Source organism: Amblyomma maculatum, chromosome 5, assembly GCF_055883805.1.
Source record: "Amblyomma maculatum isolate TAMU_Amacu chromosome 5, ASM5588380v1, whole genome shotgun sequence".
Classification (NCBI taxonomy): Eukaryota; Metazoa; Arthropoda; class Arachnida; order Ixodida; family Ixodidae; genus Amblyomma; species Amblyomma maculatum.
In genome coordinates, this window is record NC_139348.1 from 103,216,291 (window position 1) to 103,271,459 (window position 55,169).

At 47.1% G+C, this 55,169-nt stretch overlaps 1 protein-coding gene across 1 annotated transcript; it reads right to left on the reverse strand.

Moving 5' to 3' along the window:
* Window positions 1-16,413: 16,413 nt before the first annotated feature.
* Window positions 16,414-54,127, reverse strand: LOC146189060 (uncharacterized). Its single transcript, XM_084603977.1, has 2 exons — window positions 53,968-54,127; window positions 16,414-19,330 (listed from the first exon to the last, which is right to left on the reverse strand). Exon 2 carries the CDS (start codon window positions 19,284-19,286, stop codon window positions 17,130-17,132), a length of 2,157 nt encoding a protein of 718 aa, XP_084460103.1. The 5' UTR covers window positions 19,287-19,330; window positions 53,968-54,127; the 3' UTR covers window positions 16,414-17,129.
* Window positions 54,128-55,169: the final 1,042 nt, after the last annotated feature.

Below are 55,169 nucleotides of genomic sequence, written 5' to 3' on the forward strand. Positions count from 1 at the left end.
CGATTTTTTGATGCTCACAGATATCAACGAAATTTGCATCAGAATGTCTTCTAAACGTCAAGAATACCTACGCCAAAAAACACAGTTAAGGAAGCTTTACTTTTCCCTCATAGTAACTTTAAAGACTCCCAACTAAGGCTGCCAAGGACAAAATTATTTTGCCGCAAACACTGTGCTTGATGACGTCATAATCGAGAAGGAACCTTCAGCAGGCGACGGCGATAATGCTGTGGCCCTACTGAGAACGGCTTGTTCGGTGTGGGGCGTCTTATCCTGACGTGCATGATCTTAAGCGGCATTGCTGGCACGGGGCAGAGGGACGGCGACTCTACGAGGAAACAGCCTGGCCCGGCACACCGCAGGGACATTCTTGCTTTGCAAATAGTATCTATCGTGGAATCACTGTCCTCCCGGCTCACACTTAATGCATTCCTTGCAGCAGTTGGTGGTAGGTAGTGTTGTGTTATTGTATGCACGAATTATTTAACGAAAACAACCCAGGATTTTACCACTTACATCCAAAGGACAAGAAGATGATTTAAAAGAACTTTGATTTGGGCTAGATGGTTCAACCTTATTATAGAGCGAATGAAGACAGACACAGACTAAAACGACGCAGGACAAGGGCTGAGGAGCTTCGCGAGAAGTTAAATCATGTGATCCGGCGCCCCTTCTGAATCCGAAAACGCATGTACGCTCAGAATTACACGCAGGGCCACTACCAACACAGGATGGTGCCATGTTAAACGCGTGGCGTCGACAGTAAGCATGACCTGCTCGAACGTAAAAACAGCTGGAGACAAAGCTTAAACCTTCACTACAGGTTAAGTTCTCAATGGCACAGCACATATGGAATGAAACTGCTCGAAGAGAACACGATCATGTGACATCATATTGTTACGGACTTGGTCTCAAGCAGAGCACGGAGGAGGGAAGGAGGAAGAAGCGTTGGTTTCTGGGGCTAGCAGGCTTCACCCGGTCCGGCTGCTACAGCACTGTACATAAACACCCCCTTGCTTATTGCACCGTAACAACTTGGTGGAGGTACTGGGTCCGTGTCACGGGAATGCACCGAGAACCGCTGGGCTCCGAAAAATCAAAGATGGAAGAATACTTGACCAGTAAGGCCTCCAAAGCGTCACGCTGTTCATTGGTTAGAGAGCGGCTGATCATCCGATGCAGTTGTGAGTCAGGGGCTGGAGCGGCAGCAACTTCGCCAGGTGCATCAGTAACCAAAGTCACCGACGGAGCGTCGCCTTTGCTGCACGTCGCAATTCTTCATATCACAGGCAAAACTACAGGTTGCGAAGAACAATTGATGGCCCACAGCCGTGAGCAGCCCTTGACCCCCGACAGTAGGCAATGAGGAACCAGAATGTGTTTTTTTGCACAGTTAGAATGAAGCGGTGTCACCGTAGCGTCGAATGTGGTGGAGGCACGGCTGGGGCACAAAACTGGGAAGCACACCATAGACAGGGCTGGCACATTGGTATCCTCTGTTACGCAGAACACATCCTCACGCACGTGTGGCTCCTCTAAACGTCCAGAAGGAAGGGATCAACGCAGAGTTCCCCAGAGCGGCAATCGACCATAGCGCCACAAAACTTCAAAAAGTCCATTCCTAAAATGATGTCATGCGTAGAGTGGGGTAAGACGACAAATTCGGCTTGAAACATTGCACCACCCACAAACACTTGCGCACTGCACACACCCAGAGACCGCAACGCCTCTCCACTCACGCCACAAAACGTTGAAGCATGGTCATATTCAAACATCACTTTGTGTCCCAACAAGCGCCTAAACTGATTACTCATCACAGACACAGTCGCACACATGTGCACCAAAGCTAATGAACACACACCATCAATTAACACGCAAATTTTGTTTTTGAGCATTATAGTTGGAGGGATATGTTGGCACACGGCACATTTCCAGCGGCCTCACCCCACCGCAGTCCATCAAGTTGTTACAGTGCAATAAGCAAGGGGGTGTTTATGTACAGTGCTGTAGCAGCTGGACCAGGTGAAGCCTGCTAGCACCAGAAACCAACACTTCTTCCTCTTCCTTCTTCCCTCCTCAGTGCTCTGCTAGAGCACCAAGTCCGTAACAATATTATTGATTAAATCTACATTGATGATAACAAAGAAATAACACGTCATCCCGAATGAAATAATTCGAACAAAATACAATGGCGGTGGTCACTTCTTTTCCAAGTGCTGTTTTAGTGCGAACACGCTATTTCACGAGTTCTAACCTGGCCTTCAGGATGTGCGCCACAGATACTGCGCCTTTGTTCATCTCCTAAATAATATGCGCTTTAGTAAAGGCGTGTAAAAAATTACCGTTCGTGAGAATCGCTGATCTGCAACGAGATTCTGGTGACATCGTCAACATCATCAGCCTGACTATACCCACTGCAGGGCGAAGGCCTCACCCGGTTCTGTGCTAGCTGCATCTGCTTGACCCCTGCGAACTTCTTAACCTCATCCGCCTACCTAACTTTCTGCCGTCCCCTGCTACGCTTTCCTTCCCTTGGAATTCAGTTTGTTACCCTAAGCGACCATCGGTTATCCTCTCTTCGCACATGTCCTGCCCATGCCATTTTTTTCTTCTTGATTTTCACTAAAATGTCAGTAACGAGTTATTTCTCTGACCCAATCTGCACGCTTTCTATCTCTTAATGTTACCCCTGCCATTTTTCGTTCCATAGCCCTCTGGGTTGCCCTCAACTTAAGAACTATCTTGGTTAGCCTCCACGTTTCAGCCCCATAGGTGAGCACAGGTAAGATGCAACTGTTGCATACTTTCCTCTTGAGCGATACCGGTAAGCTGCTATAGTCATAATCATGCGAGTGCTTGCCAAATGCGCTCCATCCCAATCTTGTTCTTCTTGTTATTTCCTTTTCATTGTCCGAATCTGCGGTTACTACCTGTCCTTAGTAGACATATTCGCCTACTACTTCCAGTGCACCGCTACCTAACGTAAGCTGGTGTTCCTTCCCGAGGTTGTTGAACATTACCTTAGTCTGGTGACAACCGCGGTGCAAGAAAATTCCTGCAAGCCCCCAGCTGTCGCTGTGGCTCAGCTCATCCTATCTCGCACTCGAGCCCCGCTGCTAAGGCGTCGCCAATATTACATCTTTATTTTACAGTAAGACAATTGAATTGACAGTAAAGCTATTCCACTAGTCGACCACGCTGATGAATTCCAAAGCGCCTTCCGCTGCGGCTTTGATGCGAGACCGTTTAGGCCTAGCGACAAATAGGGCGTGAAGCACGGCCAGAGCGCGCCGTTGTCCACCGCTTTCACGGGCACCACTGTTGCGGTAAGCTCGCCGCATCCGGTTCCGGCAGGCGCTGCGAATTTGTTATCTGCTTTCTTGATACGGCTGGGGCCGGCCGGTCATTTTTCGACTACGTCCGAGCAAACGATCCTGCCGGGGCAGGATACGCCGTCGGCGCGTATACTCAAAGGCTGTATCCATTGGTCGGCACTAGACAAATCCTATATGGCGTGTTACTCTTGCAACTTGTTTTAGCGTGTAAAGTGCACGTAGTAAACTCTGGCCAGCCCGTGCGCTTTAAAATTTTGCAACCGGGCTCGGACGCGCACCTTCCGTACCCCTTCGTAAACCGACACTGCCGCTGAACTTGGTAAAAAATAGTCGTGAGTCTCGTGACCAGCGGGTTTGTTACAAGGCATGCAAGACATGAATATTAATTTGAAGGCTTTTTTCGTTCAAAGCGCAATAGTTTTCACAGCATATTGAAGGCGCACATAAATTTATTGTGTTTGCTCCAATTTTTATTCTTCGCAATCGCCATTACGCAGACATTAGTTTTGGTCGTGTAGCAGCGCATAGAAAAATATATATGAAATTGAACAAATGCCATTCTTTGGGAATGGCATTGAATTTTTCGTGTGGTAGGGATAGTGCTGGTCTCATTCTTGTGGCGGATTTTGGGTCGGTATCTAGTCTACCAATGGGAATTCGAACTAGCATTAACGATCGGTCGCCGTCATAATGCCGCCCACTTGCATCAGGATGTCAGAGTGCATAAATGGCTCTAATAAATTCTTATGGAATACTTTTAACGGCAGTACTTTAACCGCATTCAAGGTCACTCGGTCGTTCTGCCCTCATTGGTCATGTTTGCAGAGTACCGCTCTCGTTTTATTTTATTTATCTTTTTTTTTCAATTGTATCTGAAAAACGAGTCCCGCATGGCTGTAACTGCCCGATGACATCGAGGACGCCTCACCAACAACAAATAGTACGTTCAACATGATGCCGTACGTAAATAGCGATTCACATTCGCACACCTCGACCGAACGGCAGCAGGCGCGTGCGGCTCGGACGGACATGGACCGACCGACCGACCGACCGACCGACCGACCGACCGACCGACCGACCGACCGACCGACCGACCGACCGACCGGCCGGCCGGCCGGCCGACCGACCGACCGACCGACCGACCGACCGACCGACCGACCGACCGACCGACCGACCGACCGACCGACCGACCGACCGACCGACCGACCGACCGACCGACCGACCGACCGACCGACCGACCGACCGACCGACCGACCGACCGACCGACCGACCGACCGACCGACCGACCGACCGACCGACCGACCGACCGACCGACCGACCGACCGACCGACCGACCGACCGACCGACCGACCGACCGACCGACCGACCGACCGACCGACCGACCATGGATGGATGGATGGATTTTTTAGATGGTTTTTGGGTGACTGTTGGAGTGGTTGTACTGTATCGTCCATAAAAATGCGATGTTTTACAAGGTCTGTTCGACAGACACGCGGCAGCGACGCGAAGGCAGTTTTGTAGCGATTGAGGAGGCTCCTGAGGATGTCTTGTTCCTTCTGCGGTAGTGCCTGGTCGATGTCGTACTTTAAGTCACTCGAGCATTAGAGCATTACATGTTAGACTCTATGCGCACGTTTCAGCGATGGCATCAATATAAGCGGCAGTTCCCTTATTTACATACCGGTGTTTGTTGCTGAAATTCATGAGAAGTCGACTTTTCCATCTTCGAGGGAGACAACAGCCCGAGCAATAGGAATGCCGCGGTCGAGAAGCAAAGACGGTTTATTCTCGACGACACCTTCAACTTCCCGGAGGGTGCGCGCACCGACGGTCACCATTACACTGGAGCGGGGAGGAACAGCCACGTGCTCGTCGAGAATGTGGAGCGGCGCCGGCAGAAAACAGTCAACTTCGAGGGCATTCTGCGGTGATAGTTTTTAACTCGGTGTTTTTGTTTCATGTGGTTTTGTTTCATATACGGTGAAGATTGTTGTATGTAGTTGCATGTGCATTGCCTGTACTTTGTACCCGCTGCTGTTGCGCTGTGGGGCCGGGACCTCGTCAGGAGACTAATTACCTCCTTTTGTCCTGCCCCACGGGCAGTACCATGTATTGTCCACACAATCACTGAATAAAAAAAAACTAAACCAACAGAGATTGCAGGTCGATGACGGTGCCGTTTTCCGTCAGGAATTCCATACCCAGTATAACGTATCTGGAGCAATCCGCTAGAGCAGCAAATGTTGCCAGGAAGGTTCGCCCTTGCACTGTGACTGGCGCTGTGCACGTTCCTCTAGGTGTAATCAAGTGTCCTCCAGCGGTACGTATCTGTGGGCCGTCCGTAACCTTTTTGAGTGCCGCGGCAAATGATCAACTGAATATGAAAAATTGGCCCCAGTATCCACAAAAGCGGTTACGGCGATGCCGTCAACTGAAAGGTATAAATCGGCTTGCGGTGGCGTCTCGCTGCGATATTGTCGAGGTGTCCGATCTCGGCTGCGGTGCGTCGAAGAGCGGTGTCGTAGAGGCAGTCGGCCTACGAAATTGGTCGCGTTGTCGGCTTGCCGTAAATTTGTGCGGCTCAGTAATCGTCGTCGTCGTCTCTGGTATGTTCAGCGTCGGCGAAGTTGTTCGCGTCGTTGAAGAGTCTTGTCGTCTTCGAGCAGCCACACCTCCAGAGGCTGCTGCGTCTACTTTCCCCTACGGGAATTTCTAGAATGGTTCCGCGGCTCGGAGTAATCGTAGCGGCGGGGTGAAGGTGATCGGTGGCGCTGGACTAAGTCCGGGTTTGAAAGGTAGCCGGCAATCCCCCGTGGGCGCTCTCCCGGCAGCGGACAGCGAGCACCGAAGGGGAACCCGCCCTATTGCAAAAACCAGTGCCACTGGGTCCCAGCGCCCCAGCGCCATGCCTGATTATGGGCCCAGTATGACGCTGGAAACTGGGCGCACTGGGACGCGGCATACTGGCACGCTCCGCACTGGAGGCACTGATCGCCCGGAGAAAAAAGGCCTAGATAAAAATTAAAAGCTAAAAAATAACCAAGCAGCTCATGTACATTTAAAAAAGTAAAAAATAAAATAAAAAAAGAGCTGCACGTAGCGCGCTTCGGAATCGGGTACCTCTTAACCTGTAGCTCTCTACGCTACCCACACGGCCACGCCGAACTAGAAACCTATGAAACAGTTTTTCATTTTATGTCGTGACCGCATTTATAAGGTTGGGACTTCATTGCTGCCGCTCTAACAATTACAACTTCTTGATCATTGGAGCTTGCTGCCTGCTCTCACGATTTGAAACTACTGTTCTGGATACCTATGCGCAATTTTTTGTGCATTGGAATCATTTTAACATGTGGAGCTTGACATCGCTGGCAAATTTACCAACGCCGGCTCTTCGGTGATGCTCTGCTACCATGGGCGTAATTTTCCTGAACACGGAGCTTCAGTACAAACTTTCAAGGGGAAAAGTGCAACCAAGCTTCAATACCAGCAAGCGCAGCAGCGACGACACTATTTTGCGTGTTACTAAACCTTATTTGTATGTAAACATTTCGGGAAGCGTTGCGATGACCGAGGGCTCGGCTGCTTTATACGCAGAGCAAGAAGGAGCGCAAAAGTTTGAGAAGCACGCAAAATATTATGCAAAGTCTGTATGCATATTTTATTTCTCTCATGGGCCCATCGCTCAGTAAACTACTCTCTTGCTCATTTTATTTTTTTTTCTTTCTGCTGTTTATAGTGGGCCGCGGTGCAGGCTACGCTCGCCTGCGATTGAGCCCGCATTGAACGTTTTGGCAGTAATCATTGTATTTGAGTACCCTTAAGACCAGCTGTGAAGTTTGTTATGCATGGTAGCCCACATTATTCAATTCCAGTTTTCGATGTATGTTAATCGTCAGTGTGTCATGAGATAGTATCAGAAGAGCGGCAATCGTGGTCTCTCTCGAAACGCTCGAAACGACCTATCGAAACATGGAAATTCTAGAAAAAAAGATGTTGCCTTTGTTTTCTTACAGGTGTGCGACGACTTCGCAGCAAAAAACGCTTACTTGAACCATATTTTTCATATACGCCCCGATGGTCGATTGCGAGTACGCTGTTACCATGTTGGCCCCTGAGGGATGCTAACCGGGACTAGTGCGGCCCTACCGCACTAGCGCTTCTTCCAGTGCATCGCGGATGCCAGCGACACACTATTTATTTATTTATTTATTTATTTATTTATTTATTTATTTATTTATTTATTTATTTATTTATTTATTTATTTATGGCGCTGAGTTTGCCACGCGGCATAAAAGATGGTGGTAGAGTCACAGAAATGTGTGGAGTGCAGCCATTTCTGTGACTCTACCCAGTGCTTCTCCCAGTGCATCGCGGATGCCAGCGACACACTATTTATTTATTTATTTATTTATTTATTTATTTATTTATTTATGGCGCTGAGTTTGCCACGCGGCATAAAAGGTGGTGGTAGAGTCACAGAAATGTGTGAAGTGCAGCCATTTCTGTGACTCTACCCAGTGCTTCTCCCAGTGCATCGCGGATGCCAGCGATATACTATTTATTTATTTATTTATTTATTTATTTATTTATTTATTTATTTATGGCGCTGAGTTTACCACGCGGCATAAAAGGTGGTGGTAGAGTCACAGAAATGTGTGAAGTGCAGCCATTTCTGTGACTCTACCCAGTGCTTCTCCCATTGCATCGCGGATGCCAGCGACACACCCAGCGTCAAAACGCTAATCCCAGCGTTTTTCTCCCATCGTACCAGGGCAACCAGTGTCTTCCCCTTACTGCTCCAGTGAATATCCAGACCTCCAGCGTCCCCAGCAGACCCAGTGCAAAACCAGCGCGAAACTCTGATTTTGTTACTTATAATTACTGATTTTGTTACTGAAAATCTTACTGATCGAAGTTTTGTTAAAAAGTCTTACGCACTGGAAGGCACTGGGCGACGCTGGTTTTTGCAATACGGCGTGAAGACTCATCTCTTCATACAGGCAGCGACACCAGACGTGTCCAGCTTCGCCACAATGGTAGCACAGCGGCCGGTAATCCGCGGTTCGCAAGATGTTAGTTCGGCCAACGTTACTAGTAACGTTGAGTTCGGCGGCGTCTGGGTCGCTGGACAAAAGTCGACTGGAAAGGTGGCATTTGGGGGGCGGGCGGTGCTTCGTAACGTGGTGTTAAAGGCGGTATAAAACGACAGCGTGGAAGGTTGTGGAAGGTTTGCAAGAAGCGGCGAGGCACCCAATGCTTGTTGCACTGCGCGACCAACATCGGTGACCGATGCAACTTGCGGCTGTGCCGGCGCAGGCAAGTTTCGCCAGCCCATCGCGGCTCGAATGGTCTCACACAGTGAGTCTCCTGATGACACGGTAAATCCCTCAGTACATGTGGAACACATTCGTGCGCTCGTACTGCCGTGCCTGCATGTCAAACGATCTCTCAATGGAAGTAGCTTCCGTGACGAAAGGATTCATGGTCACTGGCAGACTGCGAACCAGGCCGGCGAAGAGCTGTTCCTTCACACCTCTCATCAGTATTCGTACTTTCCGCTCTTCCGACATATTTGGATCTGCGCTGCGGAACAGGAGCTTCATCTCCTCCGCGTACACCATTACAGTTTCATTTGGATGCTGAATGCGATTCTGCAGTAGAAGGTTGACCTTTTCTTTTTTAAATGTGCTAATAAATGCCTGCAGAAATACCGCTTTGAATGTGTCCCATGTTTGCAGGCTAGATTCATTGCTGACGTGCCAAGTCCTCGCCGAGTCCTCCAGGGCAAAGTAGACATGGCCCATCTTCGCGTTAGCATCTCGGGCGTTTAAGATGGCCACCCGGTCGAACTGGTTCAGCCAGTCCTCGGCGTCTTCATGGGGAAGACCATGCAAACGAGGGGTGTCTCGCTGGTGAATCAGGAGATTGGCAGCTATCTCTTGTGTGTTAATAGTGACAATCTGTGAGCTTGTAGACCGCAGATCACGAAGCGGGCCGAATCCGGGAGATAGGCCACGTAGTCGCCGGCTGTCCTGGTGAACAGGCGTTTCTACCTAGGAGTTCTTCCTTAGCTGGAGTCGTGGCTTGAAGGGGGCGTCCGGTACATTAAAGATCTACCCAGCATCTCTCCACCAGATGTCACGTTGGCAAAACGACGTGTAAAGGCCGCAGAGCCGGTAACACAGAGAGCCGCTATTGGCGTAGTCCAAGGACATCCGATCTAAGCGCGAAAACGGGGACTTCGTCGTCTCCTGCTCCTCTTCCTTGTTCTCTTCACACCGACACCAATATTTGTTCTCCTCTCCACGTGATGCTGCCCTGCAATTGGCAAAGAAAACCATGGCGTCAAAAAAAAATGCTGGATTTCAAGTCCCCTGAATGTCTTTCTGGGGGAACAGATGACGCACTCCGGAAAGAATTGAGAACCGAAAAATTAACAGACTTTCAACGAAGATTAAACAGAAGTTCGAAAGCACGGTTTAATTCGGTTTAGCTGCTGGTCGTTATTTGTCTTTTTTTTTTTTTTTTGCTCTAAGCTTCGATCTGGTTACGCTATAGGGTATACACATTAGGCAAAGTGTTCACGTGTACTGCCTCTTCTCTCCCGTTCCAACTCCGCCCGCCGGACCCGACGCGCTTCTTCGGCCGAGACAGTTGAAGGACCCGGCTCACTCGCCATCCTGGCGTGGTCTGACGTGCCGTAGTAATTGCGCAGTGCGCCTATGCAGGCAACCATGGCGCGCAGAAAGATGTTATTTTACTTATTTTCTTGGTAACTTTAGTGTTTATTTCATTATTTTACACCACTAATTAACATCGATTATTAGTTTTATTGTTAGTCATGCATTATTAGGATTATTAGTCAGAACCGAATAGACCCGTCTTCTTGACTAAAACGACCACGGACGCCTTACTGGAAGGCTGAATGACAGCCCTACTGAGCATCTCGTCGACTTGCTCATCAATAATGCGGCGGTCTGAGGCTGATACACGATAAGGACGTTGGTGTAATGGGGCGTGCGTACCAGTAAAGATGGGGGAAACAGTTGATGCATGACCCAAGGATGGCTGCTGGATGTCAAAGCTCGGAACCGGTTCAGCAAGTCGAGGAGCTTTGCGCGTTAATCTGGAGCGAGAGCACTGTCGATGGCTTTGTCGAAGGCAGTCAGAGGCGATGAAGGAGACGAGGAGCGAGGTGGGCTAAGGGCACTGACGCTGTCGGAGATTGTGTCGGCACAGGTGGAGAGAACCGGTGGGACGGTCACAAAATTTTCTGATCGAACAAGCTCGGCATGCCCAACGCACTCGCCACGTTGCAACGCGAGTGGATAGAACGAATCATTACTAATGGCTAGTTCGGTGCGGCCGCTTCGTACACTAAGGACAGCGCAGGGCAGGGGAAGACAGCGTCGCGAGACGAAAAGGGAAGATGGGGTGAAGAGCACTGTACAGTCTTGAAGAGAAGCACAGTTTATGGGCACAATCGCAGCAGATGAAGGCGGGATATCAGCAGCATCCGCAACGTGGCATTTAGCTTCCCCAAGAACGTTAGCGGTGGTCGGTGAACAGCTGAGAAAGCTCTACTTCAGCACGAGCGCAATGAATTACGGCGCGATTGCGGCACAAGAAGTCCTATCCTAAAATAATGTCATGAGAGCAGCCACGGCGAACGATAAAACTTATGACGTAGAGAACGTCCTGAATGGTGACTCGAGCCGTGCACGTACCGAGCGGTTCGATGTGCTGAGCATGCAGTGGCGGTGCGCAAAGAAACCCCAGAATATGGCAGAACAACTTTTCGTGACAAGCGACACAGTTTAACGTCAATAACCGACACAGCAGCACCAGTATTTACAAGTGCAAGAGTACAAACATTTTCAACGGTAAGTTCGATTAAATTGCTCGGTGGCGAAGCAGGACATTCACTGGTCGACGAAAGCGCAGTCCTTGCCTACGGAACTGCGTCTAGTGGTTTTCCGGCATTGGCTAGGTAGAGCGAAGACGCATCGGTGGCGGCGAGCGACGACGCGGAGGTTGAGCGGTGGTCGTGCGAGAAGTGGTCAAAGTGGGACGAGGGCTGTAGTGGCGCACGGGGTGGGGACGGCGGCTGCGGGGCTCCAGGGCGAGGAAATGGAAGAGAAATCCCGCGACCTTCACCAAGTTTTAAGAGGGGATCCAGGCACTGGTAGTGGGCACTGGTAGCGAGCAAGACAGGAGCAGTGGTGGCACAGCTTGTAGACAGCTAGTCCGCAAAAGCACTTCCTCTTTCTCGGCGATCTGTCCGCTTAATTGGAACTTCTTAACAGTTTATTGATTAATTATCTCGGATTACCACACTAATTATCATGGATTATTAGTTTATTATGGACCTTCCCTTCCCCATGGAGGAACTTGATGTTGCGCTGGCATGTTGTATACATCATCGCCAGGGCCCGATGATGAGACATACTCCGCACTATTTAACCTTGGCCAGGAGGCTCGACAGTATCTTTTAAATAATTACAATATGTCATGGTGTGATGGCACAGTTCCTAAGGAATAGAAGACCAGTCGTTTGGTTCCACTACTGAAACCAGATAAGTCACCCCTCGACCTTGCGTCATACCATCCAATTACACAGGCCAGCTGCGTCAGCAAAGTCATGGAATGTTACTAACACGCGTCAAATAGTACCTGGAGCAGTACCATTTTTATCCAGACTTTATGTCCGAGTTTCGCCGTGGCCGCTCCTCTATAGACAATGTGGTTGACCTAGTAACCTCTGTGCAGCACCAAAAGGCTTTGAAAAGATAGACAGTAGCATTGTTTTTGGACATCCAGGACACCTACGACAACGTAACACTTCAGGCTATTTTGAACGCCCTGGTAGCCACTAAGATAGGAGACCGAATGTTCAGTTGGATACGCAGCTACCTGTCAGACTGTCAGCTAAGTCCAAACTGAAGGTGGACCAACGTCTCTACATCAAATTTCGCGTGGAGTTCCACAGGGTGGAGTGCTCAGCCCAACTCTATTCAACCTTACTCTCGTAGGCCTCGCAAACTTACCACAATATGCTCAAATCTCCATCTATGCAGATGATATATGTATTTGGGCATCCTGTGTGACTCGGCCCCAAGTATGTGCGAGGCTTCAAAAGGCTTCAGCGATATTGACGTCGTACCTTCGTCTGCAAGGCCTCAATATTTCGACCGAGAAGTGTTCCCTTGTGGCATTCACTCGCAAAACAATGTCACGTTACTCCATATGCATCAATGGCAAATCCATTCCCTGCTAGAGAAGCCACCGATTCCTTGGAGTTTTCATTGACAAAAATCTTTCGTGAAGTCCTCATCTCAGAGAAATGAGAAGCAAACTTGTAGCAAATGTCCAGGTACTCTCCTTCCTCGGGGGAAAGTCCTAGGACACACCAGTGCACTCGATGCTCCAACTGTACCGGTCACTGCTTCTGGGCTACATGCGATACAGCTTCCCCATATTTAATAACATTAGAAAACGAACCTCAAGACCCTTCAAAGTCTGCAAGCTCAAGCTCTTCGATATGCCTTGGACTTCCCAAATGTGCCTCAACAGCAGCGACTGTTCTTGTCGCCCGGGATCATCTTGTTACCACACATATTGCTGTTGACACAGTGAGAACGCATATTCGGCCCCTGACCAGGGTCACTAGTCATCATCTAGCAACCCTCCCAATAATTAGGCCAAGCACTGCATTCGCCAAAGTTGCATTCACCAGAGTGTTGGTATACAGACGGAGTAGAAGCCGCTCCTCCGTCTTAGATAGACATTTACTCGGGCGAGGGTAAAGGCTATGGCAAGATTGGTAATAAAGAACAAGGTATTTAAAAGAATACGCGGGTTCGAATTCGAGATCCTGATCTAGGGGGTCGAGATCGGAAGCCCGGAAAGAAAGTGCGCGGGTGGCGGCATCGGCTGCCTCATTCCCCTCGAGACCCATATGAGCAGGAGCCCATACTATTTAGGTGCAATTTTGAAGTAGTCGGTAGGCTAAGTTTGGCGTCCAGCCTTGCTCAACGTTCCTACAGGCCCCTCACAAGTCGGAGAGAGAGAGAGAGAAATAACATTTATTGCACCCGTCAAAAGGTTGGTGAGGATCCGAGGCGAAGCTCTGTCCCAACCATGTCCTCCCCCTCAGCCGTCGACCTGGATCCCTTGGATCTTAGCAGCGGCCAGGGCAACACGAATGACTTCTCGTTGCCCTTTTTCGTCCTGCTTGAGAAGTAGTGCCTCCCAGGACTCATCTGTTCGGTCAGGTTCTCCAAATCTAGGACACGTCCATATCATATGGATCATGTCCGCTATGCCATCGCAACGTTTGCACCTGGGGCTAATAATTTCCGGGTGCCACTTGCTGTAAAGCTGGGGGTTCGGGAATACTCCAGTCTGTAGCTTACGCCACATAACCTCCTCGCTTTTGGTGAGTTGCTTACACGCTTTTGGTAGTACTGATCTGCCTAATTTGTAATGATTTAGGTTATCTTGGTAGGTGTTAAGGTCATCGTCGAACTGCAGGGGCTCCTCATCGCGCAAGGGGTACAGGGTTGCGCATAAGTCGTCACTGGGATCCCGGAATTTAGCTAATCCTCAGGCCAGTACGTGCGCTTTCTCGTTCCCCCTCAACCCCTGGTGCGCCGGTGTCCAAATGAGCGCGACCTGCTCTGCCGGTGGTGAACCACTGGCATAATTGTTTTGGAATCAGTGTGGGTAGCTGCCAGCGCAATGACGACCTCCTCCGCGCGAGTTATGTCACGGGCACGAAATGTAAGCCCGTTAACAGAGGCGAAACAAAAAGGCGTCCGTGCACTGCATGATTGCATGATGTCAGTGCACGTTAAAGATCCCCAGGTGGTCGAAATTACTGAGTAGCCCTCCACTATGGCTCCCCTATCTCTTTCCACTTTCACTCCCCCCTTCCTCCCTTCCCTTACGACGCGATTCTGGTGTCCTCAGAGCAAGTGTGAGATACTGCGCCTTTCTTTTCCTGTGTCACGCAGGATTTCCTCTTGAACAACCTTGAAGGTCAAGAACAGATACTGCGCCTTTCCTGCATTACAGCCACCGCAGCTCGGTGAATAGTATGGACCCCATTACATGGAACCATCTATCCATGTTTAAAGGGCCACTGTCCAGGGTATGACTTTTTAAGCAAAGGAGCTCAATGCAAATCAAAGCTCTCATCCTCTCCTTCAGAAACCAACTTCCCCATTCTCTACGCTAGCCCGTCCAGCCGCCGTGAGGCTGACGTCAAGATCACGACATCCATTGGTCCATCTCGCTGACTGACGAGTGAGGATTGGCGTACACCACTAATTGTGCCCCCCGCTCGCTGCAGGCTTTTCCCTTGCCAGTTCCATTCCCTCGCTTTCACTTTGACGTCGTTTTCTCTCCCTTTTAGGAGATGCCCCACCTCTCGCCAAACGCGGAGGAGGAAGAAGAATTTGGCTAACGGAGACTAGAAGAGCGAGCAGGAGAGTGGAAAACCTCTGAGAGGGAACGGAGGGGAGGGAAACGCAAAATCGGTTGATTGCAGTGGCTGTAACTGCACTATTACTCTTTTCAAAAACTTTTTGCGGCCTTGCGTTCTAGAGGCAAAGCCTCAGTCACCAGGAAAGAAAATATTTTCGACCGGACAGTGGACAGTGGCCCTTTAAGGGAAGCACATGAAGCGGCAAACAAGATCTGATTGCGCCGCCGGGCGCAGTGTCAGCACCTAAATATATTCTTACACAAGGGTCTATGCTGAAAGCAGATCTGGCGGTAAGTGTGTAAAAGTAAATTACACTTGAGCCAACCTATAGGCACCACAGTTAGACTTACGAGTGACAGTGAAGCTACTGTAAAAATATGCTGCATGGCTATGACACCAATTCGCAGTTTAGGCGAGCAACCTTGGCCACACAAATCAGCTGTAACGAACATGGAGGCATTGCACAGTCCTCCACACATTCCTTTGATCCTGTCAACGATCTAGAAGAGCACATCAGGAGCCCAGCTTATCGCAAGTTCATTGAGCCGAAAAGCAGAAGTATGCATCAGCAAAATGAAGTACCACCACGAACATGACAAACCTACTTAAATACACCTTTTACCTTTTTTGCACTGGCAAGTGCATAATTGAGAAATATGTGAAAACAGGATATAAAAAAAATGTTCTCCACCTGCAGCCTTCTTACTTCACCATCACATGTAAGTGCCATATTCTCAATAGGATATCATTGAAGAAAATACCCCTTTTTCATGGAACTTCACACATCTCATGTTTCGATGTTGGCAAGCAAACCTCCAAAGAGTACTACTTTTCACTTCTCTTTCTAGGTCCTGTTTGTTGTCCGCAGCTCGATACTGTACCCCTCTTGCTTTCCGTGAAAACTTTCCAACCCTGCAACAAGCTCAATGCCATCTGAGCTTTAGCCAGCTTTGAGAGTATAAGGTTATGTTTTTTTGCACTGGCAAGTGCATAATTGAGAAATATGTGAAAACAGGATATAAAAAAAAAAATGTTCTCCACCTGCAGCCTTCTTACTTCACCATCACATGTAAGTGCCATATTCTCAATAGGATATTATTGAAGAAAATACCCCTTTTTCATGGAACTTCACACATCTCATGTTTCGATGTTGGCAAGCAAACCTCCAAAGAGTACTACTTTTCACTTCTCTTTCTAGGTCCTGTTTGTTGTCCGCAGCTCGATACTGTACCCCTCTTGCTTTCCGTGAAAATTTTTCAACCCTGCAACAAGCTCAATGCCATCTGAGCTTTAGCCAGCTTTGAGAGTATAAGGTTATGTGGTGGCCATATGAACCAGGGGAGATTGTTAAGAAAACATGTTTACCAATGGCCTGACTAGGCAATTCAAAATTGTTCACTTCAAAAGTCACCAGTCACTGGTACATTTTCATTCTGCCTACTGGTGAATTCCTGCTAAGATCAGATCTTCGAGGATGCACAGCATTTATAATGAACCATGTAGTGGCCTGGCAGTGCAATAGAAAGTATGCAGGTTGCCACTACTAGCACAATTTACGGGTCGCAAAAAAAAAAAATAAAACCTTTTTATTGTACTTGCTTCGACAAATCTACATGTGCACAGCAAAATGCGTCTAGCAGAACTTTAAAGATTGCCGACAGATGCATGTGACCACAATCATTCAAGATGCATCTCGGCGCATTTCGCAGAGACAATGAAAATGATAAAACCACGCCTCAATGACACTGAGCATCAATAAACAAGGAACCACAATATCATTTCTTCCTGCATGCAGACAGTGATAAAGCTGCACGCCAGCGACCACCAGCAGCAAAAAAATTACAAGAATTCGTGGCACTACGGTGCTGAAAATGAGATGAACAAACAAGTTTGCATACAGAAAGGCTTTTGGGCAGGGTGGCAAAGTGTTCTGCTGCAATGGCACATTTCCAAGAATGAAAATAAATTGTGCCAACTACAAAAGCTGCATGCATTTTGAGCCGCAGGGGTACCATCAAAATTTTTAATTTCACTGTTTTCCTAGCTTTCAATTACTGTTACACTGTTGTTTTATATGTATACACCAAATAGCCCCCCCGTCTTATCATCCACTGCTGTTAATGAGAAAGAAGCGCGACATTTAAAAAACAGTTTCTCAGACTTTATTGGTTCTCCCAATGATCTGGAACCAGCAGTTACAGTGCAGTCAAGTGAGTTCGATAAAGATAAAACAGTGTGAGGTAGTGATAGCACCAACGTCCCAGTTGCTTACATGAAAGCAAAGACAAGATTTCACTTACGTGCTATACATTATGTAAGACATCTGAAACTTTCAGGTAGCGCCTAATGCAGAGCCAGCAGTCCTCGACAAGGTCACAAAGCTGTGGTTTGCCATCGTTACGGTTTTCACATGTAACTTGCTCTTTAACAACGCCTGCAGCTTGCATAAATTTGTCCATTTGTTGCAAGCAACTTAGGCTGTGCTGGATCATCTCAGCAGCTTGTTGACTGTCTACAGAAAAAAGCTCGCAAACCTTTTTGCTAAGAGCAGGATTCGAAGCCACAAGCTCTATAGCCTCTGCACAGTGTCTGCTGAGGTCTCCTTCCACACAGTGTGCAGCGCAAGTGACGAGGCCCAAGTTGCGTTGAGCAATATCCTTGAGAGCAAGCAATTTGCACAAAGCAACTTTTGAAAGAGTGGCATAATCTGCAGTTTTGAAATCTAAAGAAAGAACGGTAAAGTTTTTCTCAATATCAGTCAAGCTACCTACCATACCTTCAAAGGTGGCAATGTTGATGGCAAAGAAATAATCAGTTATGGTTGTGGTAGACTCAATAACCTTTGCTAGGACAGCACATTCCAGCTGATCAAAGTACCAGCCAAAGACATGCAGCTTTCTGATACTCTTATTCCTTGACAAGCTTTCTAGTACCTTCACCGATCCAGAGGAGTATTGATCATGTGTGTCGATATATCTGAAAATCAGTGACAGTTCTTTTAGTGTAGTCGATTCTTCAATGTATCTGGCGATAAGAGGCAGTATTTCTTCATTGCAATAAGATGGTGAAAGACAAAACTTCACTGCTCTTAGGTGGTTGCATGACACTAATGAGTTCAGAAGAATTACTGTTTCATGATCTCCAAAGCGAATGTATGGAAACCGAATGTCATACAGCTGTTTACACTCAGCAAAAATAACATCAGGTGAGTCCACTGCCGGATCCTGCCAACCTTGATAATGATACCACAACAGAAGATACGAGGCTAAACCCTCTACTGTAACCTTCTTCAAGCTGCTGTTTTGTCTTAGCTTTGCTAGCAAAGCATTGCATTCTGCAGGACAGAAGCTGATCATACTCAGTGTCAGTTCTTCAAGAGTACGGTTCTTCTGAAGGATCAAGAGCCAAGGGTGAATGCGCTCAGACAGCTCTCCATAGTTTGGAATGTGGTAACCTGGAGGCAGATCGTCGAGGCCAATCCCATACCATATACAGTGAATCAGGTTGAAGCTGCGCAATGTCAAGTTCCCAGTGAGATATCTTTCAATTGCAGAGGCTGCCTCATTATCAATCTTGAACCCTTCAAATGCTACGACTGAGAGAGTCCAATTTTGACGTAACATCTGGACGATGTTCTTTAGCAAACTTGATGACCCACCTCGAATTCTGAGAGTCGTCAGAGCTTCGTTTAATAAGAGGTGCCTTCCCAAACAACTCGTAAAGTCAAAATGCACAGAGCAGAAGCAACAAGACTCAATATCCAGGGCTGTCAGCGTTATGGTGTTTGCCAACACATTCATGAGCTCTCCAAGTTCCTCTAGATCATGCGAACGTCCATATTTTAAAGTCAGAGCCTTCACACACGATGAGGTTGCAAGAGCGGAACAGAGTATCTTATTCAACCCATCTTTCATACGGAGCTTTATCTCAGAGAGGCCACTAAAAAATGACAAGTAAGGTATAGCATCTTCTGATAGGGGCACAAACCCACTGTCAAGCAAAATGAAACTCTTTCGTGCCGAACTAACTTGTAGACCCGAAGAGATTAGTCCATTGTATTTCGGGAGAGTATCAGTGTAGGCCTTCAAGCACACTTCTACAACACAGCGGTGTTCTGAAAGCAGCAAGTACAGCAGAGTGTTTGCTTCGTGCATTTGGCATGCAGGCCAGGGATTAACAGTACTTTGTGCAGCCCTGTGAATAAAAGGATAAAAAAAACAAGCAGAATTAACAAGACTTGGATCGAAAAGAACAAGGCTCAGCTTTCCAGGAGTTTTCTCTTTCAGCTCCAGATGAATAGCCGAAAGGAATTCATTCCAGACTTTCTGTTCTGCAAGGATGTGACAGTGGTGACCATGCTCTGCTGTGCAGACCTCTGGGCGCCAGAGTGTTGCTCCTGTCAGGGGGCTTGAGCAGTATTGCAAGTTGGCCAGCTGTGGAACGTGTCCTTCCCCAGCCATTGCACCAATACACCGCTGGTCCTTTTCAACAAAACTTTCTCCACCTATGACATGGGAAAACAGACATGTAAACAGCATAAGTCTATCTGAACCAAAGTTTAAAACTAGGATGAAATGAGTTGTTGCTTATTCACATATTAGTGCTACATCAGGATTTCTTTGTGCATTGTTTACTGGGATTGCGATAAGATACAATGTGCACAGTCAAGAAGATAGAAAGTAAGGAGGCTCTGGATGCATCGTTCAGAAAGAAGCACTTCATCGAATTCTAAATGAAAGACGCTGGCATCTTCTCAAAATCAATGACAGAAGCCACAATTTTGAACTGCCATTTTTATGAAGTGCTGACAAGCAGTACAAAGAAGGCAGGGGAACATTCTACCCGCAAATGCATCTGATATTTGGAACGCCAGCTTCATCAGTACTATATGAATGAAGGAAGTCGCATATTTATATAACAAGAGGCTATTCTGAACTGTTTCCAACCTTATAGCTTGTTTCAAGGTATCCTAACTTGTGATTAACTATCGCACTGGAAGCAGCCTCTTACCAACTCTGGGTAGGAGCTTTCTTGACTGTCAAAGCAGTTTATGAAGCCCTATGTTAAAACCTGGTCAGCACAATAGCTGCAAAAGAGACAAATTTCGAGATAAGGTCCTCTCAGTGATGACAGCTATCAGAGATATTATTGGGTGTGGCTTGCCTACCAGTTGTTTCCATTGGCCCAAAATTTAAGTGCCTCTACAGTGCATACTATTACGGTACGCAGTCTCAGAGATCACGAAGATGTGCTGACGTAGTGAACGACGCCAATACTGAAGCTAGGCTCTGTTGGTCCTGCGAATGTTTCTTTGACGGCAAACTGTTGCGGCTACGTTGCAATGTGCCCTGCAACATTTTGCTGGAGCGTGCCGGGAACGACACCAATACCACAATCTGGATCTCTGCAGTGGCCACCACCTTGATGCTAGCACTACGCTGTCTGATGCAACCCCTTCTACAGCGGCACAACAAGTGCCCACTGTCGTCGTGGCACAGCCGCGTGATCCGGGCATCTTTTGCAACCGTTTGGACATAAGTTCGGCGCTAAAAAGGACCTAGCATTGTAAGCATGGTCGTCGACCGAGCCTTATCTGCCGTACATACAAGACTTCCTAGCTCGATGCTGCAAAGTGAACAGTGCCATGTCCGTGTCTGACAGGGTGGGCCATATTCTTAAAGAGAATTGCTGACGACGCTCTTAACCTCCTCCTTTGCAAAGACTGTATAATGGTCGACTCCATTCTCGAGGTATGTCGGCAGTTTGAGCAAGCTAAACACCATCATATTGCAGCCCGCTTCGACGGCTTGCTAAACACAGCTGCTACGTCTTCGTGCGAGAATCTGCCAACACTGCAGCAGCCGTCCCATCAGGCAAACTTGACCAGGACCGTTCGCAGAGAGTTGGAGGCTATGACTCCCATTGCCTTCACCCCTCAGCTGGCAGATGCAACTATAACGCTGATCGAAGCTGTCGCTTGCCGAGAACTAGCAAATGTGGGCCTTAATGCGCATGTAAGCCTCAGCTCTGGTCAGCCATCGCACAGCTACCTGTCCAGCCCACCATTCCTCCCGCAACCCAGAAGAATGGCGAACCTCGGACGACCGACCCATCTGCTTCCCCTGCTTACATGTTGGCCAGATTTCTCGCCACTGCCCCAGCCGTTGTGTTCCGCCACCTCGACCTCACTACTATCGTGATTGAAGCGCCAAATACAGAATACAACCAAACTCTCTTCGTGATGCGCCTCTCATGACTAATCCTCCAGCCCCACGCATCTCCAGCCGCTCGCCATCTCACCAGACATGCCGCACCCACTCGCCCCAACCTCATAGTTCATCATCCCCCCACTTTAGTGGATCTCTTCAAGAAAACTGACCAAAGCACCTCCCAAAGGCGACGCTGCATTGACGACCCGGCCTGAAAATCATCTGCTGACCTCTGCTTATCGCCGCAACCTTCTAGATATCTTCGTAGACGGTGTGCCTGTTACCGCCCTCATTGACACTGGTGCACAAATTTCAGTCCTCAGCTCTTCGTTTTGCCAGTGTCTTAAAAATGTTGTCACGCCCGCCGCTTCATTAGTTGTTTGAGTCACCGATGGAGGCATCGCTGCCGTTGTGCGACTGCACTACGCATGTGCGCATTTGTAGTTGCACTACTCCTGTGCTCTTCACTGTCAAAAACCTCTGCTCTCACGATGTGATCCTTGGCATTGACTTTATAATGGCCTACACTGCTCAGATTGCTCAAGTGGCCTTCTTTGAATAGACCTGCCTTTCAGCTCAGAACACAGATATTGTTACGTATATGCCACCGAAGAGGACGACGATAGAAAATAGAGCGAGAGACGACGAAGCTGAAGAAACCGTTGGAGCTTGCCTGCTGTGTTCTGTTCTGCTGTGCTGTGAACACTTGCTCATCACCTGCTGTGGTTTCCTGTGCTAGCCTTCTGCCCCGTATCATCTTGGTGTAGGCGAATCAAGGTCCCCGTACACACCGATTAGCCCATTTACGCTGCAAAAAGCTGGATTTGCGCAGCGGCCGCCCCCTACCTGGGATCCCAACGACACCACAAACAGCCACGATAACCTCTGAAGCAGCCCCTACCACCACGGGAACATCGCCTCAGCCAGTTGTACTCACAAATTCACCACCCTCCCATCTTTAATGGCGGTGACCACCCAGACGTTGACGACTGGCTGGACGAATACGAGCAATGCAGCAGGAACAATCACTGGGACGCGAGCATCATGCTCGCCAATCTGATTTTCTATTTGGCGGGAACTGCTCGCACGTGGTTCCAAAATCACGAGCACGAGCTGGTGACCTGGGAAATTTGCAAGCAAAAGCTTCACGACTTGTTCGGGAAGCCCATTGAACGGGCCCTCGCAGCTAAAACCGAACTTTCCTCTCATGCCCAATCTACCACGGAGTCCTACCTTGCCTACATACAAGATGTGCTCGCGTTGTGTCGCAAGGCGAACAGCTCCATGCTGGAAAGTGAAAAGGTAAGGCACATCCTAAAGGGCATCGCAGATGACGCGTTCAACATCCTCTTCTGCATGGATTGCTCTACAGTCGATTCGGTGCTTCAAGTTTGCCGAAGATTCGAGCAGGCTAAACAACGATGATCTGGCTCCTCTGCAACAGCCTTCTCAGTCCACTACCATGACTCGGATCGTCAGGCGAGAGCTCGAGGCCTTAGCTCCTGCACCACTCCCATCACCACTGCCCGACACCGTGACCATGATACAGGCTGTTGTCCGCCAGGAACTTGCCAACGTCGGCCTTTCCTCCAACCCCATACCACACTCGTTACCATTGCATCCTGTTCCTGTAGCGGCTGCTGCCACTAGCCAAGCTCCCCCACATCGCTACGTTAGTCGCAATCCTGCAGAGTGGCGCACCTCAGACGACAGGCCAATTTGTTTTATTTGCTGTCGAGCCGGCCACACTTCACGATATTGCCGCACTCGTACCTTCCCCACCCCTCGTAATTATTACAATGCTGACCGTCGGTACTACTACGGACCTCGACACTTCCCTGCCCAACCTGAACCACTCCGCCTCGCATATGATGGGCCTGGACACTTCCCTTCTCACCCAGATGAACCTCACACCGAAGCAGTCTCAAAGGTCCGTCACTCCAGCCAATCTCCATCTCAACGGTCTCGTCGATCCCGTTCACCGGTGCCTCCTCGCAACTCCTCCCCATCATACGCCGGCACCTACTCGGGAAACTAGCGAGTGCAGCGCCCGGGAGTGACGCTGCATTACCGACCCGGACTGTCAACTCGGAACTGACCCTCGCACCCAGACGTAACCTCATTGACATTTTTGTGGACGGGGTCTCAGTTTCTGCTCTTATTGACACTGACGCCCACATTTCCGTCCTCAGTGCCTCGCTCCGTCAACGCCTCAACAAAGTCCTCACACCCGCTCCCTCATATACTGTTCGTGTTGCTGATGGCAACACAGCTACTGTGGTTGGTATGTGTACTGCGAGAATTACCATTGCCGACCGCCATATCCCTGTGCTATTTACAGTCCTCACCAGTTGCCCTCACGACGTTATATTAGGACTCGACTTTTTAACTGCACATTCCGCGCTCATTGATTGTTCGTCTGAACTGCTTCATCTGGACCTGCCACTCTGTCCTGACAAACAGGCCTCTGATACTTCAACGCTCCGTCTCCGCTCTTCTACATTTACTCGTCTGCCACCAGAAGCTGCAGTGTATGTACTCATGTCGCCTTTCCCCTCCGTTCCTGATGGAGACTATGTTGTTTGCCCCATAACCGACGTGACACTGGAGCGTAGGATCGCTCTCCCTCATAACATCGTGCACATAAAAAATAACGCTTGTATTCCAGTCTTGAACTTCGGCCTTTTTGTGCACATTCTTCCTGAGGGCATTACTCTCGCCGAACTCATCCCACTGTCTGACGTCATAGTTGCCGCTCTTTTACCTGACTCTACTGCTAAAGTGTCGACACGACCTGCATCGTCCCCACCTCCGAAGGCCCGCATATTAGGAATGGTTGCACCTAACTTGCGCCCTGACCGAGCTACAGCACTTACGAGTCTTCTGACTTCGTACAGCGATATTTTCGATTTCGGTGACCGCCCCATAGGATAAACGCCCCTCGTTATGCATCGTAGTGATACCGGAGACGCCCGGCCAATTCACAGAAGACCTTATCGAGTCGCCATTTCTGAACGACGCATCATACAAGGTGAAGTGGACAAGATGTTAGAAAAAAACATTATAAAGCCTTCGAGCAGTCCCTGGGCATCGCCTGTCGTGCTTGTTAAAAAGAAGGACAATATCTGGAGATTCTGCGTTGATTACTCACACCTCAACAAAATTACAAAGAAAGACGTTTACCCGCTCCCCAGGATGGATGATGTCCTCGACTGCTTGCACGGTGCCAGCTATTTCTCTTCAGTTGATCTTCGTTCCGGTTATTGGCAGATCGCAGTCGACGAACGAGACCGAGAGAAGACCACCTTCAACACTCCCGATGGCCTGTATCAATTCAAGTTGATGCCTTTCGGCTTGTGTAATGCACCCGCAACATTCGAGCGCATGACGGATTCTCTCCTGCGCGGCTTGAAATGGACGACGTGCTGGTGCTATCTCGATGACGTCATTGTATTTTCTTCTACATTCGAGAGCCATCTCCATCGCCTTGATACCATTCTTGGCGTCTTCCGAAGAGCTGGCCTTTAGCTGAACTCGAAGAAATGTAGCTTCGGCCGACGTGAACTCAAGGTGCTCGGTCACGTGGTCGACGTCCGTGGCGTTCAACCCGACCCAGACAAAATATGTGCTGTAAGTGCATTTCCTACACCCCGTTGCACCAGTGACGTGCGTAGTTTTCTTGGACTTTGCTCCTATTTTCGGAGGTTTGTACCCAACTTTGCGGAGACGGCTCGTCCACTCACCAATCTTTTGAAGAACTACGCTCCATTTTGTTGGCACCAAGAACAATCCCAAGCCTTTTCTGCGCTCATTGCAACCCTCACCAACCCACCCGTCCTGGCACACTTCAATCCTTCGGCACCAACAGAGGTACGCACCGACGCCAGTGGTCACGGTATTGGTGCCATACCCGCCCAACAGCAGATGGGCCGCACTCGCGTCATTGCTTATGCCAGTCGTCTCCTTTCAGCGGCTGAGCGGAATTATTCGATCACAGAACGTGAGTGTTTAGCCCTCGTGTGGGCCATTACAAAATTTCGCCCTTACTTGTTTGGCCGCCCGTTCTTTGTCATCACCGACCACTACAACTTATGTTGGCTTTTTACGCTGAAAGACCCTACTGGTCGCCTGGGCCGTTGGGCCCTCAGACTTCAGGAATACACTTTTTCTGTCGTCCACAAGTCTGGCCAGCTGCACGCTGACGCCGATTGCTTGTCCCGCAACCCGGTAGATCCGCCACCTGAGAGCGAGTGCGACGATGACACATATGTATTGGCCGTCTCTGACCTTTCAAGCATTCGCCATGAGCAGCGCTTAGATCCCAAGCTTTGCAGCATTATTAATCGCCTCAGCACTGATCACCTTGATGCTACCCTTGCTCTGTTCGTGCTCCACAACGGCACCTTATACCGACAGAATATGCGACCAGATGGTGCCGAGCTTCTGCTCGTAGTCCCCGAATACCTGCGTACCACCGTTCTTCAACAGCTGCATGACGCACCCACAGCGGGTCATCCTGGCGTGTCTCGTACGTACGATAGCGTCCGCCGCCGCTTCTTTTGGCCAGGCCTCTATAGCTCTGTTCGTCGTTACGTGGCTTCTTGTGACCGGTGTCACGACGGAAGAAGCCCTCGGTTATGCCTGCTGGATCCCTGCAGCCGATCGACATCCCAGTAAACCCGTTTTCCCGAGTTGGCCTTGACCTCCTCGGGCCTTTCCCACTTTCTGCGTCGGGAAATAAATGGATTGAAGTGGCCACAGATTATACTACGCGCTACGCTGTCACCCGAGCGATACCCACCAGCTGTTCAACTGACGTGGCTGCGTTTCTTCTCCATGACGTCATCCTGCTCCATGGTGCTCCACGCCAGCTGCTCACTGACCGTGGCCGTTGCTTTCTTGCTCGAGTAGTCAACGAAATTCTTCGGTACTGCTCCATTAAGCACTAATTTACCACCGCTTACCATCCACAAACGAACGGCCTCACCAAATGCCTCAACCGCACGCTCACGGACATGCTGTCAATGTATGTCTCGGATGATCACCGTGACTGGGATATCACATTGCCGTTTGTATTGTTTGCATACAATTCCTCTCGTCACGACACAATGGGCTACTCACCGTTTTATCTTCTATACGGCCGCGACCCTCCCCTTCCGTTTGACAGCGTACTGCCTCCCACCGCTAACGCCAGTTGCTACGTTCGTGACGCCATCTCCTGAGCTGACGCCGCCCGTAGTATTGCTCGCCGCCGACTGGCCTCCTCCCAAAATCCTCAAAAAAGATGCCATGATTCTCGCCACCGGGATGTCCACTACTCTCCGGGCTCTCTCGTCTTGCTCTGGACTCCCGCTCGTAAAGTTGGGCTGTGTGAGAAGCCCTTGCCACGCTACGCAGGACCCTACCGTGTTTTACGGCCAGTCACTCCTGTAACATACGAGGTCGCCCCTATACATCCTCCGCGGCAGCCCTCTATGCCACGCACCGAGATTGTTCATGTCGCCAGAATGAAGTTGTACTACCCTTGCAGTAGCTTGTCCTAGTGCGCACCGGGACTGTGCTTTTCGTGGTGGGGTAATGTTACGTATATGCCACCGAAGAGGACGATGATAGAAAATAGAGTGAGAGACGACGAAGCTGAAGAAACCGTTGGGGCTTGCCTGAACACCTGCTGTGTTCTGCTCTGCTCTGCTGTGAACACTTACTTATCACCTGCTGTGGTTTCCTGTGCTAGCCTTCTGCCCCGTATCAATATAAAGCCACGCCTCTCAACCATCTAGTTGCCATCTATGTTCTTTCGCCCCATTTCCTCCTATTCCTGATAGCACTTACGTGACTTGTCCAATCACGGATGTTGATCTCCACCGTAATGTCACCCTCCTTTACACTGTCGTGATCGTCACGAGTAACCAAACTTATCTTCCCGTCATTAACCTCAGCCGCTCTGCCCAAGTTTTACCCCATGGCATTGCACTCGCTGACCTGTTTCTGTTGGTTGGCCCCCGTATCAGCTTCTTCTCATTAGACCCCTTTTACTCCCATGATAGCAGCGGATTGCACACCTGACCAAGCCAGTACTCTCTCTGACTTTGTGTTTTCGACATATTTGATTTTGGGGACAGACCTTTAGGCCAGACATCCGTCATTACCCATTGTATCTATACTGGTGATGCCAGCCCCATTCACCGAAGGCCTTATCAAATCTCCCTTGCTGAGCGCAACATGATACAGAAAGAGGTCGATAAGGTGCTGGCAACAATATTATTCAGCCTGCATGCAGTCCGTGCGCATCTCCTGTCATTTCAGTGAAAAGGGAAGATCAAACTTGGAGATTCTGTCAACTGCCACCACGCTAATCAGATAACTAAAAAAAAAGGACTTTTGCCCTCTCCCGAGAATTGACAACGCACTTGACTGCGTGCATGATAAAAGCTATTCTTCCATCGACATGAGTCCCAGCTACTGTCAAATAGCTGTCGACGAACAGAATCGAAAAAGAACTGCATTTGTAACCCCTGACGGACTATACTAATTCAAGGTCAAGCCACTTGGCCTCTGTAACGATCATGCGACCTTCGAGCGCATGATGAACTCGCTTCTCCAAGGCTTCAAGTGGACGTGTCTATGCTACTTAGATGATGTCAGTTTCTCTCCCACGTTCACAAGCCACCTTCAACGGTTTTCTATGATACTGGCCATAATCTACCGTGCTGGTCTTCAACTGAATGCAAGCTTCGGCCGCCGCCACATCCCATTTCGTCCCACCAATCCTGGGACGATTGGTGATGCAACTGGCGTGCAGCCCGACCTTGATAAAGTTCTTGCAGTGTGCGAGTTCCCTACACCACGTAAAACAAATGATGTGTGAAGTTTTTTGGGCTCTGCTCCTACTTCCGTTGCTTCATTTGGAACTTCGCAGACATAACACGTCCTCTTACCTCTCTGCTGTAAAAAAGACACGATTTCTCGTGGAGCCATGAGCAAGCTCATGTCTTCTCATTTCCACCCTCACCGCTTTTCCTGTCCTGGCCCTGGCCCACTTCGACCCGTCTGCACCTAGGGAACTGCGCACCGACGCTGGTGGTCATGGTATTGGTGCCATCCTTGTCCAGTACCACATGGCCACTCCCGTGTGTTTGCAAATGCCAGCCGCATACTATCTCTGTCCTAGCGCAACTACATCATTACGGAACAGGAATGCCTCGCACTTGTTTGGGTGTCGACCGAATTCTGCCCTTATTTGTTTGTGCAGCCCTTCAGCGTAGTGACAGACCATCGTGCCTTGCATTAGCTGTCCTCACTAAGGGCCCTACTGGCCACTTTGGTCGCTGGGCCTTGCGATTACAATACATGTTTACTGTTGCCTACCAGTCAGGCCACCTAATCAAGATGCCACTGCTTGTCCAGACACCCCGTTGATCCTAACGAACTGCCTGATTATACTACCGACGACTGCGTTTTGTCCATCTCAGACTTTCTCCACCTCAGCGTCAAACAGCCGTGATCCTTCCCTGCGCCCCATTATGGATCACATGTGCAATGACAGCCCCGGTCCATCTATCAGTATGTTTGTGCTGCGTAATGACACATTATACCAATGCAACATGCGCTCAGATCGTGGACCTTTTGTTTTCTGTCCCAACACATCTGCACTTGACTGTTCTTGCCCACCTTCATGACGCCCTCACAGCAGGGCAGCTCGAAGTGTCACGCACATACAATATTCAACGGCGATTCTAGTGGCGTGGCCTTCACCGCTCTGTTCGTCACTATGTCACTGCCTGTGAGCTGTGCCTGCGCAAGATGACACCATCCCTTCAGCCTACTGGGCCCCTGCAACCACGACTCATTTCCAACTGAGCCGTTTTTTCGTGTTGGTCTCGACCTGCTTGGGCCATTTCCTGCGTCGACTTCAGGGAACAAATGAATTCCTGCATCGACCGATTGCACCATCCGGTATGCCATAACCAGAGCTATCCAAAACAGCTATGCCTCCAACATTGCAGACATTCTTCTTCCTTTCCCAAGTTGTTCATGACCTCCGCTCATGCACTACGTGCCACAAGTTCACAACGGCCTGCCATCCACAATGAATGGTTTTACTGAGCGCCTTAATCACACACTGACCAACACGAAGTTTCTGACCATCATCATGACTGGGACGTCTCTTTACCCTTCATAACATACGCCTATAACTCCTCAAGCCATGATGCCGCCGGATACTCTCCCTTTTATCTACTTTATCTACTTTTCAGCCCAAACCATTTACTTCCTTTCGACACCTTACTGCCTCTTGACGATTTTTCCTGCAGTTACATTTCTGATGCCATCACCCGCACTGATGTCGCCCGTCATATTTCTCGAGACCGGCTCGGTGCGTCTCAACGCTCTCAAAAGCATGGTTACAATCTTTAGCATCTTGAAGCCTACTACCTTCCTGGTTCCATCATATTCCTGTGGCTCCCGGCTCGACGGGTGGGCATGTGCGAGAAACTTCTGCCTCACTAAGTGGGCCCTTGCAGTGTCTTGCAGCAACTTACCGACGTCACCTACGAGATTATGCCTGTATACTCCAAGTCTCCTTCCACAACACATCACCCAAAAGCCGTGCATTTCGCTAATCCTAAACCTTATAATTCGTGCTCACCTGTGTACTATACGCACCGGGACTGTGTTTCTTCCGCAGAAGGTGGGGGGGGGGGGGGGTATCTTTACAGTCTCGGAGACGACGAAGATATGCTGGCATAGTGAGCGACGAAGCTGAAGCTAGGCTCTGTTGGTCCTGCGAGTGTGTCCCTGACAGCGAACTGTTGCGGCTATATCGGAGTATGACCCGTAACACTATGGTGGATGCTTGCATTTTGGGGAAATTAGAAACATAAATATAGCTCTGAACAGCAATATAAGCTACCAGCATTGCTCTAGCAAAAGAAACAAATGCCCAGGCATGGAAGTGGCAGCAATCTGTTGCTTAAATTTGTGGGGATTCATAATCCCCTGCCCCATTATAAAGGGCTGCGCGGAGGACCGCGAGGGTAGGGCACATGGGCCACCCTCCCCGACCTCCCAGGCTCCCGTGGCGACACTGCGCGGGTTTCCTTCTCTCCTCCCAGTCAACCCAAGAAACCGCCTCTCCCCGACTCGAGGTGATGAGCGCGTCTGTCGCAACTCCCTTGATGTCTTTTCGTGTTGCACGGAGCAGCATTTCCCGTCGGGAGAACGCCGCCTTCACCCTCTGCTCCCGGTTCAGCGCGTACTTACTGCCGCGGGCCGTGAGCACGAAGCCGCACACAGGTGAGCAGACTACCTCTCACTCCTCGTGTGTGCTTCCCCCCTTAGGTGGTTTGATTTCACCCCCGTACACGGCGTTCGCTCGCTACACAGCGGTTGTTCTTGGGTATATTTTCCTTGCCGTTACTCGAGCACAATAAACTGTTCGAGTACGTAACTCGGTGTTTGTCCCCTCTGGCTCGAACCCGCTGCAGCAGCGACTTCTCGCACCGCGGGTTGGGGGTCACTGCTCTGTCTGTTAGGGCTGCACGTCGGGGTTAGAAGGCGACTGTAGGGTCTAGCCCCCCCCCTGTGGCGCAATTTTAAAAGGAACTGAATTTAAACAAGCTGTAATAGTAACGCAATCAAACACACGGCGTGCAGAAAGCTATAGAATCACATTACAAAATAGAAGGGGTCATGTAACCAAAGCGCAGACAGAATGCTTCAGTTTTATAGAGTTGAATTTTTCAAAGTAGCTCAGGCTATCACGACGCCTTAATGAAGGCTGCACATAATTTCTACATAAAAGTTTTTCATGAGGACTGGCACCACAAAGCACATGTGCAGTTTACATTTTACTAGCATCAAAATGTAGTGGACGTGGTTGAGACTGAACCCATGTCTCATAGTTAAGCGTCGATCAGATTAAGCACCGAGTCTCTGGGTTTGGTGGCTGCGCCACGGCACAGTTTGCTAACCGTTTTCCCTTCGCCATGCAGATGGTCACATGTCTAATCAGCAACCTGCTGATTCCCTCCCTGGCTTGTGTGTCTTCGGGTGCCTCGTCAGGATGGGCGTCCCCCGGCTACGATGATGGGGCGGCCATATGCCACCCTGTTCCCAGATTCATCCTATCGCTGGAACATAAGCTGCATGTTCTCGAGCCATCCTGAAAAGACTCCATTGCCATCAAGAGCAGCTATCCGGCCAGCTATAAAAGAAGAGCCATCGTCGACGCAGGCTTTGTTGGCTCGATGATTGTGCCACGGCGCAGTTTGCTAACCGCTTTCCCTTCGACATGCAGGTCAGTCAAACATTCACTCTATGCTAAAATATCGAGCAGCACTTATTTCTTGGTACAGTTCCCGAGCCCATAGTGTTGCGTCGCTATTGCTTGTGAATGTGTTCATGTCGTCCGCCTGATTCTAACCCCATCAGGTGACGTAGAAACAAATCCTGGCTTCGCAAACCTAGACACTGCCCTAACCAAATTACATAAACTAACCGCAGGGCAAGCACAACTTGTAGAAGAGATAAAGGACCTCAAAGCACAGCTTACAACAACAGATAAAACAATAAACGACCTTAACAAGCGCATGATTGACTTAGAGGCTCACTATCAAGCCCTCATGCCCCTACATCAAGACATAGAAACCCTGCAAATGACCTCAATTGAAACAGCTCGCTTTGTTTTGGAGTTAGAGGCTCGTATTGATGATGCTGAAAACCGGTCGTGCCGTAATAATCTGATCTTCTAAAGAATCCCCGACACCACTACTAATGAGACCGATGCTCATTCTGAGGAACTAGGCATCTAGGTTTGTCGTGATAACCTACAAACTAATATTAACACCACAGATTTATAATGCGCACATCGTTTAGGGAAACACTCAGATAATCGAAATCATCCTATAATAGTAAAATACACGCCCTGGAAAATGAAGGATGCACTTCTATCAAAAGGCCGAATGCTCAAAGGAACAAAATACAGTATCGGCGAAGACTTCACTCGCACAGTTCAGAAAGCAAGAAAAACATCTGTCATTTGATAAATCTAAATCAGTAGCTTATTCTCTCCGCAACAAGACTGTGCAGTGGCCCTAAACGGTACATTTTCGACGATACATCTAACTGCGTCACAGAAATAGAATAGCAATCACCTGTCCCTTAACAAGAAAGAATAAACCAAGACCCACTTCCAGAAATGACCTTTCGTTTTTCGCAATCTTGACTAACATATGCAGTTATCGTCCGAAGTGAGAGCTCGTGTCCAATATCATATCATCAACAGGCAGCAACTTACTCATTCTAACAGAAACCTAGCTACACAATCAGCTACAGATCAATCCTGTATTCTTTGCTCAGGCTCATCGTGAGACGAGTTGGCGTAGGCGCCATATCACTCCTCCCATGCAGCAGAGATGCTGACGGCTCCCAAGTGCTGACAGAATTGATGATTGCAGCATAAACGGGGTTCAAATGTCCACCAGAGGTCAGGGTATGGCCCATTGTTTACTGCATCAATCCATTTCAACCTCACCCTTTGCAATGCAAAAATTGCTGGTGCTTCGGACATAGCAGCAAGGCATGCAAATCAGCAACACATTGCCGACTTTGCAGAGACAATCATTCCTCTGGCCTTTGTATGTCTGCTACGGCAATCTGTACACTGCCGTGGAGATCACCTCGCTGACGATGTTGTCTTCTCAAAAGCCTCAGATGAACAAAGTGTCTTGGACATCAGCACAAGAAGTGCTCTAGGGCGTGTGCCCATGCGCAGCTAAATCAAAAGCAGCATTCATAGCAGGCTTTTCAAGGACAACAGGCTCGGATGTGGAAGCAGTTGGTTGTCTCAGCTGTGGAGAAAGCACTTGAGGGTGCCATGGAGTGTATGTTAATAATTTTTTCCAAATCTCTGTCACAGGTCACTTCTACGCAGACTGCGCCTTCCCAAATTGCAGCTTTACCAGTTGGTAACCCTGTCACAAGTGAATGCCCTGCTCCTACTGTTGCTGGGGGCTCTACCGAGTCGTCACCTGATCCTTCCGCGTCTATGAAAGTACAGTAAGGGTCCTGGCGATACCCACCTATCCACCGTTTGCCCTTCAGATGTAGAGATGAGATGATCATCTCAGAAGCACCACGCTCTTCCTCTCACTCGAAATCCGCCAATTTTAACACTAAAAGCAAACAAGGTTACCCTAACCTTCAGAATAAGACCGATGTCTTAAATGAGGCTGCTGCAGCCTCCTTGATTTTACAATAACCATGGTGGGGTTAAAAGTGCTACAGTGAAATTACCGTTCAATTGCACATTCGTTTCACGATTTACACAATCTTATCTCTAAATTAAGCAATGAAAAATTCTAAAAAACATACCGCTGTAGAAGAGCTGCACAGAAGACCTTTTGCATAACCAGTGTTCTCAATTGGACAAATTACAAATTTTTGCGGCTCGTTTAAAAGAACTATCGGTAAAGCTAAGGAAAAGTATCATGACAATATGAACATTTAATATTTATCTCTAATCCAAACAATCGGAAGGCATTGTATACATTCATGGAATGCAACCAAAGTTCATCTGCACCTCAAGTAACAGGTGGTGGTAGAAACATTTATTGCCGACATTACAGAGGGTAGGGGCCTACATGGCATTTGAGAGCTCCCTCTATGTATGAAAGGCCCTCTTACAAAGCAAGAAAAGCCCTTAGGAAGCTATCCTAGTGAGAGCGCTAGTAATAATCTTGCGCTGGTCCTGATCAGGGGTACTAATGAGTAGCGGCTCCCAGAAATCTAGGGCCATCTCTGGTGAAGGAGGACGTAGGAATGAAGGGCAGGTTAATAGCGTATGTAGAACGTCACCAGGTTTGCCACAGAGCTTGCAGGAAGAAGGAAACTGATCAGAAAAGTGGGCATAGAGAAGGATGGGGTATGGGGCTGTGAGCATTTCTAGCTTGAGCCAATGGGCAGCTGGGGTTATTGTGAGAGTCGCGGTAGGAGGCACGTAAGTTCTATTTTCGCGATAGTAATTCGGGATGTCCCGAAAGGACAGCAGGCACTCCCCAGCACCTGAGAAAGGCCGTTCCAGGCGTTCCTCCACAGCCTAGAAAACGAGACCTTGTGCCAGGGAGTGAGCCTCCACATTACCAGGAAGGCCCGCATGTGCGCGTGTTCAAATAGGGGTGACAGATTGCCGGGTTGCCAAAAACGCAAAAGGCGGTGGGTGTTGGGGGACACTAAACCACTGGCAAAGTTAAAGACAGCCGTTCTAGAATTCGAGATGATTTTCGTGGTGGGCGTGGATGTCGTAGCTAGCGCAATGGCTGCCTCCTCCATCTCTGTTGTAGAAGCAGTGAGAATTGAGCAAGCAGAGAGAAGTTTTGCATGATTGTTTATAACTGCTAGCACCTTATGATGGGCGTTTGCATAAGTGGCCGCATCTACATATGCTACATTGGTATCCTCTCCATATTGTCTGTGTAAGGCTTGCGTCCTGGCTGTTCTGAGGTTCCCATCCCATTCTGGGTTCGTGTTTTTAGGCGGGGGGAATGGGGGGAGAGGGGGCACTAAAATTTTGGAGCGAATTGCAGGACGTAATGGGGTGCCTTCAAATGGAAGTCCTATTGGGGATATGTGCAGAGAAGAGAGCAGCATTGCGCGACCAGCTGGTGTACGAGAAAGGCGGGCCTCTGGGTTGTCAGCATGGCTTCACGGAGTTCTTCACACATATTATGAGCCCCAAGCTTGAGTAAGCAGAGTGTCAATGTGCTGGGAGGAAGGTGCAGAACTGTTTTTGTGCAGCTGCGGGGTAAAGCATTTACTCGATCACGTTCCTTGTTAGTGAGGAGTAATTAAAGAAAAGTGTATGCAGCTCCGCTAGTAACGGATGCTTGAGTGAGGCGAAGTGCATTTATTTCGTGAAAGCCTGTTTTCCTCTACTCGACAGATGAGCCGAGTAGTTTGTTGAGCATGAGCGGAGGGCTTTGATTACGTTCCCATGGGCTCCATGGGAGCAGAAAGCCATTCCTGGCACTCTGATTTGAGTTACTAAGGGAATTGGTTGTGTACCGAGTGTCAAATGATAGGTGGGCTACCAAGATAAGTGGATTTGGGTTAGACAGTAAACAGGATAGGCCTTTCTCCTTCACTAAGGTGTCAATAGCATTTAGGGCTGTTAGGAGCAATGTTACTAGAACAAACTGAGAAGCACGCTTGAGCAGGCTAGAACAAGCAGACTTGAGCATTTTGGAGCAGCTCAGGGAGCAGTAATAATGCCGTTTTGGAGCAGCTTTGGAGCAGCAAAACAAGAATTTTGAAGTGTGCTAATTATGTTATGGACCATGTTTTTTTACGATCAAACGCTTTTAATAATGGCAATTTTCTATTCCTGACATACAAAAACAGCCATTTTAATTCCTTTTTTTTTAAGTTCAATGCTCGCCTTGACTGTGCATGCATCTCTGACAAGGCAAGACAAACAGCCAAAACATGTACAGATGCTTAAAATATCACAGTTGACCTGAGCAACAATTTGGAACAACACTAGCAAATTAATGCTTTTTTCTATGCTTCACGTCTGAAAATCAAGTCTGATTAGAAGCTTTTGACCACTTTATAGGTTCAAACGTGGGGTTTAGCAAAGTACTTTAATGCACTCAAGCACCGCCACTAGTTTGGAGTTCACATCAATGAGTAGCACATTTATGCTATCTTGTACTCATTCTTTTCAGTGTGCTGTGCAATGTTAGTGCACGTTAAGAATCCCCAGGTGGTCGAAATTTCTGGAGTCCTCCACCATGGCGTCTCTCATAGCCTGAGTCGTTTTGGGATGTTAAATCCCACCAACCAACCAACCAACCAACATTCTTTTCGATCCTGTGCTTGTGCCAATAAATTCCTGAGTAGCGGTCAGTCCTGCCTGCAAGGAGGATTTACAGCACTCATAGGCAGTCTTTTCTCCTCTTCAGATTATTTACTTCGTAAGCTTCTGCCAGTGGCTCTTCATGTTCTTGCTTTAGCAATGCTGAGGCTACCTTAAAGAGACAGAACACTGGCCAAAATGTGTCATGAGATTATGGTGGAGATGAGAAGACCTTGCCTCATATAGTGCAGATAAAGCACTACAATATTAAAGAAAAGAGGCTTTACAATTTTAATTTGCTATTGAAAATCGCATAAAAACAACTGAGGCACTTTCTAGCGGAGAACTCTATTATTTTCACCGTAGTATTCCACGTGACTACATATCAGCAAAATATAGCTGATTTTCGTAAGTGCACACTGTTTTTTTCTTCTAGAAGTGCTTGTCATAATTTATTGCATTTTGCACTCTCTACTGCATCCTTAAATAAAAACTACCCCTTCTTTCACACTGCGAGTGGCATATTTTGAGGTTTTGCCACTAGATGGCGTCACATTGTTTGGAATTCCGTGAATGGAGCTACCATATTGCCCACTAAAACATTCGTCGACGAGCGAACTGCCGCTTAAAATCCCTGGACCCTGGCCTGAAGCTCCGGCTTCCACCTGGCCTAGCCCGACGCGAAGAAACTTTGCTGTGCCACCTGTGGGTTGGTGTAGCATTCACAAACTCGTATTCTTTTATGATAGGCATGGGAAACAGCCCTGTATGTACAAACTGTCGGTGCGACGAGTCTATAGGGCACATTCTTTGTGAGTGAGGATAGACAGTGTCTGTGCCGTACGCTGGAGAGTCTAGATGGACGTCCATTGATTGAAATTAAGATTTTAGGTCCCTTGCCACGGCGATCGTCTGCGGTGAAAGCCTCCCAGACACTGCTCCGCTTTATGAAAAGCACAGGACTAATCGAAAAATTATGAGTTTGATGGTATGTTAAGTGACGTGACTGTCACGTGATGTGGCATGTCTGTGATGTAACTGTACTAACTTCAACCATCCCTCTCTCACAACTTTTATATCCACTCACCCCCTTCCCCCAGTACAGGGTAGCAAACCGGTTGCTTTTACGAGCTAACCTCCCTGCCTTTCCTCCTCATCTTTCTCCTCCTCCTTCGTCGACGAGGCGTGCGTTATTTTTCCATAACAGTCTTGACTGTGAAACTGAGGACGTTACTCTAAGCAACAAATGTCTAATTACTGTCTGGCGAGTGAAATTTATATTTGTTTCGGTACGTCTTTTTTGTCGACCACCAGTCGTCACTGTGGTCGCTGCTCATGGTTTCCGGCATCGGACTACATAAAAACAGGCGCACGCACTGACCGAAAACTTCTCGGAAAACATTTCCTACGGCATTTCTACCAAAACCGCTATGGAATCGAACATTTTAGACATGAATCTTTCCATTGAGCCCCAAAAAAATTTTAGTCCTAAATTCCAGTGTTCTGTCCCTTTAAGTTCAACATGTTAATAGATAGATGGATTTATTGAAAGGAAAAGGCAGAGAGGTTGGCCTGAATAATTCAAATCTGATGTTAAATATATGCCCTGTAAGGCTACCAACACTCTTCAGAAAATTTATAGTGATTTGCTCCTCCGTGGCATCGCCCTACAAGTGTGCTTTTGTCTCTTGTAGGTTTGGCACGTTTGTTTTTAACAAAAGAGGCTCAATGGTGAAGTATGCGCTGATTTTCACAGCAGAATCATTAGAACAACTGATGTAGTTCATTGCAGACAGAAAAGTTTCCTAGGTCCACTGAGTGGTAAAACCCGGTTCTGCTAAATTTGATGGCAGAACATTAAGGTTTGGGTTGGAGCAATATTGCATCTTGGAGCAGGACGGAGCAGAGAAAGCAGTTTGGAGCAGAATGGAGCAGCGCTTCCACTCCTGCAAGTGTGACAGCACTATCGGCTTGCTTGCACTGTTTTTTTTTGCTTTATTCCCTGGCTTCTGTTTTGTAGTGTGTTATCTAGTGCATAGCTCCTGTCATGCAAAAAAAGTTAGTCAAATTTTAAATGAAGCACTCTAATCTTAGAAGGTAATGCAGTGGGCGTCACGTTTACTGCTGCACTGCTCAGATTGTCTCCATTACATGCAGAAAAAGCTGCTAGCCTAGGCAGCCTGTTCATGCAGTGCATGGAGTCTGGCTACTCGCGTCAAACGATATAGTGGACACAAATTACGAATAAACGGCCTCCGTCATCTTATCAGAAGCTGTTTTCTTAGTGTCTTGCTTTTGAGATAAGGCGTAGAATACAGCTCCATATCGCCACTCTCTCTATACCAATGTAAAAAAGAAAAGTTTTTATTTACTGTGTCGTCTAGAACAACGTCAGGAGTTATTTATTGAGTTTACTGGAAGAGGAATCAGTGAGAATAAGTTTGCGCACTGCGAAAGGAAATGACTGAACAAGCATGAGTTTATTAAAAAACTTATTGCGAGTAATCACAGGAATTCGAAGTTATGAACTTGCGATTCTTAGTCGTGCATTTGAGAGATGCCCCCTCCTCTCTTTACATGCGCGCGCACACACACACACACAGAATTAAAAGACGTAACACAATTCTACTGCTTGTAGAGAAAATTAATGTAATTTCAAACCAGCACTGGACTGCAGTTTTAAAATACAATATTCAAGGTATCTACAGCGCCGGAAAGGGTGTTAGAAGTAAACTGCCGAAATGTAATATATTTATTATTGCAAGAAGAAAAAAATGAGCAAAAATGCAATATTATTAGCAACACTAATGCCGTATGCAAATTAAACACAGCAAAAAACCAGAACTTGAGTTTATCAACACAGACAAACATTGCAAATAAACAATGCAGCACTACACTTCTTTTGGGAAGTATCTGAGCAGGCAACATAACCCTGTATTGTATATGGTTGAAAATAAGCGTTAGCATTCCTGACTTCCCCTGACCATCTTTTGTTGCATGTGATTTTGTATTGCTTCAAACATATTTGCAGCGAATGCACATCAGTGCGTGAATACGCTTGGTTATCTTTTAATTGTGATATCCCTTTTTCCTTTTTCTTGTCAGCTGCCGAAACTCGCAGCATGCGTTTTTTGCGCTGTCTGCTCAGTTATTTTGAAGATGTTTTAGTTTTTGTGATCATCTTGCTTATCAAATTTCTCTGCAGTTCTCATGATGTCTCGTCTCTTCACATTAGCTCTGAGTTGAAAGCCCTGTGCCCAACTTCGATTCATTGGCCTGCTTCAGGAACACTACTATGTAACAAATGCTCAATTGACATGATATTAAACTTTATGTGCAACTTAAACCATTGTCGTGACAACCACTCATCAATGAGAAAAGTCTTCTCAACAAGAAAGTTTTCTCACCCCCATTGCTAGTCTGTTTCCTCATTGCGAAAATACTGAAATTTCTGTCGAACTGCTGGCATTGCGACGAACTCAAACTAATGATCCAGATTAAAATCCGTCTGTACAGCTGTCCAACTTACGCTACGTACACTTATAGGCTCTTGAAATCTTTCAAGTTCTCTTCTGGCATTGCTGTTGAAACACACATGACAGCACGATTATTTGGGGGCTTTCTCTATATAATGCCTTTTGCGTTTGAAGTATGTGCCAGCAAGGAAATAAAGTCTCACTACCCAAACTACACGACGAGAGTACTTCAATGCAGTTCCTCTTCTAAATGTGGATCAGAAATTGTTCACTTAAAAGCAAGTTATGGATCTTTTCTGTGCACAGCCTGTGTCCATCTTTTAATCTCGAGGGCGTCTATCAGTGGCTTGAAGAAATGACAGACTTCCAAGAAATCTTTTCGATAAGCACTGTTCCCCCGGTACAAAGTATACAGGCCAGCATGAAGAGGGCTGATGTTACAAAAAGGAAAAAAAAATTGGAAAACGCATAAGTTTCGTCCTAAAAAAGGAAACGATAGCACCTTTGACGCCGTGTTTTCATTCCGCCAATTTGTGGTATCGAGAGGCTGAAATATAGTTTGGCAAAGCATTAAACGTCTATTTGGTTTGATTTTAGGGGAAAGACGGGGCATTTTGGTGCACGCCCTACGTTTACAGTGACCGGCATAGAATTAGAGGCAAACATGTTGGTGGTTTGAATCCCTGTCTCAAACTGGACAAGAAGGTGGATGCTAAATAAAAAACTAAATTGCATGACACCACACTGAACGCTGAGCAATGAACGACTATGTCATATTATGAAATGATGTATGATTCTTCGGATACGTTTTTCTCAATTCTGGGGACAGTGACGGCGATGCCTTTTCGCCTGAACGAGCTGCATATGATATCGCATAATAAAAAAAAATGAAACCGAAGAGCAGACAACGCGCACCGACCCATGCCCAACGTTACTAGAACGTTGGTACTGGCAAGCAAGTCGACAGCACTGCTACACTTGTTTCACGGCATTAATGAGCGAATTCAAAGCCGTCGTAATGTAGTTATAATTTTACGGCAGTTATGCAGAGTGCAAAGGCAGCACGCCACAGCTACGTGTGTGCCGGCCGCTCCACGCTTCCTTGCCACGTGTAGCAGAAGCGCCCTCGGCAAGGAGCAAGAGTTGACCGCAGTGCCGATAGTTCTCGCGACAGCCACCGGGGACAGCTCTCTGGGCGGAGCTGTGAAACTGAGTTTGTTCTAGTAACGTTGGTAAGGAGGTGGGTCTCTATGGTGGCGGCACTGCCTCGGCATGCCCAGACAGTGATGTCATCCACATAGAGAGCGAAATGTGTCATGAATTTCAGGAAGTTGTTTGGGGAGATAAATAAGAGCAATGTTAAAGAATGTTGGTGAAAGGACCGCTCCTTAAGGTGTTCTCCGAGCACAGAGCTTGATATTTGGAAGCACATGGGGGCCTAGCGTGAGAGTCGCCGTTCAGTTCCTGAGGAAGGCCCTTACGTAGTTATACATATGGCTGCTTACGTGTAGAGTTTGTAGATTATTAAGAAAGGCAGAATGTGTTACATTATCAAATGCTTTCGTGAGGTCTACTCGCAAGAATGGCTCATGTATCGCGAGTTTTTGAATCAAGGACATGGCGCTTTAGCTGTAGGAATACATATTCAGGGGCCAGACCCAGACGGAAGCCAAAACTGTAGTTCAGCCGCAGCTCCTGTTCCTACAGAAACCTGCTCAGTCATGTATGAATCATTGCTCCATTAATTTTCCTACACAAAAAGTGAGAGAAATAGGTTGGAGATTGATGGGGAGAAGCGGTTTGCCTGTTTTTGGTATGAAGACTACTTTTGCTTCCTTCAGCGGGGTCGGCAAGGTGCCTTGTTGCTAGCATTTTTTAAAGTTTAAAGTAGTTGGTTAAAGCAGTTATGGAGAGGGGTGTCTAAGCTGTGCAGAGCTTTAGTGGTGATACCGTCTAATCCAGGAGCTGAGGAGGTATTTAGGTTCTGAAGTTCTGCCCTTACTTCTGCTTCAGTGATAGGCTGACTTAAAAGGTCATTAGGGAGTCTTTTATAGTCCGGGTGGGACGTGAAAAATATGTCTCCTTGAGGTCCTCAAGTAGCTCTGAGGGCAGTGTGGGGGAAGTGTGAAATAGTTTTGAGAGGTCGTGTCTTCATGGTGTCGTAGATTGAGATGGGTCTATGAGATGTCGGAAGAGGTTCCATGTTTGAGGCAGGCTCATGTTACCATCAAGACTGTTGCAAGTTTTGCCTCGAAAACACAGCTGTGCGTGTTTCTACGTCTTTGTTTAGTTGGCCCAGTCAGCAATGGAGGATTCTGTCCCATCTCCAGCACAGCCAGCAACTTTCAAGACTGGCTTCAGCTTCCTAGAGATGAAGGAGGTGAGCATCAACAATGCCACTGGGGCAGTCAATAGGAAGTTGTCGTGTGACTGCCTGGACATCCTTCTGTAATTGTTTAGTTCAAGCAGTAATGTCGGTGATGAGAGCAGCTGTCCTGATAGATCTGCATTTGCGAAGGCAGTCCCACTTGGCAAGAGCGGATCCCCTAGGTGGACGGTGGGGAAGGTGAGTGTTAAGGAGGATTTCAAGGATGTAGTGATCACTCCCTAAGCCCTAAGCACTCCTTGGTGTTGCACCAAGTAGTTGCTGGGAGCCAGTAAGTGAAGGTAAGATCAGGTGTGGTGTCTTTGCACACACTATTACAGATACGTGTGGGGTAAGTGGGGTCAGCGATGAGAGCCCTGCCTTTTGCGCAGCGAGCCATACTCTGCGGCCTTTTGGGAAATCATGCAGGCATCCCCATGCTGAATGCAGTGCATTGAAATCACCCACAATCAGGAGTGGACTTGTTGACAATTCTTTTGGCCAAAGTGAAGAGACAATCGAAGTTGGTATGTAGCTGTTTTGGGTGGCTATGTATATTATGGATGAAGAGGCCTCTGACCCATGTATGCTGAGGGCCAATTCCAGGAGGAGATGGTCGAGGTCTGGTACAGCTAATGTACCAGTGATGGTAGGGAGTGAGCGCTTAATTAAAAAGGCAACTTTGGATAGCACAGCTAATTGAGGAAGAAATGGGACATAACCTGGGAGGGTTATAGGACTGGTGGGTTTCTGCAGAGTCAGGACGTCAGAGCCTGGTAGTGCAATGAAGACGTTGAAGGACTGTGTTTTTGGCCAAAAACCCACCAGTTCCATTGCCATACACTTATTGAACTAGGTTTCTCTATCATGTGTAGTATGGTAACAAAGTCAGAAATATTACTGCCCCATAAAGCAAAAGATAAACTTGATAGATAGCAAAAGACCTTGCTTTTAGCTTTCAAACACAAATGATAGTTCCGTTACTTTGACCTACGCAATGTGCTGATTTCACTGCAGTTGAGCTATCGGAGTTACACTTTAAAGCTGCTGGTGTGAAACCTGCTGCTCCTGGGTGCGAAAGTACCACAACCAGTGTGCTGAAAACTTTAGTGCTAGACCACATCTCGGAGGTGTTGAATATAGTAGACTTTTCCCTGGAGACTGCTTGCTGCCTGAAGACTGGAAAGTCACTAAACTTACGCTAATCCTCAAAGATCTCAAAAAAGGTTTTCATTTGGATAACAATCGGCCGATCTCTCAAACGTCAAACTCTGTGAAAATTACTGAAGGCATAGTTCACACACACCTCAGAGACCATATTATGACTCTGAATGCCCTTAGTAATGCACAGATTGGGTTTTGTCAAGGGTGCTCAATTTGGACAGGTCATGTTGACTTGTAGAGCAGTACTAGGATTGCAATGAATAAGAAAGAGGAGTCGACATTGGTCTCTTTGAATATCGACAAAGCAAATGACAGTGCAAAACACTTAATACTGTTGAATAATATAGATGAAATAAGGCCATATTTTTACATTTTTGCACAGTTAAAAGAATTCTTAAGGAATGGAAAATTTTTCTGTACTAGAGGTTGTTTTACTTCTGAAACTTATCATCAAACTAGAAGCGTGTCTCAGGGATAGGTGCTGTCTCCATTATATTTTAATACTTTAATGCGGGATATTTCTGTTCATCCTGATATGAAAGTGACAATGTATGCGGATGATATCGCCTTTCCGCTGCAGCGAAAGATGTTCATTTGTTATACCAGTTAATGCAAGCATTCCTGAATGTCCTTGGAAAGTTTGGCTGGGAAAGGTAAAATTAGTTATAAATGCGAAAAAATTCTCAATACCCGTTTTCTAACCGGCATACCTTCTTTATATCTGCCTCGTGTTTTGTAGTTCACAGATCCCACAGGTTGAATCCTTAAAATATCTGCATCTAATATACCACTCCCAATCAGACTGGTGACCTCATATAGAAAGCAGTTAAGGTGAGCAGCATTAGCAATAAAAAATTCAATATGCGCAGAGATACACTTTTGTTTTTCCATAAAGCTTATCTGAGACCAATTCTGGAGCTCAGTTGTGTTCTTTTCTCTGGCACTCCCAGATACAAACTACAATCTTTGAGTCTTTTGGAGAGGCATGCTTTACAGCTATGTCTGAGTTTACCAAAATCAATTTCAAATGCAGTCCTCTATTTAGAGGCCTGTGTACGAGACTTTAACTTTCGTTTTGAGCTTCTCATTGTATGAACCATTTTACGAGTACTTGAGCTTCTGCCTGGAGTGGCTTCTCACATTTTTATGACATACCAACCTCTGTTTCTTGACAACCATTGGCCACAGTATAAGCAACCACAATTTGTATTCACTCAGCTTTTGCTGTCCAAAAATTGCAGTTTCGCGTAGGTCATTGCAATGTGTTTGTAATTTTCAAGCTGCTTCTGCACTGTTCTCTGACCAGTCATTACCATATAAAAGCACCTGACAACTACTGTAATAAATGGCCACCTGAAAGATTACTTATTAAAGTACCTACGACGCGTAGCAATTTTCACAGATTCCTCTCAACGTGATGAAAAAAGCAGCACATTATTTATTCCTAAGCACTCGTTGAAATTTTCTGTACGGATAACAGATTACACATCAATATTTACTACTCCTGAATTGCTTGCAATTGGTTTGGCCCTTCAAAAAGTTTCCTGCATAATGAGGATGACACTGCGACAGGGTTGCTACTGGCTATTGGCCTACCTCATTTGTTGCCATGGGTATCGTGCGGCGGAGAGCTCCACGGTGATTGTGTACGAGTCGTACACAGCACTTTCCACCAAATGAAGAGGGGTTTAGTGGGTTGTCTGGAGAACTTGAGATGGCGACCGGTGGTGCAAGGTGATCGTGTTGTAAAGCGCAATATCGTGTCCGACCAAGGCAGCTCGAGCTTCAAGTATGCGCGACAGCTGATGGCATAGCACCTAGAAACCTTCATCGTCGTTTGTATCGGAACAGTGTCATCTTCTTTACAATTATTTACAATATTACTCATGTAATCATAATCTTTGACTGTCTGTCTATCTTAGCAGTGATGAAAAGCCCGGAGCCGTATCTTTTCAAGCAAACCTTCTTGTTTTTCCTTCCCTAGCATTTACAGGAAATGCATTTTCAGTGAGTTCCAGTGCACTGCGGTATTATTTTCAATATAATGGCCGCTTTTTAATAAATTCAGCTCTCAATAAGCCTGTTGCCAATGTGGTACCTAACAATGTTTTGCTAAATATGTCCTCTTTAGAACGGTGCCAAATAATGCACTTTTTGAGCATAAGCCACTCCTTGCGACTGTGGATTTTGGCTATTTAAATTTCCATTGGAATATCCGGTATAGCAGCTCGAGGCAATGTTAGGCCTCCTTGATGCTCTTGCGTTGTAAAATTCCCTGCCTCAATCTTTATTTATGTTGCTCTGGATTCATGCCATTGAATCTTTGTACGTTATGTGATGACATGAAAACAGAGCATTATACCCTCTCCTCTCACTTTGGACTGCCATTTACAACTCCTGTCCTCCACTCCTGTTTTTTGTATTTGCTTTCTTCGATGCCATCAATGCTCGATTCTGATTCCTTTTAACCAGAAGTATGTTTGGAAACCATTTTCATGAATTAAAACAGTGTTATTTGTGTCCCACGAGTGCCGCTGACTAGGTCACTATAACCAAACCTACCCTCGATGACCGTTTTCACTCTTTAAAACATGATAATTCGCTCCCCACGATTGTCGGAATCATACACACGATTCCTGCGGGCTCGCTAGGCCTACTCGCCTTCGACGGGGCCAGCGTCGACTCATGTTTAACGAAAAAAGCACACCCGTGAGTGTCGAAGTGTGATAATATGAACCGCCATCCTTCCTTGCCTATATTTTAGCATGTATATGACACAGAGAAGCGCAGCCATGCACAGTACGTCGTTCGTCAGCATTTCATTTTCGCTTGCACGACAATCTGCCAAGGACTGATCGGGCGACCGTCGGCCGATGCGTTTCGTCACCGTCGCTGGCCTGGGAACTTGTCACACTACGACGACAGACAGTCATTGGTCGTGCTGACGTCGTTGTCAGCCTAGTGGGACTGACCGGTGCATCAACGACCGGATCGGCCGACCGACCCGCCGACCCCCGACGTCGGCGTCGCATCGGCCTAGTGTAAACGGGCCTTTAGGTGACATCGATGAGTTCCAGCAAGACACGGTAAAGACCCATGTAGCGAGGCAACAGTTTCTCGCACATGCCCACACGTCAAGCCAGTAGCCAGAGGAGTATGAGGGAGCCAGGAGGGTAGTGGACATCACGGTGCTGAAGGTCATAACGGTGCTTCTGAGAGCGCTGAGACACGGCAGTCCGGTGTCGAGCAATGTGGCGGGCGGCATCAGCGCAGGCGATGGCATCAGAAGCGTAACTGCCAGGGGAATTGTCAAGAGGCAGTAAGGTGTCGAAGAGAAGCAAAGGGCCAAGGCCGAAAAGTAAATAGAAGGGGGAGTATCCGGCCGCATCATGGCATGAGGAGTTAAAGGCGAATGCTATAAGAGGTAAAAGACGTCCCACTCACGATGATGATCAGAAACATACACTGACATCATGTCGGTCAGTGTGTGATTAAGGCGCTCACAGTAAGACTGTTCGTTTGTGGATGGTAGGCCGTTGTGAACTTGTGGCACGTAGCGCATGAGCGGAGAAGGTCATGAACGACTTCAGAAAGGAAGCAGCGACCGCGATCGGTGAGTAGTTGACGAGGAGCGCCATGAAGCAAGATGATGTCATGCAGAAGAAAGTCTGCAACTTCGGAGGCATAGCTGGTGGGGATAGCTCTAGTTATGGCATACCGGGTGGCGTAATCTGTCGCTAATGCAATCCATTTGTTCCCAGAAGTAGACGTGGGAAATGGCCCAAGCAAGTCGAGATCAACATGAAAAAAACGGCTCAGTCGGAACTGCGAGTGGTTGCAGGGGCCCAGTAGGCTTAAGGGAGGGTATCTCCCGGTGCTGGCATAACTCACAAGCAGCAACATAGCGATGAACAAAGCGGTAAAGTCCAGGCCACTAGAATCATTGTCAAACATTGTCATATGTGCCGACACTCCCAAGTACCCTGCTTAGAAGTGTCAGAAAGTGCCCCACAACATAGAGTGCAGATGAGTTGGGACGACAACCAAAAAGTCTACACCATCTGGGAGCATATTGCATTGGTATAGGGACCAGGCGCCTGTCGTATAGCTCCACCGTCGCCTCGGCGGAACAGCGCCGCCCACAGGAAAACGCGCCAGCAGAATGCCGAGGCAGCGTAGCGGAGCGGCTGGTTCCGTTTGGCTAGGCGTACGCAAGCATGTATTTGCCCATTGTTCTGCAGTGTGGCTTTCAAAGCTTAAGTAATCGCACGGAATTTTTCAACCAGAAATATCCTTGAAAAATAGATAAGTCGGAGTGAATGTTTTCGGAACTACCCAGCGCATGATATTTCTCTCATATACTCAGATATGACGCGTGGGCGATTTCACCATGCGTTATATGAACGCCTTCGAAGACAACTTCGGTGACACGATCTGCGCCTTCTTCTTATGAAGAATTGATACGTGCGTACACAGCAATGAGTCCTCTGTGCGCCGATTGGGGAGCTTCTCTTTCCTTTGTGACCAGGCGCTTGGAAGGGGCCCATCAACCCTTTGACGACAGACGTTTTAGGCACCTCCTTCCCCCAACAAGGTCAACGAAACTAAACGCTGCCAAACACAATTACGCAGGTGACGACTACACATGATGCTACCGACGCCATTGTGCCAGTCTTCGGCACATTTTGGATGTGTTTCCTACAATGACACAAAACATACCGCCTTGCCCTTTGGTTTATGCATGCTGACAGCGGCCATCGAAGGTTAGTTCCCTGCTGTGGTGCTGCTGACCAAAATCAATTACCTATCTACATCTAACAATGAGTGGTTTTTAACGACCTGGGTCACTGACCAGAGCACAAGGCATGCCATTCTTGTGGTATTTTTCTCTCTCCATGAGATGAACAGTGACGAAATGCCCGATGACTTTCGATGCAGGCAGGCACAGTTCTCCACGAAAACCTTTTTCTACAGCTACTCTGTGCAATCCCTAGTTCCTATATCTGCTCGAGCGAGTGCACAGTGTTTGAGCTCAGGAAGCAGAATTGCGTATGAGAACCACTTTAACAACCGCCCATCAAAGTCTACCATTTACTACACAAGTTGTAAGAAAAAGTGCGCCGTAATTTAATCATAGCTTTTTTTCCTTTTCTTGGAACATGACGGCAAGATCTCGGCAAGAGGAGGAGAGCAGCAAACGCGTGCACACGTAACACAAACTTTGGCACACATAGTGGCATAATGCCCCTGGCCAAGTTTGCCTCCCCTATATCGAACTCAAAGGGGATCGCAAAATAGATATATTGATAATTTGATATATAAAACATGCCAAAAGATGAGCTCCTCTGTGATACAGAGGTGTCAATATGATATACCCAAAGTAGCAGCACACTTCCTACAACGATTTGCTGCACACCAGTGTATTGGCAGCCTCATGCCACATGCCTCAGGCATGACAAACCATGCAGCATACATATTGTTACAGGTGTGTGTGTCTTCTTTCTCTGTCCTTGTCTTGGTGCGCTACATTTTGTTCCCTTCGATCATGTACCAACAAGCCCAAGTATCTACCCTTCTGTTACAGGTAGTAGCCCCTGCACCTGTGCGCCCACCATTAGCGTTGCGTGGCGAATGTGCCATTGGGGTTCACATTGAAGCTGCTGCGGATGGTGCTTTAGAAAATGCCAACACCCACATGTAGTTGTGCTAATGGCACACTAAAATGCCATAATAACTCAGTTGAAATAGGGCACAGTTTACTTCTAAGTCTCCTTCAGCAGCAAAGCTAGATACGCTACAACCACTGCAGTCGTTCTGTAAGCTAGACTGGCTTCACCTTACACCAACCGGTGTACTGAACTATGGCCTTCCCGCATGACAGCAGTGCCGCATTTTAAAAAAGCATGCCAGAGAGTAGGGCATTCTCAAGCGAACTCGACGTTCATCTCCTTAAGAGGTTTTACAGCATTGGCAGTGCCAGGAGGTGCCCAAAGTTATGCAGCCGGCTGGCTCAGCATGCAAAAAATAATGATAGGTGTGCCATTGGGAGAAGTGCACCTTGCAGGGGCATGGCGCAGTTCGATATATCGAATGTTTTGCTCAGAGAGAATACGATGAATGCAACTCCTATACTTTTGCATAGGATTTTGACATAAGCAATTATTCAATATATCGGGGATATTGACTGCCATTTAATTACCCTGCCTGAAAAGAGAAAGCTAGTCCTGCTACATAAGAAATGTGCAGACATAATGAAAGGATTTTGAATATCAAAAAAGCAGAAGGCTAGAGATGACAGGACGAGGCAGCATTAGTCATGTCTAGTTGCTTTTCAATTTTATCAAGCTACAGCAATACATGACAATCAAGTTAGTCCACTGTCTTGAGCACGTGTGCGGTCACGTCAAGGTCTGTTCCCACTCACACTGAACATTGCTACTACCGTCTTGCCCTGGCACCTGCCTTTACCTCAACTTTCAGCAACTGCATCTGTTTCGGGCTCTATTGCCTAAACAGTAAGTGAATAAACTGCAGAAGCAGGGCAGCCATCCTTACAAAGGGTGGCAAATCAGCCACTTTTTCACACCATGAAAGCACAGGATCACCATGACCCCCTTTATCCTTCTAGTCAACCACGGTTTACCTTGGGTACAAAAAGGATGTTTGGTGACAGTGCTTTCGACAAGAGTCACACCATGCAGAAGACAAAAGCTACTCTGGTCAGCTGTGCTGCCCCACCAATCTGTTTGAATTTCCTGTAGCATAGAGATAGTGGTGACCATGCACACAAACAGATGGAATTGATTTCATTCCACTTTTAAAGGCCACTCCCTTAAATCTACCGTGAAATTCCGAGCAAACACCCCCTCACCCCCCTCTCACATGCTGAAATTACAGAAAAAGTGAAGGGGGGACACTTTCCAGGAACAGAACTAAAATTTAAGATAATGACAAAATTTCCCACAAAGAAATTGAACTCAGTGCACATGGATTTAAAGTTTTATTTATCACTGATTGGGACAATCGGTTTGAGAAGTATGTTATGTGTCAAGACATCGGCGAGCTGCTATGCAGTGTGTTCTCGCTGCGCTACCGCCGCCGATGCAAGCTGATCGGTGCCCCCAGCCTACGTTTTCTCTCAGCGTGCTGTTTAAACATTTTAGCTAATGTCTTTTTTCAATTCATCACAAGCTCCCACCTAGACAGCAGCCATCTGCTCTTTGGCAGTGACTGTCTGGGTGGAGTGCATGCCAAGAGTACGAAGTGGAGAGAAGCGGCGCAGGAAAGAGGGGGGCGTTTTGCTGGAATGGCGCAGAAATGTGAAAATAGCAATGGGGTTAAGGGGGATGCTTGTACGGGTGTGGGCTCTTGTTCAGAATTTTATGGTAAGTTCCTTAGAGAAACTACAAAAAACCTCCTTTCTAGGGCCTACTTGAAGCAAAAAGCTCTCAACTTTTCATAGTTATGCACTGCACTGTGTGTACAAGGTGATGTAAAAACATTTTAACACTAGTTCTGCACATGAAGTTATAATAGTATATCGATGTTTATCACACTGCCATGTTCAAAACTGTCCCCTTACACTGCAATACAGTGCTACCAAAGTTGCTGCCCCAGCTGGAATGTGCCCTTAAAGTATTCTGTTTGAAATGCACCAAGCATTTTCTGCGATGAGTGCCGGATCTCTGCAATGGTGTCAAGATAATGACCTATGATCTCGACCTTCATTTTAGGGAACAGGGCAAAGCGTCCAAGGGCTAAATCTGCTGAGTGGAGCGGGTGTGAAAGTAAGATAATGTCAATCCAGGTGATGTCATGTGCTATGAAAGCTTGGTGACAGGGTGTTTTGTGTCATGGAGCATTGTTTTTCATGTTGCCTATATCCAGCCCTTTTAGCCGAATATACACTCTGAGAAGCCTTAAAGCCTGGCACTAGAACGCAACATTAACAGTCTGGCCCTGAGGACCGAAATCCTGATGCACAATGCCACGAATAATAAATAAAAGGAAAATGAACATGCACTTAGTCAAGCTGCAGACCTGTCTCACCTTTTTCAGACACTCAGAGGGCTCTTCCGTTGTGAAGACTGTTACTTCGTCTCAAGACCGTACTCATAAACCCAAGTTTATTCACTAGTAATGATCCTCAACAAGAGTGGGTCATCACCTGCACGCTGATGGAGTTCTCAGAAGACTGATGTGGTGCTCCTGCTTCTAGGTAAGCAGCCGGGGGACGAAGCTGGCAGCAACACGGTGCATGTTCAAAACATATTTAAAGATTGCTTGGACTGTTCCATGTGATGTCCGCTATCTTGTGGATTGTTCTGCAACCACAAAAGAAATTGCCAAACCGTTTCAATATTTTTGGGGTATGAGCTTGTTGAAGGCCTTCTTAATTTCTCGTCAAATTTGAGAGATCTACTGCTCTTGAACTATGCATGGCACTCAAAACACCTCGTGCCAGTTAATACAGCATAGACGTAAACTTGCTGAATCCCAGCATAGGTCTCTGTGACAGATTTTCCAATTTGAGATATAATTTCACAATGCTCTTTGTCCTCATATACTATTCACGATAAAATTGCACATATACACAGTAACCCACATGATCAAAATATCATTACTTTCACATCATCTCTTGACGCACTGACTAACAAAGGTCAGTGCTCCCAGTAACTGCTTGCAGCCTTGTGCTGCATTTTGCTGGTGTATTACAAAAATTGTACCAAAATATTTCATACCACCTTGTACAGATAAACTTGCTAAAAAAAATTTCCAACATAAGTTGAGTGCAACTTTTGTATCATCGATTCTAGGTGTTTGTCAGCCTTCCTGTATCAAACACTAGAACTGAACAATATTCCTCATAATCACATTTATTGTTAGCTTCATGTTCAGCATAAGTGGCATAAGCTTTCTTTATGACTAGCTTATTCAGCAGAGAATAATTCAGACATGCAGTCAATGAAAGTAGAAGAAAGTAACTCTCTTGTATGTTATGCCATAAGCAAGAAAGTTATCATTATTTTTGCATAAAAGGAGTCATGCAAGTCAATGAAAAAAATTGCTCAAACAGATGCTGGAAGAGCATGAAAATATTGTTACTGGTGGAATACAGGAACACCATATAACAGTACCAAGTGTCTAAAGATATGTTTGATGTACCCATTCAATTATCAGCAAACATACGGCGGACGTCGACACAGGCCCACGACTAAAGTCATGTCTAACGTATGTATGCATTCCACTTGCTGTGCGTACATGAGGCTCAGCCTTCGCGACTGTCCAGTAGGCACTAAGGAAGGATCGCCCATCCATACGTACAGTAAAGCCCCACTATAGAGTCAACTTGGATATAGTAAAAAATCTGATATAGTAAAAAGAAACTGAAGTCCCAGTTCATGTTCCATAGACAACTGTAGATTTTTCCCCATTAAGTAAAGATATTTTTAATAACAATCGGTTACAGTAAATTGCTTGTGGCAGCGGCGACGTAGTTCCCATTAAATGACATCGCGATACGAGCGCTACCTAGGATCGCGATTCCCGAGGCAAACTATTCCCTGAAAATAAAAAAATAAATAAAAACTTTTTAAATAACTTTACCACCAATCTTATCCGCACTCTAGAGAAGCCAACTTTACGTACCCTTGGAGCCCTGAGGGAAAGCATGCAGCGCGTAGGCAAAAAAATAATAATAATAATAATGTAAAGCTTTCTACGAACGTGGAAAGGCAGGATGGTCCTATGAGAAAGTAAAAGTGCAGCGAACAGTAAGGAAGGGATGAAACTGCCGAAAATTCACAGCACCGCACGGCGTGTGCGGTTATGCTGTGCTTGACTGCCGAATGTATTCCTAGCCTCTCAAAAATGACAAAAAAAAAAAAAAATCTGCGAAAGACGACGCCTGGTTTACGCAAGGCTTTGGTTTCCCCATGAAATAAAACTCAACTGTATTGGTAACCACGTTGCATTCATGATAAAGTGGTACGTACATCCACAAAATGTAAACAAAAATATTTTTAGAAGAAACAAGAAAATTGTATAATCTGATAATACCAAAGGGGTAAATTGTATTTTCGGGCGTTCATTTATAGCAACAAGGCGTGTTTAGTAAGCAGCCATTTAATTTCCAGCCATCATCTTCAGGATCATGTTACTACCAACAACTGGTATAGTCGAGACCAAGATATAGTAAAGATTTTTGCCGGTCCGAGTGACTTAACTGTTTCTACCGTAGTTGCATTCCCATAGCGACTGGTCATTATCTTCACCCAGAGTTATGTGCAGTGAGCACCGCTTGTCACGCGCACGCAAACGACGGCAGAAGGCGACGCGGCGTATGTACACCAGCGGAGATACGCAAATTCACGATTGAGCAGTTATCGTTTCGAACATTACTGTTAAACTGTAACCTCGATCTGTACGTAATGAAAGCGAGCTGATGCTAGCACTTTCGCTGTCTTCACCGACCTTCAAAGATCGAGCAGCTGAAACAACGTGCACATAGCCAATCGAACGGCCACCGCGTTATCCACGCGACTATCCAGATACGTCTCCTTTTGTGCTCTTGCAGATGAAGGTTAATACAAGGCATGAGCAGCAGGAGAAATGAGCTGTAGATTACTTCAGATTATGGCTACAGGCCAGTTGGGAAATCGTAAAATTAAAACAGCGGAAACGACACGACTATAGTGAACTAGAATATATCATATATTCTAGTTCACTATAGATACGACGGAAGGAATGGGACAACACAGGGCGATCTTTGTACCTCCCCTGTCATTTCTGCACTTGACGAATGCAATGCTAAGCTCTTGTTCTCGGCAGAGCAGCCACACGTTTATAGAAACAGTATAAGATAGGCTGTTATTATCATGCCATCGACAACAGTAAAACAAATACGAAGTAAAAATGGAACGACATTGGGCAAAAAAAATCTACCTGTCAACAGCGCCTGCCATGCTTGCATTCGTAGTTTCCCGCCAACGATGCCTTTACCAACGCAACGAAAACAAAGGTATACATTAAGCGCAATGATTAGCTGCGAACTGAAAACACTGAAATGATTACCTTGAATCTCTTTGCCGATGGTAGACGACCTGTCAGGATGGTGGATTAAACTGCTTGCATACTTGAAAAACCACGCTTTCTCCAAACTTTTCAGCGCTGCTTGTCTTGCGCCGGCTACGGCTGCGTCTGGTGTCAACTTGTTTTTGAACTGATGATGATGATGATGATCGAGGCCAAACTATTTTTGCGTGTTTTGAAGTTGCGCACTGCTGCTGAAGAAGCTGACGTTGAGAGATTTTATGCGGACCTACAATGCCTTTTAGACCGCACCCCATCATCAGACGTCGTTTTTCTCATAGGAGACTGGAATGCTAAGGTCGGGAGTGAAGAAATATCCGGAATTACAGGCAAGTTCGGTCTTGGTGAGCCAAATGAAGCTGGGCAGAGGCTAGTAGAGTTCTGTCAAGAAAACAACCTGACCATAGCGAATACTCATTTTCAACAGCACAAGAGGCGCCTGTACACATGGATTTCACCGGACGGTCTGTACAGGAATCAGATCGATTATATTATTTGCCGGCAGAGATGGAGAAGCGCTATACAAGCAGTAAAAACAAGGCCTGGGGCCGATTGTGGCACCGATCATCAGCTTCTTGTTGCCAAAATTAAGCTTCGATTGAGGAAAACGCAGAAAACTAGAAGGCCTTTCAGGTATGATCTGGATCAGATTCCATTAGAATATGCTGTGGAAGTGAGGAATCGATTTCAAGAATTAGATCTCGAAGACAAAGAGCCCGAAGAGATGTGGACTGATGTTCGTGATATAATACAAGAAGTTGCTACTAAGGTAGTTCCAAAGCAGAAGAAATGCAAAAAAGCAAACTGGTTATCTGAAAAGGCTTTGCAAATAGCTAAGGAAAGGAGGATGGCAAAAGGTATGGGGGAAAGAGAAAGATACAAGGTTCTCAATGCGGATTTTCAGAAAATAGCAAGGAGAGATAAGAATGCCTTCCTGAACATACAGTGTCAAGCAGTTGAGGACAACAGCCAATTAAGGAACACAAGAGCTCTGTATAAGACAATCAAAGATATCAAAGGAAGCTTCTGTGCTAAGCTGGGCGTGATAAAGGACAAACGAGGCAAGGACCTCACTGAAGCCTCAGAGATAAAGAAGAGGTGGCAGGAATACACAGAAGAACTGTACAAGAAGGACCCGGATGTGCAAACCCAACATAGGACGGTTGTGATTACTGATCTCGAGC

Excerpts from the sequence above, each read along its gene's own strand:
- LOC146189060 (XM_084603977.1), bottom strand. The coding sequence starts at position 19,286 with ATGGCTGGGGAAGGACACGTTCCACAGCTGGCCAACTTGCAATACTGC.